Source organism: Carassius auratus, unplaced genomic scaffold, assembly GCF_003368295.1.
Source record: "Carassius auratus strain Wakin unplaced genomic scaffold, ASM336829v1 scaf_tig00215374, whole genome shotgun sequence".
In the NCBI taxonomy this organism is placed as follows: Eukaryota; Metazoa; Chordata; class Actinopteri; order Cypriniformes; family Cyprinidae; genus Carassius; species Carassius auratus.
Window position 1 is genome coordinate 17,026 of NW_020528052.1, and position 72,089 is coordinate 89,114.

The 72,089-nt window shown below is 37.8% G+C and overlaps 2 protein-coding genes across 2 annotated transcripts; one reads left to right on the forward strand and one right to left on the reverse strand.

Annotated features, from left to right (window-relative positions):
- The first annotated feature begins 370 nt into the window (after positions 1–370).
- LOC113094355 (ribonuclease inhibitor-like) lies at positions 371–29,973 on the forward strand. The gene is made up of 5 exons (XM_026260061.1): positions 371–436; positions 1,012–1,304; positions 2,521–2,694; positions 28,725–28,898; positions 29,633–29,973. The coding sequence occupies exons 1-5, from the start codon at positions 371–373 to the stop codon at positions 29,871–29,873; spliced, it is 948 nt and encodes a 315-aa protein (XP_026115846.1). The 3' UTR covers positions 29,874–29,973.
- A 33,273-nt stretch (positions 29,974–63,246) lies between these two features.
- LOC113094356 (uncharacterized) lies at positions 63,247–64,510 on the reverse strand. The gene is made up of 2 exons (XM_026260062.1): positions 64,298–64,510; positions 63,247–64,225 (listed from the first exon to the last, which is right to left on the reverse strand). The coding sequence occupies exons 1-2, from the start codon at positions 64,407–64,409 to the stop codon at positions 63,318–63,320; spliced, it is 1,020 nt and encodes a 339-aa protein (XP_026115847.1). The 5' UTR covers positions 64,410–64,510; the 3' UTR covers positions 63,247–63,317.
- Positions 64,511–72,089: the final 7,579 nt, after the last annotated feature.

A 72,089-nucleotide genomic window follows, 5' to 3' on the forward strand; every position in this document is an offset into this window, starting at 1 on the left:
ATCTGTGTTAATGTTAGTTAATAAAAAGACAATCGTTCAGTGTTTGTTCATGTTTTTGTTGCTGTTACGTGACGTAGAGGTGTCTGACTAGGGGGGAGACGTGGGCTGATGATGTCATCGTTTCAGAAAATATACGGATTAGCCGTCCAGACGAAAACGCAAAAAAGACGGCGTTATCAAATTTATCCACTCTGGGACCCGGTTTCAAAAAATAGCGGTTTCACCTTACAAAAACGCTGGATCCGTGTGGACGAAACACCTATCCGATAAAAAATTTGTGTGTATTCACAGAAACGCGTCTCCGTGTGGACGGGGCCTTAACAGCTGGTCGACTGGATCCATGGTTAGGCTGGATTGGTGAGAGGCTGACATGAAAACTGGAACTGACAGCTCGGTGATGAAGGGATACCAGGCTACTGGATCCTGGTGCGTCAAAGTCTTCTGTAACGATGAAGAGTCAGAGAAGTTCGGATCCAATTGCAGCATTTATTAAACAGAATGGTCAGACAGGCAGAAATCAGGAATGGCGTCATGTGTGTCAGGGATAACCAGAATCGAAACCAGAAACAAGCAAAGAATCAGAGTAGGAATACCCAGTATAAAGGTTGAACACGGGAAAACAAAACACAGGGGAAAAATGCTCTGAAATGTTGACAGGGCTAAACAAGACTTCGCAATGAGTGCATGTATGAGAGCAGCTTATATGTGTATGGAAATGAGGTGCAGGTGTGACTGCAATCAGTCCCAGGTATGAGGCCTTGTGGGAAATGGAGTTCATGATGGGTCTTGAGTGAGTCCTGAGTGGAGTGCCCTCTACTGAAGTTCATGGTCACTTCAGCTAACGATCGTCACAAAGGAACACCCGGCTATTAAAAACCTAGGTTTGATGTTTTATGATGAGTTTAATTATTAAAACAAAATGAAAATATTAAGTAAAAGAAGCCTTTTATTTGATAGCCTTACACTCTCAAAGTAATCACTGAATATATCATATATAATATATGGTTATAGCTTTGCATTAACTGCATTAGTAGTCAATGGTTTTTGCAAGTTATCTGTGCTCCAGAATATAAACCGTACCAAATAAAGACATTATTTGTTTTGTATTATTATTATTTTTTTCTACACAGGTTACAGAGCTGTAATCTCACTGCTCAGTCTTGTGAGAGTTTGTCTTCAGCTCTACACTCGTCAAACTCCTTTCTGAGAGAGCTGGAGCTGAGCAACAATGACCTGGAGGATTCTGGAGTGAAGCTTCTTTCTGATGGACTGAAGAGTCCAAACTGTCATCTGGAGATTCTGAGGTAAATGGTTTACCATAAAATAATACACATGCCTATTATACAGATTTTTCAACCTGAGATAAATGACCCGGGTGGACTGTGTACATCTGACAATAAGAATGTTTTTTTTTTTTTAATAAAATTTTTATTGTTTTAACATCGTTTAAACATGACATATCGAAGACAATCAGCAATTACCCCAGTATGAAAAAAAAAGATACAAATAATAATAAATAAAAGTGAAAGAAAATAATCAGTAATAAAAATTAAAAATTAATATATATAGGGCACTATATCAATGGGATAACAAAGATACAGAAAAATAATATATAATGAATAAATAATAAACAAACATACAGAATATACTTCAAAATATACACAAATATAAGTACTACAGATTATTAGAATTGTTAGAAAAAAAAAATTATATGCTGGTTGACTGGATCCATGGTTAGGCTGGATTGGTGAGAGGCTGACATGAAAACCGGAACTGATAGCTCGGTGATGAAGGGATACCAGGCTACTGGATCCTGGTGCGTCAAAGTCTTCTGTAACGATGAAAAGTCAGAGAAGTTCGGATCCAATTGCAGCATTTATTAAACAGAATGGTCAGAGAGGCAGAAATCAGGAATGGCGTCATGTGTGTCAGGGATAACCAGAATCAAAAGCAGAAACAAGCAGAGAATCAGAGTAGGAATACACAGTATAAAGGTTGAACACGGGAAAACAAAACACAGGGGAAAAATGCTCTGAAATGTTGACAGGGCTAAACAAGACTTCGCAATGAGTGCATGTGTGAGAGCAGCTTATATGTGTATGGAAATGAGGTGCAGGTGTGACTGCAATCAGTCCCAGGTATGAGGCCTTGTGGGAAATGGAGTTCATGATGGGTCTTGAGTGAGTCCTGAGTGGAGTGCCCTCTACTGAAGTTCATGGGCACTTCAGCTAACGATCATCACAAAGGAACACCCGGCTATTAAAAACCTAGGTTTGATGTTTTATGATGAGTTTAATTATTAAAACAAAATGAAAATATTAAGTAAAAGAAGCCTTTTATTTGATAGCCTTACACTCTCAAAGTAATCACTGAATATATCATATATAATATATGGTTATAGCTTTGCATTAACTGCATTACTAGTCAATGGTTTTTGCAAGTTATCTGTGCTCCAGAATATAAACCGTACCAAATAAAGACATTATTTGTTTTGTATTATTATTTTTGTTTTCTACACAGGTTACAGAGCTGTAATCTCACTGCTCAGTCTTGTGAGAGTTTGTCTTCAGCTCTACTGTCATCAAAACCCTTTCTGAGAGAGCTGGAGCTGAGCAACAATGACCTGGAGGATTCTGGAGTGAAGCTTCTTTCTGATGGACTGAAGAGTCCAAACTGTCAGCTGGAGATTCTGAGGTAAATGGTTTACCATAAAATAATACACATGCCTATTATACAGATTTTTCAACCTGAGATAAATGACCCGGGTGGACTGTGTACATCTGACAATAAGAATGTTTTTTTTTTTTTAAATACAATTTTTATTGTTTTAACATCGTTTAAACATGACATATCGAAGACAATCAGCAATTACCCCAGTATGAAAAAAAAAGATACAAATAATAATAAATAAAAGTGAAAGAAAATAATCAGTAATAAAAATTAAAAATTAATATATATAAGGCACTATATCAATGGGATAATAAAGATACAGAAAAATAATATATAATGAATAAATAATAAACAAACATACAGAATATACTTCAAAATATACACAAATATAAGTACTACAGATTATTAGAATTGTTAGAAAAAAAAATTATATAGAAACAGTAGATTAGAGTAGAAAGAAAATAGATCTGACCCAAACACTGTTCCAAATAAAACTGGGGGAAAGGTCCAGAATATCTGCCCGCCATGAATAGTCTACTGTCAGAGGAGGATGCATTTTTTCCAGAAAAAAATTATATCATTTAGAAACCAAACCTCTTGTTCCCAGAGTCTCACGTAACACTTTAAGTAAAGGGTGATCTTTAAGAGGAGCCAACCAAGGAACCTATAATTTCTATAACAGTCAAAAAAGATAAATTACTGACATTTACAATGTCCATTCTCCATTCGAGAACAGGTGAGAACTGCACAATGTTTAGAGGCCATTTTTCGCCCTTTTGAGCTGTTTTGAGTGCCTACATTCAAATGGCCACAACTTCTCCAAATATTATCAGATTTCCATGTGTTACACATCGTTAGAAGGTTTGGAGACTACACTGTCAGAATCTGTGAACAACTCAAAATGCCCCAGAACTGACTTGTGTCCCTACTTTCCGTGATTGGTCACATATATATATATATATATATATATATATATATATAAAATGCTCAAGGTTTTCAAATTATTTTCATTTCGGTTCATTCTTGGTTTAAAAAAGAATCTTCAGGTTCCATATGCAGAGTGAAAATAGAACGGTTTAGCATTTAGCAATAATTATTATTAACTCTGTTATTATTCTTGATTTTTTCAAACTACTAACACTTTGCATTTTTGAATTATGCCTTATGTGTGACCAAAATTTTAGTATTTTCTGTTTCAGCTGTTTGATCTCGCTGGTGTCTCGTGCACATATTCACTGGAAACAGCAGTCGTTCACCAGACATTCAGCGTTAGCAGCGGTCAACTTACTCCACATATTATTAATTATGTGAAATACAAAGCCCATTTTACTTCATGAATAATAGTTAAGCTTCAAATGGGCAACATCACGAATATGGAAACGGATTTCTCCAGAGTGAGAGAATGAGCAAGCCCAACCTTACCTTATTCTTAGCTTTAAATTATTATTATTTTTTGTTTGTTTATAGCTAAGCCAATATTATTATATACTGCAATTATATTTATCCATTAGAATTATATATTTTTAATTCTTGTTTTGTTCTGATATATTTGTTAAATTTAAAGGATTTGTTGTGTTGTAAAGCGAAGGGAACTAAATATATCCTGTTGGTACATGATAACATTATTAGGCCAGCCGTTTAATTTTTTCTAAATGTAATAAAATGCAACTTATACATGAATTATATAATATCAAAAATAACAAATAAAAACGCAGCAAATGAAAATAGGTGATTAATCCATTAAAATGCAACCTATACACGACTCATATATTTTTTTCTCTCACAAACTTAATTTATTTTTTAGCGTGTTTAAGAAAATAAATAAAGAAAAATGCAGCAAATGAAAATAGGCGATTAATCCATTAAAATTTGTTACTCTGGGTTAATAGTAATTATAATTATTATATATTTCAGAGCAGAGCCTGCATGGGCCTGATCTAGGCTATACAGGGTTTTTTTTCATTGCATCTGAAAATGAATTTGTGCAGCATATTCACTTCACGCGATCTGGCGCAAATCCGCCTCCGCGATGCTCAGATTTAAAATGATTTAACCCTCTGATGGTCTTCGTTTCATGTTTACACTCGTGTTTTGTGGGGTCTCCAGAGACCCCAGAAAATAACATTTAATTTTGTAACAAGACAATAGTTTTTTTTTTTTACAAATGTAATTTTACTCTGTTTGTTAATGTTTTTACTCAACATTTGTGCAGTTTTTGGAGGATTTATGATATCTTTAAAATTTCTATAAATAAATAAATAAATATTTATTTAAATAGGCTTTTTACAAAAAAATAGCATTTGATGTAAAATTCACTTTATAAAAGACCCAGATTTCTAACTTTCACTCATGGGGATAACATGGATCATTTTAAATGATTTAATGTAACATTTATACCCATTTTTTGGAAAATGCAGATTTAAAATAAAAATAAAAATCACTTTAACCACTAGATGGCTATAGAGCTCCACTATATGCTATTTGCTATTTGACTACCTGAAAGATATCTTTTCACAAGTTGGATTCAGTTGGATTCATATCTAAATATTATAAAATCACAATTATAACAAAAATAAAATATTTTTTGTCAAAGTTTAGCATTTTTTTTTCTGTTTTTCAATAATGTTACATTACAATGCATTGCAGGCAGTAAGCATGGTAAACCGCATGACTTCTGTAGAAGGGGTTGGAGCAGGTTTGTGTGTGTGTGTGCGTGCTAAATTGTTTTGTCTCATCCTGTCATCTCTCTCTCACTCACTCTCTCTCCCTCTTTGGTGGTTCTGCATTTTACATGATTTTTTTTTTATAATTATAAGAGAGCAGTTGTTTTATATCCTCACAAGTGTGTGTGTGTGTGTGTGTGTGTGTGTGTGTGTGTGTGAGTGTGTGTGCGTGTGTGTGTGTGTGTACACATTGTCGGTGTCAGTGTCACCACTTTATATTTGTGTTGGTTCTGCATTTTGGATGATTTTATTTGACAAATGATAAGAGAACAGTTTCTATAGTCTCAAAAATGTATTTCTCAATATGTGTGTGTGTGTGTGTGTGTGTACTTGTGTTGTGAGCAATATAATTTAGCATTGTGGATGTTTTTTGCATTGGTGGAAGTGTGCCACTTTATTTGTGCCATTTCTGACGATTTGTTCTGTGTCGTTTCTGATTTTGATGATATTTTGATTGCGGGGTCAAAACCCCAAGTGTCACAAATTTTGTCACGCTAACATAAAAACAGATATTATTCCAATTTAAAAAAAAATTTGTAGATCTAGAAAGTGTTGAGAGCCGTAGAAGGTTTCATACAATTTGGACAAAGGGAACATTTTTTTTAATTTGAGCAAAAGTCATTTGGGGTCAAAAAGACCCCAAAGACCATCTGAGGGTTAAAAATGTTTGATATAAAGGTTGCTGTCCCATTTTATACAGGAATTGTTCATTTAAAAAAATCTAATAATATTGTTAGTTCTAATTATATTGTTAACACAAGTTCATTTAGGCTATTTAACATGCACTTTGACATATTATTCTTTTAAATAACTTCTTGAGATTTTAAAGTTACTTTAATAGTATTGAAATTCAAGTTTAAAAATAGGTTTTAACTGCTTAAATTATTTCTATATGAATTTGTAAAATGTTATCATGTTTATTCTTGTAGAAAATAAGTGTTTATTCTTTAAGAAAATAAGGGGGGAAATAAGGGACGATCCAAATATTTGTTTTGCTTCACCTATTTATGTAGGCTACAATTATTAAAAAATAAATAAATAAATAATAATAAAATGTCATTAAAAATACCATCGGCCTGAGTAATTTTGACCATTATAGAATTGTGACTTTAAAGGTTAGTGATTTAGGAGATGAAAATACTGTAAAATTACAAATGGCATGCATTTTAGAGCATAACAACTGAAGGTTTATGAAACATTAGCCAATAAAGCATTTTTTTTTTTTTTGTACTTTTTTTTGTACTGAACTAAAAGTTGTGAACTAAAATATTATTTCAACCATACAGCATGTGAATAAATAAAATGCATACTTCTCATAACATTTCATTATTTATAAAATGCATAATGTTTCTGGTGTTTGGATTTGCACTTCAATATAATGAGCTCCAAGTTTAAGAATAGCCCTAGACTAGTTTCTCTCTCTCTCTCTCTATTTAACTCTCTATTTAACAGCATTAGCTCAATGAAATACGCAGAGGTGGGTAGAGTACCCAAAAACTTTACTCAAGTAAAAGTAAAAGTAATTCTAGAAATATTTACTCAAGTAAAAGTAAAAGTACTAGTCTTGAATAGTTACTTGAATAAGAGTAAAAGAGTATCGGATAAAAAATCTACTCAAGTAGTTAGTTACTAGTTACTTTAGGTCATATATACGGAGCCTATTTTTATTTAGATATATAGATAAAATGTATGTAATGTATATGTGTGTGTATAAATGTATATATTTCAGCCTTTACTCCAATTTATGTAATTTATTATAAAACCCTGTCTGTTTACTTAAGGAACAGATATAGGTGTCATGCCATAACATATTTTTAATACGACTGACTTTATATTAAATGTGAATTTAACATTGTGATATAAATATTGCTACTAATCTTTCATTGTTCAGAAAGAGAGCAAATAACATTTACATTATTAAAGATCATTTTCACTGACAGTCTAGATTTCAATCACTCTCAGAAACTCCCATTAAAATCACTCAAACTGTTAACACTGTGAAATCAATATCTTAATTATAGATTCATACATACATCTGCACTTTGTTGTTTCTGACGAGAGAATTCGCCAGAAAGAGGTCTCCATTCAGTGAGCGAGTGAAGGAAGCACACACATTTGCATCGTGTGTGATTGGTTATAATGCGCAGCGCTGAAAAAACGTGTCTGTCTCTGGCTCAGCGCCAGCAAGCGATCACAGATCTGAATTTAGCAGCTGATGATATGACTTGCTGAACGTACTCGCACCGGTGTGATTGTATTAAAATTTATAAAATCTTAATCGGCTATTTTTTGTCTTTTGGAAGCTGCATTCAACTTGAATCCCCTCTGTTATAAGCCACACACGTACAACAAACTAATGTCACAGTGGTATCGTGTACTGTAATCGAATGTAGCCCAAGTTATTACCTGTTAAACAGTAGACAGCACACGCGTTCATCTAATAAGGATCTCCATCGCAAGCAAATAATAGCCTTTGCAGATTTGCTTTCAATTCAGTGCAGTTCCATAGCCCTGTTTTCAACGCTGCTGATATTCTTAAACGTTACAACTCTGAGTGAACCGCTTCAGACGCTCAGCGCGTGCGGCAGGGAACTGAACGACTCATTCAAACTGATTCATGAACCAATTCACTCGTTTGCCAATTGGTTTGATCAAGCCTTTGAACAGAATTGACTCAAAAGAATGAATCATTCGCGAATGGGCATCGCTCATTGTCCAGAGAAAAGTAGAAGGCGCGTTTGGAATAAACTGAAGCATTTATAACATTTATTGCATTAAGATAAAGTAATGAGAGGAGCTTCGCCCACAGTAACGAAGTAAAAGCACAGATTTTTCCCAAAAATTTTACTCAAGTAAGAGTATAAAGTACCCATCTTTAAATATACTCCGAAAAGTATTAGTTACCCCGAAATATTACTCAAGTAAATGTAACGAAGTAAATGTAACTCGTTACTACCCACCTCTGGAAATACGTCTTCCTTCAGTTAGAATTAATGTTTTCCTGCCTTGCTAAATGTTGGTTTCATGATCAATAAGGTGTATTCTCCTCAATCTGATTCAGTAAAGTCAAACCGCAAACGGTGAAGCTGCGTCAGTTAGTGGAGTCCCGCGTGCTGTGAGGGGGGAGCAGCTGACACAGGATTCCGCTTGGTCTTAAAGCCTTCCACAAACACCCACGACCACATATAACAATAGCCGTGTTTCCACTATCGAGCTAAGACCGGGTGTGCTAGTGCGTGCCAGGGCCAGTCGCATTTCCACTGTCACTTCCGGGGCTTGATCGTGCCTCACCGGGGCTTTCTCGGGGCCAACGGCCAGGGTTTTTTGGCCCGACGAAAACCTTGGGCCAAAGCAGGCCAGCTGGGGCTAGAGGAGGGGTTGTGAACAAAGGCGGAGTTTCTCCGTGTCTGGAGAGCGTCAGCGCGGATCATTTCAGAAAGATAACAGCTTTAACACCAGCATTAAAGACGTTTTAAAATCAGTTGAGCTCAAAACTCACTCTTAGTTAGCAGCAAGTGTTTGAAATAACTTGATCCGATGTGGATTATAATCACCAAACAAGGCAGAAATATTTATAAGCGATGTAAAAGACTATGCACGCTAAACGTTACCATATAAACATGGTAAATATGACCGCTTGGAGAAATCAAACACCCGCTTCTTATTCTCTATCAAAATTTATTTATTTATTAAGTAACATTTTATCTGTCGTCTTGTTTCGTGAGTTTAGCTCCACGTTGTATATCATCAAAATATAATAATGATTTTTGTTCGGGAGCTTTTATAAAAATAGCGAGTCTGCACTGCGGATCATTTCAGAAAGATAACAGCTTTAACACCAGCATTAAACACTTTTTTTTAATAAGTCGAGCTCAAAACTCTCTTTCAGTCAGCAGCGAGTGTTTGAAATAACTTGATCCAATGTGGATTATAATCACCATACAAGGCGATGAAAAATATATGCACGCTAAACTTGTTACCATAGTAAACATGGTAAAATATGACCGCTTGAAGAAATCAGACGTCAGCTCCGTATTCTCTATCACAATCGTGTATTTATTAAGTAACTTATATTATCTGTCACAAGCCTCGTCTCGAGAGTTTATCTCATGTTGCCCATCATAAAAGAATATAGCCTAATAATGTTTTTTTGTTCGGGAGCTTTTATAAAAATAGAGATATTATCATTCATTCTAAATATGACGGCTGTGGCTAATAAACAGAAACAGACTCGACTGAATAAGCAGGCTATTTTCATAAGCGTTAAAAAAAAAAAAAAAAAAAATAGAAATAAGTGTATTTCTGTGTGAATAATTTTGAGTCCTGATAAATTAAATCAATATGATCAATGTATCACTTATTCTATAGTTAAAACATCGATGCTTTTGAATGTGAATATATAACAAAGCATGCAAACAAATGGCTGATTTTATCATGTTCGTTTTGTGATCGCACATGTTCCAGTGACTTATTTCTTAGTTTTCTGATAACTTCTCTTTGATGGTGAAATTTTGAGGTTGCATGACGTTGTTCTGAGAGGCGTGTAAAGGGCGTGTTTTAGTGACGTGCAGCGGAGCTTCAAGCTCCACTGTGGAAACCCTGCGCTATTCTGGCCTCGGTGCTACTGGCCCGGGGCTATGAGCCCCGCCCGGCCCGCTTTAAGCCCTGGCTCGCACTGGCCCAACAGGGGAAATGCGGCTATTGATTTTCGTAAAATAATGATTAATTATTAATTGATCATTTGTTATTATCATTATGGTCTTGTGAAAATAATAATATGGGCTGTGAGAAAATAATGAATACAAAGAGTAGTGCTGCTGAGTACAGGCATGTTTCAGCCCAGTAACACACCGTTCCTCAGACCGAACACAGACCGAATTCAGTTCAGCTGGAGGGGGTTGGGTTTTTGGGGGGTAGTTATGTATGGCTTGTGGGGCTCGAGATAAAGGTGTGAATTGCTCTTTCACATGAACATTGTCTTATGAAGCTTTCAAACTTGCTGAACCGGTTTATATAGGACTGTTGTTTTGTTTATAGACAAAAAAAGGTCTGTCCCCACGCAAGATTTTACTAGTTCTAGTCGTTCATTTGTTATATTCAACTAATCAGAGGTTTATATTAAATTTACATAATCAAGTCTTAATATATTCCGCGCTCAAGCACATGCATTAAGTTTGCCACAAAGCACATGCAGAAGTAGCCTAATAATTGTGAAAAATGAGACATTTGAATTATTTATTAATAAACAAATGTTTTCTTGTTTGCTGCTAGGATGAAATTCACAGTGCTGGCTCTCTCTGATGAGAGAAATGCAACATTCACAGATTGTTCAATGTTGAATATTAATGCGCCCTGTCATTAATGCGAATTAATAATTTTTGCACAAACACTTGAATATGAATATTAATAAACATTTTGCCTATGCATCAGAGAGCTACACAGGTCCGATTTTGTAAATCCGCACCCGCCCGTACCCCCAGTGCTTAAAACCGCATCCGACCCGTTTTCCGAAAGCAGCACTAATTAAAATCCACACCGACCCGTCCCGCTTAAAATAGAACAGACACCCGACCCGCACCCGAAATCAAATCAGTTAAGCCAATCACATTAGACACACTGCTTTCTAATTTTATTGCCAGGTCATACAGAAGTTATTTATGGAAAACTCTTTTTAAAAGATATTCGTTTTTTATACATTTTATCTTAATTTTGATCAATGATTTATCAATCAATTGCCCGTATTTAATAAATAAGAAGCAAATATATAGCAGACAATGTAATAACCTTAGTGTAATTGACAGAATTACTAAAAAATATTTTGCTACCTAAAAGTTAAATATTTTTTGTGTCACGCATGCATGCATTTCCCTCATATTAAATATAAAACGCATGTGGACTGATATTTTTCCAATGTCTGGACTCCTTTATTAATGGAGTATTTAAACAGACGTTTCAATACATTGGTATTAAATGCATTTTCTGAGAATTTATATTTCACGTTTTTACTGCAAATGTCGAAATACGTGCTCTTTGGTCCATCAATGCTTGAGTCACTTATACCCATTAGAATAAAATATCTCATAATAAAATACAAAATTGACTGATTTATGAATGTATATGGATAGTTTTCATCAGTCGGAAATACAGATAAACGCTTTCATTTGTTGTATTTTTGATCCTGAAAGAAAACAGAACAACAAAAGAGCGAATCATATAACGATTCTGTATAAAAATATAAATATATATATTAGTGGTGGGCCGTTAACGGCGTTAACGTGCTGCGTCAATGTGAGACTCTTATCGGGCGATAAAAAAAATATCGCCGTTAATCTATTCTCAAAGTTGGGTTGGGAGCTGGGTCTATACTAAGCAAGCTATGACTGAACTGAGCTCTCTTCTGCGAAGTTCTCCTCGAAGTCCCTCCTGCACCTGAACAAACAAATACAAATCGCACAAACAAAAAGATGTAAAAGAGCCCAATTCAGAGAGCCCCATACTCGCGGAGTTCTCGTGTTCAGGGCTCACCCCGAGAAAGGCGTGTCAAAACACTTGAACATCGAATTTGCTTATTTTTGCTCTTGTGCCGACAAATACAACATATGTAAAAATATCCACCTTGGAAATTATGCTTGAAAAAAACTGTCAGTTATTTCTTAAGTGAAAGTTAACAGTTAAGGAAAAAATAGGATGTGTTCATCTTCTCTTAAAGTGACCGCAGCCTAATTTAGCTACTGGCTGAATTTCATGTTAATCCAAGAAAATGAAAATCACTCACTGCTCTTGACTGAATTACTTTGTAGTTTTAACAGTCAAACCAAAAATTATTCAGACACCAGATATAATTTTTGATATATATAGCAAAACTGCTATATATGCCTCTTTTCTAATGCACCACCTTGATAAACCCCTTCTCAAAGTTTGTCAATTTTATTTGGGGAACACACATATTCTGAATGCCTTCGGCAGAATTCGAATGAGCCATTTTAATCTAGATTAATTTCAAGATCACAGTGAGCTTAATCTAGATTAAAAAAATTAATCTATGCCCACCACTAATATATATATATATATAAACGAAAAAAAAAAAAAAAAACAGCTGGCTGATCTTTTACGACTGTTAGCTAATGACTCATGCAGCTGTTCGCGCAGTTGTGATTATTTTTTAAAGTGGAACATAGTCCTATTTTTATGTTTGCACGTAACTGTTTTGAACCCGTGTTTAGACCCGTGTTTCCCCTATGTCCGACCCGACCCGCACCCGTAACCGACACAGTTGGATATTTTTCACCTGTTTCAGCCAAATTTACCCGCGGGTACCCGAACCTGGTGCAGGACTCTGCTATGCATTACAGCATAATTTTTTTTTTACATGCAATTATCCCAAATAAAACCAAACAAGATTTGTAATGAAGATAAAACAAATAAGAATAAATGCTGCACATCCACCATCAGTGCAGTGCAAATCTTGCACATATTTTACACTCCTGCATTTAAATGCAGCTGCTTTTTTTAAATTAAATTATATGAAAGCAAGTAGGGCTGGGTGATAAATCGATTTTATCAATTAACTTGAATTTGTAATTTACATCGGTTTGTTTGAATGAAAATCGGTTTTCTTTTTAACATCCACGGATGCACCACTCAGGCTCCCGTAGTTCAGAGTGGCTCAACCCTCCCCCACGAGTCTGACAGAGACACGCCGCCGAGCAAAGGATGAGCGGAGCGGTGGGATTCTGACTGGAGCCTCCATCACGAGTACAATTCATGCCAACAACAGCCTGTAATATAACTGCATATTCAGCAAGAATTCATGTTAAACATATTTAGCTATGGCTTGATCAGGTTATAATGACTGCAAGAGTCGAGCGGGATGTTAAAGGCTAAGGAGTTTGTCTGTTTCTTTTACTGATTATTTTCAAATTAAAGCATGATTCAAAAAGATAAAGCACAATCACACGCAATCGCTTTAGCAATAATGCATTCAAACAAATGTGATCTTACAGTGCTACTACATTATCAGTAGTCTATCTGATTTTGAAGTCTTGAAGAAATTCATCGATCTGTTTAGATAAAATAACTGACACAAATGTACTGTTATTTTCCTCACAAATAAAATTTGCACAGCAGAAAGCAGCAATTAAAGATTGAATGCTTACAATGTTGTTAGTCTGGCATGTGATAGGGAAAAATGTTTACCCACAATAGCCTAAGCCACTTTAAAACTCTCCTGTTATTTTTTTATTTTTATTTATTTTATTATTATAATTTTTTATAGGCTACGTTATAAACATAAAATTTCAAACATACTAAAGTACTTTATCCACGGATTTAAGGTGGAGCTGTGTTTCTGGTATCAGTGAGCGCGGATCAAATGCTCTGAGCACGGAGGAGAAGTTGTTGCTGCTAGACTCTGCTGCCGAGTGAGAGAGTTGTTTCACCTGATGAAATGAAGACGACTGCGGCAGCACAAGCACAGCATATCCACCAAAAAACAACCTGCAGCAATGCTCGTTGCTCGGCTAGCCAAGCTTTTCTTTTGTAGGTTGCATGGCAGTAAATAATACGATGATATGACCATGCAGTCAATACAGATATTTAATAAAAACGTTAAAAACAAGCAGGGCTGTAAAATGAAACAATAAAAAACGCACGCCAGGTCTACACCGGACACAAGTGGAAGGATCCAACAAAAGACAACAGAACCCAGTGATGGATACACTGGACACGATCCCCATCAGTGAACTGATGCTCGTTCTGTTTATGGTGAAATGTTCTGACACTGCATTCAGATGATTTGACACTATAGTGTGATGTCATCAAGTTTAGACACACTTTTAGTGCAGTGGGGCACGGATGACAACTCTCGCATCTGGTGTAGACACAGACACTGACTGCTCCATAAGTTATATAAGAAAAAAAAAGCTAAACCAGCGGCATAACGAGATGGAAATATAGACTAGAAAATATATTTACACTTGCTCTGTCCTCTGTCCATGACACTAACTCACTGCGGAGCTACAGTTTTAATCTGAACAGCTCTTAACGCTGATGGGCTAGTTTTAACAAATAAAAAAATTAGAATATAATAAAATAAAGGTCTTTCCAGCATTAAATAATAACATTACAGTTTTGTTTTATCATCTCGTCTCAATTATAAATTTATAACTATATTAAAACTTGTTTTGAAAAATGTCTTTGTCATTTGAATATGGGGTGGTGTTTAGCGCAGTGGATAAGACACATGTTTTTGGTGTGGGAGACCCGGGTTCGAATCCACTGTGAGACACCAATAGCCGCATTTCCTCTGTCGGGCCAGTGCGAGCCAGGGCTTAAAGCGGGCCGGACGGGGCTCATAGCCCCGGGCCAGTAGCACCGAGGCCAGAATAGCGCAGGGTTTCCACAGTGGAGCTTGAAGCACCGCTGCACGTCACTAAAACACGCCCTTACACGCCTCTCAGAACAACGTCATGCAACCTCATTATTTCACCAACAAAGAGAAGTTATCAGACAACTAAGAAATAAGTCACTGGAACATGCGCGATCACAAAACGAAGATGATAAAAGCGGCCGTTTGTTTGCATGCTTTGTTATATATTCAAATTCAAAAGCATGATGTTTTAACTACCTATAGAATAAGTGATACATTGATCATATTGTTTTAATTTATCAGGACTCAAAATAATTCACACATAAATACACTTATTTCTATTTTATTTATTTATTTTTAACGCTCATGAAAATAGCCTGCTTATTCAGTCGAGTCTGTTTCTGCTTATTAGCCACAGCCGTCACATTTAGAATGAAGCTCCCGAACAAAAAAACATTGTTTGGCTATATTCTTTTATGATAGGCAACGTGAGAAAAACTCTCGAGACGAGGCTTGTGACAGATAATATAAGTTACTTAATAAATACACGATTGTGATAGAGAATAAGAAGCTGACGTTTGATTTCTTCAAGCTGTCATATTTTACCATGTTTACTATGATAACATGTTTACCGTGCATATCTTTTTCATCACTTATAAATATTTCTGCCTTGTTTAGTGATTATAATCCACATTGGATCAAGTTATTTCAAACACTCACTGCTGACTGAAAGAGAGTTTTGAGCTCGACTTATTTAAAAAAAAGTGTTAAATGCTGATGTTAAAGCGGTTATCTTTTTGAAATGATCCTCAGCGCAGACTCGCTATTTTTATAAAAGCTCCCAAACAAAAATCATTATTATATTTTGATGATATGCAACGTGGAGCTAAACTCACGAAACGACAGATACAATGTTACTTAATAAATGTGATAGAGAATAAGAAGCTGACGTCTGATTTATCCAAGCGGTCATTTTTAACATGTTTACTATATAACGTTAATGTTTAGCGTGCATAATCTTTTACATCGCTTATAAATATTTCTGCCTTGTTTAATGATTATAATCCACATCGGATCAAGTTATTTCAAACACTTGCTGCTTACTAAGAGTGAGTTTTAAGCTCAACTTATTTTAAAACGTCTTTAATGCTGGTGTTAAAGCTGTTATCTTTCTGAAATGATCCGCGCTGACGCTCTCCAGACACGGAGAAACTCCGCCTTTGTTCGTAACCCCTCCTCTAGCCCCAGCTGGCCCGCTTTGGCCCAAGGTTTTCGTCGGGCCGAAAAAACCTGGCCGTTGGCCCCGAGGAAGCCCCGGCGAGGCACGATCAAGCCCCGGAAGTGACAGTGGAAACGCGACTGGCCCTGGCACGCACTAGCACGCCCGGTCCTAGCTCGATAGTGGAAACACGGCTAATGTGTCCCTGAGTAAGACACTTAACCCTTAGTTGCTCCAGAGGCGTGCGACCTCTGACATATATAGCAAGTGTAAGTCGCTTTGGATAAAAGCGTCAGCTAAATGTAAATGTATGTATGAGGTTGGTTTATTAATCCTTCCATTCTTTAGAGTTTTAAAGATTTAGCTAAATCGTGCAGGTTTAATTTATTCGTTTTTTGTTTTAGGCTAATTAGGTCTAAATAATGTGAATGAAATTATACAGTGCTTCAAGTTTAAACATGCAACAATTTCTTAATCAGTTTACAGAAAAAATGTATTTTTCCCAAGAAGTTATGTCAAAATAAAGGACAGGTAACGAATAACAAAAATGCATGTTGTTTTATTAAAGGAATTTTAAAATATAAATTAAAATAATAGGCATAATATATGAAATGATTGACATTGCATATGAATCCATGTAGTCCACCCCCCTAAAATAGGCTACCACTTTTAATGCTCGGATGCAAAGTTAACCACAATTTCTTTTGAATAATATAACACATAATTCATATAATATAAATAATTCTGCACACCTTTTGAATGTATCAAATCTAAAATATTTTCTCTAAGCTACATGGTATTAGACCATATAAGCACAGGCTCAGGCACAGGCTCGACATTTATCCTGCTTGAATTCGTTCTAAGAAATGCACATAACTTCATAAATACCAAACTTTCATCTGTGAATATTAAATATTTTAAATATTTTGACTATAGTGTTTTTTGTTCATTTTCCGTGACTGAAGCCATCAAATGTAACACATCAGGAGGCAAAACTGATGTCTATTTGTGAAAATGTGCTTTGCGGCACGTTTGATAACTTGTGTTTAAAACGCCACTCAGTGGTTGGTAAAAAGCTGCAAATGCATTTCACAGACGCCACGGCGGCGGTACCCACAGCGGTAAAAGGGGCCTTTTGGATGTCTGCTGCCTGCGCAGAATAGTGTGATGGTAATTTGTCAGACTTCAGAGTTTCAAATTCAGTCGTTACAGCATAACCCACTTTATTCTGTCGTTTGTGGATCTTTCGAGGTAGACCCATGCACAAACAGGACATTTTCATAATTATCAAGTGGTAAGTCTTAAAGGTCTGGACGTGGTGTGCACACCTGTTAGAGTGCTGACAGATAACAGTGATGTTCCTCGCCATCCTCCTGTGTGGGCAGAAGGGTGGCAGGATTCAAAGTGGTGCATAGTTTTACAGTTATGTTTGGCATGTCCAACAAAATCTTATGATACCTCAACCATCGGGCTGTAGACAAATGTGACATTTTCTGCTCTTGCAAAATAATGGATACTGTGTGTGGAACCATTAAAGTCAAATCAGAGTAGCCTACAAATTCTCTTGAGGCCATCACAGCCAGCTCAGCCGCTGCCACTGCTCTCAGGCAGTGTGGAAGTCCTGCAGCTACAGCATCAAGTTTCATGGAAAAATAGGCCACAGGTCGCAGTCTGTCACCATGAGTCAGATCTGTACAAGCGGGCAGTTTATGATAGGAAGGCCTAACGTTGGAGCCAGAGTCAATTGCACTTTCATTTTATCAAATGCTTCCTCAGCCTTGCTTGTCCAGACAAGTCTGTCACCTGACTTCAGCCTTTTCCCTGTCGTTAGGGCTTGTAAAGGCTGCTCAAAAATGCCATAATTAGGGATGAATGTTCTGCAGTAAGCACACATCCCCAAGAATGACAGCATCAGTTTCTTTAGCCGCGTTTCCACCGCAGGAACTTTACCCAGGAACTAGGGACTTGGTCCGGTACTTGGTGTGTTTCCACCGCAGGAACCAGGAACTAAATAAAAGTTCCGGGTAAAAAAATGCCCCCCAGAAAGTCCCTGCTGGCGAGGTGGTACTTTTTTAAAGTTCAGGAACTTTCGGGGGCGGGACTTTGGCGCTAAACATGCTGATTGGTTGAGTTCACGCAGCATTGGTTGAGTTCAACCACCATTTATTCGGATCAACATTTTCAAAATATTACTGTTATTGTGTCATGAAATGTAATTTTAAAAGTATTTCAGGCGAGAATGTAGTTGTTTGAAACTCAAATCTGTTGTTTATTTATAAAGACAGCGCCTATTTAAAAATGTGTTTCGCCGATCTCTGAGACGGTGAGCTCCACTCGATCAGCGGCAGCTCAGTCCTCATGTATCCACAGAGAGCAGCCTCTCCTGGGATAGACCTTCTGATATGTGCCGCTGGCTCTGATGTGTCTTTAGTGGTTAAACATAAAATATAATTCAGCTGCGAGGTAAATCTAACAGGTTTTCTTTGGTCTGTATTCAATTTATCTATATGTTAAAATGAAAATAAAAAAGGCAAATTTATATAATATTTCGTTTCATTGTAATGGCTGCATATACACATTTCCCTGAACTAAGTACATTTCTGCAGCTGTTATTATGCTTAAATGAAAACGAAAGGAGGCAGTGGTATTTGATATCATATTTCGTTTTATTGTAAATATACAGTAAGGAAAATTGCAGTAGCCATGACGAGCAGACTGAAGTTATCAAGTACGCTGCTGTTTATAGATTTACCGGACTTGCGTCGTCGCGGACATCACACTCCTGAGACGAATGCACAAAGTCTGAACCAACTACCGTGATGCACGTCCAAAATCAGCGTACTTTTTAAAAAAAAATATTTATCAGCGGTACTTTGTATTGAGAAACGCGCGCAGACCTACGTCACCAGTCTATTTGCCTAATCTACCCGGTACTTTACACCGCGGTGGAAACGCAGAAAGCAACAGGTCTGGGGAGAAAAAAGTTCCTGGGAAAAAAAGTTCCTGGTACAAATGTTCCGGGTAATTTCGGTGGAAACGCGGCATTTGTAACTGGTTTTGGGACCTCTTTTATGGCCCGCACCCATCTCTCAAACAGTGCAGTATTTCTGCCAAAGAAATATCAATGTCAGAGGCAGAAATAGCCCCCACCCCATTTTTGTTTTTTGTTTTACGCACATCATTTTTCACAACAGAACAGTTCTCAAAACCTGCACAACAAAATCGCAGTTTGATTTAAATGCTCCAACACTTTTGCTTTGTGCTATGTCTGTATCAACTTCAACCCAGTCTGGGGCCTGTAGGCACTTTTTCACAAAAAGCACTAAATCTTTCCACTGCTGCTTCATGACATTCGGGGAACACTCTCTTCTGTCATTAAATAACACTGTAATTGTTGTTCATTCAAACTCACAGAAAGCACACACACATTTTCTGTCCAGAAGATCTTGTCAAATTTCACACTTTCATTCTCACACCACTAAACCAAGTTTCTTCATACTCTGAGTCTCACTCAACTACAGCATGTGACGTGCAATGCATTTTATCAGGCTCCATACACTCTGTGTTGATTGGTGTTGTTCAAACCTTAGCCAATTTCAAAATCATCTCTGCCCAATCAGCATCTTTTATCTACCATCCGTAAGCCCACTGCGGCTCAAATTTAGAGCATGTCATTTGTGGTGCTTCCTCAATGCTAATTACATAGGAATCAGCACTGAGGGTCAAATTTAATTCACACATTAAATCTCTGGCCATTAGATGATGGATCAAATGGCCTGAAGCCGAAGTGCTTTCATACACTTGTTCTGTCATTTTCGGCACACATGGCAAGTCACATGGTCGTAAAGTGCTCTGGCACTCTCCGGAATCGACTTAAAAGTTAATTATTACTCCCTCTACTATTATTGGTTATCTTGGCATTTGAGAAAATCCTGTGCTTTTGTACAGTTTTAAACATTTTTCAGAAACACTTCTCAAAACTTCATCATTCCCAACATTGTTCAAAACACAAAGATTTGCAAGCAGATTCTTCATAGCAAATAGCAGACAGTAAATCAGTGTATGTGTTTGTGTTTGTGCGTGTTTTGCGTGTTAGAAATAAATGTTCACTTCCCTTTCTTGTAGTCAGCCACTGACCACCTCGAACTGGACCATCTCCGTCCTGCTCTCCGTCTCTTTAATCTTTTATCTTAATTTTTAAGGAAATTTCTGCTCTTACTGCGTTAGTGAAATTTTCCACTTCTTTCCTGTATGGTTTGTTGCTTGCATGGTCCCAGTCTGTGTGCACACATCTCACGTCCGTTGTCGCCAATTTTCCGCTCACCTTATGCCAGTTCGCTGGACCCATTTTCACAACCAGCATCCGTCTCAGTTCTTGTGAAGTCGGGCTGAACTCTTGGCACAGTAAAAGCTGTTCTTTCGCAAATCTTTCGCTCATATCCTGCGGATCTGGTAACATTAGATGTGCCATCACATCTCTTATATCACTGACCAAGCTCTAAAAACAAAACAAAAAAAGCATTGGCCCATCTGGACCCGCAACTTCGACCATCGGAGCTCTTATGTTTTCGGCGCTGTGTCTTTCGGAGCTGTGACGCTGATCTTTCCACTTTTCACTCTCGGCCTGCTGGTGCTTGGTCTTTCTGAATCAGTTGTGCTGGGAACAATTTCAGACGCGTTCCCTAAGACGCCCTGTTCTTCGTCATGTTCACTGCTGATTCTGCCGCTGTGCGCGCTCCTCTCGCTGCAACTCGTGCTGCATTTTGTGCTGGTCTTTGGAACAGAGAGCAGTTGAGATCGTGGTCCAGTTTCAGGGCTGTCAGGTCTGCCACAGGGTAGTGATGTTTATAAGCCGGCGGTGCTGACCCAATCTTGGGTGCATATTGGAAAACACAAATACACTTTTCATTAGTAGCATTTTGCTCTGGTGGAAAAAAACGTCTTCAACAGATCCGATTTTGTCACCTCAAATCGGCAAGGTTAGCAAAAATGCTCTGTAATTAAAGCTTACTCAAAATCTTCACTCGTTTGAATGATTCTAGTTCACCTAATCAGCTGTGGCTCTTCCGTCCACCTACAAGCTCGTTTTCGGAATAAAATTGACACGACTTCCACATGTTACAATTTGCCTCTCGAAAACCTTCTCTGCTCGCACCAAAGTGATGGCCAGCCACTATGGTTCACACATAGTCATATCGAATTACAACACTCAAAATAAACAATTTACAGTCTCTTACAGTCTCAGTCTCTTAACAGTCTCTTACCTGAGATCTTTCTGATCTCATCTTTGGCTCTTCTCTCTCAATTTTCGAGGTAAGACCAGAGCCTGGTGCTCTGAGATGATCACTTCGTCAAATCCGCTCAGGACCAGAAGAAAACACAGTGAGATCCCACTATTCTGACACCAAATTGTTGTGGCAAAAACAATTACTAACAAATAGCATCTCCGTGTAAGAGACAAGGAATCAAATTCTATTTAAGGAAAGAAGTTTATTTTCCTTAAAGAGGTGTGTTCACTGTTTCAGCAGTTACCCTGAAACACAACAAACCTGAAACACACTGAAAACAGACAGCCTTATTATACTGTTATCACCCCCACTTCTTACAAGGCTCCTTCTCTGTAAATTTCCACTTAACCCCGTAAACACAAACTAGCTTTTTTCAGAAAACACAATGGTCCTCCTAACCCCCGGGGCTTTTATTATCTTCACACCCTTGAGGTCAAAGGTCTTTATTTATGGATAACCCCTCTGATCTTTCCTGAGTAAATTGCCCGCACTAAAGACTTCAAAGGCTCTTTGTTTTACTGTGTGATGTCTTCGTTGCATTTCAGGTGACAAACATACATACTGAGAGAGAAACACAAGTTAAATTCAAAAGGAAAAATAAAAATATATGAAAACCCACTAAATGTCTAAGAATGTCTAAGTAAATAAGAAAGAGTAAAATATTAATATTTTCTACAACACAAGTAATCTTTAATGTATTACAGTTTGGAAGTAACTTAAACACTGCATGAATTCCTCTGCACAGACCTACACAAGCTAGCAGCACCATCTAGTGGCTGTGTGCTGAACAACCATAGCATCTAAGCCAGGGTCTACAGGTGCTTCTCAATAAATTAGAATTTAGAGGAAAAGTTAATTTATTTCAGCAATTCAACTCAAATTGTGAAATTTATCTATTAAAGAAATTCAATGCACACAGACTGAAGTAGTTTAAGTCTTTGGTTCTTTTAGTTGTGATGATTTTGGCTCACATTTAACAAAAACAAACCAATTCACGATCTCAACAAATTAGAATACTTCACAAGACCAATAATAAAAATAAAAACAATTATGAATTGTTAGCCTTCTGGAAAGTATGTTAATTTACTGTACATATACTCAATACTTGGTAGGGGCTCATTTTGCTTTAATTACTTTGTCAATTCGGCGTGGCATGGAGGTGATCAGTTTGTGGCACTGCTGAGGTGGTCTGAAGCCCAGGTTTCTTTGACAGTAGCCTTGAGCTCATCTGCATTGTTTGGTCTCTTGTTTCTCATCTTCCTCTTGACAATACACCATAGATTCTTAACAGTGTTCAGGTTTGGTGAGTTTGCTGGCCAGTCAAGCACACCAACACCATGGTCATTTAACCAACTTTTGGTTCTTTTGGCAGTGTGGGCAGGTGCCAAATCCTGCTGGAAAATGAAATCAGCATCTTCAAAAAGCTGGTCAGCAGAAGGAAGCATGAAATGCTTCAAGATTTCTTGGTAAACTGGTGCAGGACTTTGGTTTTCAAAAAACACAATGGACCAACACCAGCAGATGACATTGCACCCCAAATCATCACAGACTGTGGAAACTTAACACTGGACTTCAAGCAACTTGGGCTATGAGCTTCTCCACCCTTCCTCCAGACTCTAGGACCTTGGTTTCCAAATGAAATACAAAACTTACTTTCATCTGAAAATGTATTTTTTCTTCTTCTCCTTAGCCCAAGTAAGATGCCTTTGACACTGTCTGGGGTACAGGAGTGGCTTAACAAGAGGAATATGACAACTGTAACCAAATTCCTTGACATGTCTGCATGCCTTGACCCCAGCCTCAGTGCATTCCCTGTGATTTCTCTAAAATCCTCATAAGGTTGTGGTTCTCTCGGTTGGTTGTGCATCTTTTTCTTCCACACTTTTTTGTTCAACTTTCTGTTATAACATGCTTGGATAAAGCACTCTGTGAACAGCCAGCTTATTGGAAATTAATTTTTGTGATTTATGCTCTTTGTGAAGGGTGTCAATGATTGTCAGAGACCATTTTGAAGGCTCAGGATACATTTGCAGGTGTTTTGAGTTGATTAGCTGATTGTTATGTCATCATATTCTACTTTGTTGAGATTCGTGGGTTTTTGTTAAATGTGAGCCAAAATCATCACAATTAAAAGAACTAAAGACTTAGACTACTTCAGTCTGTGTGCATTGAATTTAATACATGAGTTTCACAATTTGAGTGTACCATACACTACGTAGCAATCCTTAATTGAAGAAATGTGGCAAAACATCTCCTGAGAGAACCTCATATTATTAAATTCAAAAGTGCTTTCCATATTTGGATCAAAATAGGCTACATTTGTGAACGCACATTTTCTGAAATGTTGTGCGTCAGGTCATGCAAGCCTGCATCTTAAACCCTCTGTCAAACTTTCTGCATCTGCGAGTCCGCTATGGACCGTTAGGTAGGCGTGACGTAAAAATCGTCATTGGAGAGTGTGTGCAGAGGCTCTAGCAGACGACCGCGCGGACAGGTGCGCCTGGTCAGTAGGCTTCAAAAGCAAAATTGCACATGTGCAGGCAGAGTGAAGAAGCTCGTTGCTACTCGAACCTGTGCAATCCGTCAGTAAAAGAATATAAAGACAGTCAGATGTGCAATAATTCTGGGCAATTGCAGAGCGGACCATCAGCCCACGCATTCAGAAGTATAAATTGAAGAAGTCTGCGCTGGCCGTGTACGCGTCCGGATTGCTCATGCGGAAAGTATAACACAGGGGTTACAATCGCAACTTCTTTGTGTTACTCCTTTCAAGCTGAATCTCACAAAATTGGTCAGCTCCCGACAGCATCAGGTGTTTTATTTATGGGGAGTAGAATTGTTTATTTCAATGAATGTAATAGATTATATATCATAATAGTTCGGCTATAATATTATAAATCAGGTTGGTTTGTATTGCTGACGCAATATGTAAATTATATGCGTAGACTTGCACTTAGACCATAGTGTGGCCCGCTGGGAAAAAGGTTGAGAACCACTGATATAAAGGTTGCTGTCCCATTTTATACAGGAATTGTTCATTTTAAAAAATCGAATTATCATAATCATTTAGAACTTTTTTTTACTTCTAAACTCCTTGAGAATTTAAAGTTAGTTTAATAGAAGCCTATTTAAATTCAAGTTTAAAAAAAAAGGTTTTAATTGTTTAAATTATTTTTATTAATTAATAATATGTTATCATGTTTATTCTTGTAAAAAATATTTGTTTATTCTTTAAGAAAACAAGGGAAAAAATAAGGGACAATCTGAATATTTGTTTTGCTTTACCTATTTATGTAGGCTACAATTATTCAAATAATAAATAAATAAATAAATAAATAAAATAATGTCATTATAAAATACGGATGGTTAGATGCATGATGGGCTAGTATTAAAAAAAATTATAATAAAAAAAATGTCTTTCCAGCATTTAGGTTTAACAGTACTGTTTTTTTAATCATCTTGTTGCAGTTATAAATTTGACTGCTAAATGAATGATAAAGAACTATATTAAAACTTGTTTTGTAAAATTTCTTCGTCATTTGAATATTGATTTAAAAATGGGTTTAAATCATAAATCAGACTTTTTTTTCTAAAATAAAAATAAAAAACTGGGATTTTTTTTAGGCCATATGATATTACCCTACTTTAAAAGCAAGTAAAGAAGGTTCCCTTTAAAATCACTTAAGTTGTCAATTACTAAAGCTTTTTTTTTATTGTGTGACTGTTGTTGATTATAATGAGAGAACTTGAGTTTAACCGTGAGGACGTTTGATTAATTCTTTAGAGTTTCAAAGATTTAATCGTGCCGGTTTAATTTTATTTGTTTATTGTTTTAGGCAAATTAGGCCTAAATAATGGGAATTAAATTATACAGTGCTTCACATTTAAACATGCAACAATTTCTTAATCAGTTTACAGACAAATGTCTTTTTCCCAATAAGTAATCTGTCAAAATAAAGGACAGGTAATGAATAACAAAAATGCATGTTGTTTTATTAAAGGAAAAAATATATTTATATTTAAAATATAAATAAAAATATAGGCATGATATATATTAAAATATTGACATTTTGCATATTAATCCATGTACCCTACCCCCCTAAAATAGGCTACCACTTTTAATGTTCCGATGCAAAGTAAACCACAATTTCTTATGAATAATATAACGCATAATTAATATAATATAAATAATACTGCACACCTTTTAAATGTGTCCAATCTAAAATATGGTTTTAAACCATGTAGCTTAGAGAAAATATAAGCACAGACTCAGGCACAGCCTTGACATTTATCCTGCTTGAATTCGTTCTAAGAAATGCACATAACTTCATAAATACCAAACTTTCATCTGTGAATATTAAATATATTAAATATTTAAACTATAGTGTTTTTCTTTCATTTTCCGTGACTGAAGCAGTCAAATGTAACACATCAGTGAGGCAAAACTGATGTCTATTTGCGAAAATGTGCTTTGATGCGCTTGTTTTCAATGTCTACTTAGTGTACCTTTTTTAACATTAAAATTTGGCTGGGTGGTTAATAACTCATTTTTCTGTGGTGTGATAAACTCAGAAAACGTATTTTTTATTGACTTTACTCTGACTTCAAAGAGAGAATACAGGGAAAGGAAACACAGGCTAGTGGACGTTCACACAACAGCACCACTGTTAAAAACAGTAGGGCCACAGTGTTACATGTACACTAGTACTAAACATTCCTTTTTAAAGTGGTTTACTTTGAAATTTAAGATGTTAACATTGATAATACCCTTTATCCATACCTGAGGCCAGTTCCAAGTAATCTCTGTCTTTGTAGTGGTGGAAATTATGATTCTTTCAAGAGATTCGTTCATTTTCACTTCATTCACCAAAATGATTTTTTCAGAATTGTTCACTGATTCGTTCAGTGATCATTTCTTCGTATTTCTTCTTGTGTGCTTAAAAGCATGCTATCTGATCACATCAATGTAATTGAGTGGTATGAATGGCCTGCTAGGAAACACTGTGGTGGAGCCTTGGTAGATTAATTCATGGCATTTCAAAACTGTATAAGTGAGTGTGTGTGTGTGTTGTATTTTACAAAAATTCCAATGGTTGTGTGATATTTTTACCTGTCAGGCCATCTTTTCGTTGTCATGTCAAGCCATGTTAATAAAAATAAATGTTATGTCCTGTGTTGTGTCTGCTGTGATCCTTACAAAAGAAGGTTAAGAGATGGCCAACTTTTAAAGTAATGGATCATTAACCCATTACCTGTCACCCCCCATTTTCAGCATGGAGAAAAATGACACACAAAATTAAAAGGTTGCTCCTCATGAGTCTTTCTTACTAGATACATAATCAACATATGTTCACAAAGCTGACACTTCAAAATTTACTGTTCAGGAATCAGAATTACTCAAATTGTTAAGATAAAAAATATATATAAACTCAAACATGAAAACAAAAATAAAAAATATGAAAAAATGTTGATGTAGGATATGATTTTAGAAACATAATGAAGCTAAAGCCAGAAGTCTACTAATACTTCATTTGATATTGAGAACATAATCTCACAAACTGAATTTTATTAAACATTTTCTAAGAATATGTCATGTGTTTTTGTAGAAGTTGTGGCCTAGTGGTTAGAGAGTTTGACTCCTATCCCTTTGATTGTGGATTTGAGTCTTGTGCCAGCAATACCACGACTGAGCTGCCCTTGAGCAAAGCACCGAAACCCCACTGCTTCAGGTGTGTGTGTGTTCACTCCTGTGTGAGTGCACTCTGGATGGGTTAAATGCAGAGCTCAAATTCTTGGCTGTATGTCACGTCATTAATTGATATATGACCCCTGTAAGCTCTTCAATGTGCTATTATCTCACATTTGGCTCGGCAAACTGCCCCATTCATGATTCTATTGTTCTTACGAAATTACCCTTTCACTTATTGGTCAGGTATGAGACATAATCCTCATTCCTAAATCATTCTTTTTTTTTTTTTATTATTCAGCCATTATTAGCATTTGTTCTGGTATTTCAAGGTTTACCAAGCCACAATGTTTCAATCACAATATACATTTACCCAACTATTATCAAAAGTCTTTCAATAAAAAAAAACAAAAAAACATTTCTTTACCACCTTATGTGAATTAGTATGACAAAATGCATTATGAACAAGAGCTGCACCTGTTGCAGCTGCATTAGATCTAACATTAGCATCAAACTACTTAAGACAATTTATGATTATTAGTACACTTTTACTCAAAACTCACTTTTAACCCTGATCGAGTGTTTGTAAAAACTTCCTTTTGTGATCTCATGTGTAATTTGGTCGTTTACGGTTGTAAAAATATGCTATTTATATCGCTGCACAGATTAGCATTTCTGATGTACATTTACAATATTGATATAAAAATGCCCCAAATCTCAAGAAAATCACATATCAACCATTTACTAATGTAATCGTTTGTTTAATATTTGGATATTTCGTGGGTACAGAGGTTTCTCTGTGTTGTTGTGGTCAGATATCAACATGGAAGTGTGAAGGAAATGCATCACAGGATGGGACGGGGTGGGATATGATGCACAGCAACATTTCATTTTCCAGCATGATGGAGCACCATTTCACAAAGCAATATTGAAAAACAAGTGGCTTTAAAGATCATTACATTGAAATTTTGGATCTGTGGCCAGGAAACTCCCAGATCTCAATCCCATACAGAACCTGTGGTCAGTCATCAAAAGGCTAGTGGACAAGCACAAGCACACAAATTGTGATCATCCCCGGGATCCGAAGGCAAGAATGGATTGCCATTAATCAGGATTTGGCCCAGGAGCTAATATACTGCATGCCAGAGCAAATTGCAGAGGTTATGAAGAAAAAGTGTCAACACTGTAAATATTGACTATTTTTATTTGCCAATAAAAGCCTTTAAAACTTTTTTTTGTTTTCCATAGAAACATGGAAAAATAATCTACAAATACTGAAGCAGCAAACTTTGCCAAACACAACATATATGTCACTACCAAAACTTTTGGTCCTAACTGTAAGCACAAAAATTACATAATATCATTATCCAGAAATTAAAAATGAATATTATAAATATTAAACATGGTCAACCATTTAACCAGCCTGACCAGTCAAATGACTGTTAACTAATGCTGAATTCTAATTAATGTCCTCATATGAGCACATTAGTATGAATGAGGCTTGTGTGAACAGCATATGTTTTTATGCTCTTACCTCCTCAGCACACTGCTTGGTCATATTTAAAATAAAATAATCAGATGTTTAGTCCACAAACAAGCTAACTGCACATGTTCATAAAGTGACTGTTCTGTCTCTGTGCATTTTACACATTTGACCTTACTGACAAGATCAGAATAACAATAAATGTGCACAATATTTTTTTATTGAATAATCAGTTAAACACAAAAAGGATACAACACAATGTGACACAAACTGTTGCTGTATGTTTAGGTTGTCTGGCTGTATGGTGACAGAGGAGGGATGTTGTTATGTGTCTTCAGCTCTGACTTCAAACCCCTCACACTTGAGAGAGCTGGATCTAAGCTACAATCACCCTGGAGATTCAGGAGTCAAGCTGCTCTCTGAAAAACTGGAGGATCCAAACTGCTCACTGGATAAATTAAAGTATGTTGAGCAGGAAGAGGTTTTAGGTTTTATTGTTTAAACTGTTCAGTGTATCTGGGTGAGTCTAGGTGTTTTTAGAGAATGCAGCAATATATTTAGGATTTAAAGAGCACTAGTCTTCTTTAAGTCTTCTAGTAAAATCTTAACTAAACTGCTCAAACAAAACAAATGAACAACAAAACAGTACATTAACTCAACCCAATTGGCCTCAAATCAGGAGAAAACAGTGAAATACAATGAAAATGGCAGCCACCTCCCTACAGCTTCTAAATAAGGTAGAAACATTTTCAAAATGATAACTTGTAAAAGAAGGAACAAAAAAAAAACCTGACTTTAAAGGGGACATCAGATGCCCATTTCCCACAAGTTGGTATGATTCTTTAGGGTCTTCATGAAATGTCTGCAACATACTTTGGTTAAAATTCCTCAATGGTTGTGTAAAACAACACCCTTTTTACCTAGTCAAAAATAGCTCTGTTCATAGCGAGCCGTGTCTCTTTGAATGATAATGAGCTACCGCTCCCAAGCAATCACCCCGAGTACCCTAGCAACAGCATAGCAACATCTTAGAAACCACCCTGAGTACCCTAGCAACTGCATAGCAACACCCTAGCAACCACCCAAAACACGTTATCAACCACAAAGCAACCACATCATGGAGTACCTTGTATAGTAAATGCATAGCAACAGCAATCTGTTTACTGACTGAATGTGACTCTGTTTGTGTTTTCTAGTGTGGATCATGGAGGTGAATCCAGGATTACAGCAGGACTACAGAAATGTACGTCTACACACACTCAGACACACCTACACACACCCAAATACACTCACTTCATACCTGCAAACTATTCGCTTTTGGGCGAAAATCGCCGTTTTGAATGGGAAAATGTCATCCACGTGAATCGTGTAGATCCGAATAGTTTTTTTTTGACGGGGGAGGGGGGGTCTTCTGCGGTCTTCCCTACTGTGGTCTAGACTTGTGACGTTCGCGAACGAACCGATTCTTTTGAACGGCTCATAAACATGAACGATGGGAGCCGAGTCACGGCTGGAGAGGAGCCATTCTTTCTGTCGTTCTTTTTTCCTATGCGTGTTTCACACAGATGCACACAAATGAGCTCCTCCGCGAGACAGAACAGTTATAGGGGGAGGGGCGCACCCAGCGCAGGCCAACCCTTTATAGCTTGATGATATTAGTTATATTAGTTATTACGCATTAAAAAAAAACCTGCGTGCCTCTGTCATTGGGGGAAAAAAAAGAGAGGCAGAAAAAGCCATAAAGTAAGGAACTGCTTTGTATTTATTTACATTGCATTTTGTGTTCATTTAAAACTTGTTCTTTTAAAAACATTAAAAATGTTCTTTTGTGATACTGTTCTTGTATAGAAATTTTTAAACTAAAAGCTGTTTTGCACAGACATTCATTGCAGCCCACTTTGTTATTGTTCATTGACTTGAAGGGGCTGATGTCCTATTTGCAAAGTTTACAGTAGTAATAGTTTGTAGTATGTAGACATTTCCATTTTATTAATTCTAATTTTATCTACTTTAAATATTTTTTGTTTTCTATCAAAATGTTCTTGCGTGATAGTGTTTGTAGTAAAAGCTGTTTTGAAAAATCAAAACACACAGTTTATTTTTTATTTATCATTTATAAAACAAGATACACAACATCCTGATTTTTTGCTGATTTACAAGGACATATGTCCTGGAAGACAGAAACCTGAATTATGAGGACAGTGTGATGTCACGATGACATCACTGCTCATTAGAATATGACCAATACACACAAACATGACAACACCCTGCACTACAAAGACTACAAAGCAGGGTTTACTAGGACTGTGAAGTCATAATAATAAACTAAGTGTAATTATATATTATATGAACAAAATAACATTGTTTTATATAATTAAACCAATCCAAACTGTATATTTATATACATTTAATGCCAGAGCAAAAAAATTTATTTGGCAGTTTAGACTGTAGATATACGTTTAATATTGTCAAAAAAACTAAAAATGTTGCTTTATAATTCTGTGAATAATCGCACACAGTGTGAAGAGCTGCACAGGGACCTGTTCTTTAAATTCAAGAGTTATCTCATCATATAGATGTGCTGCTTGATCAGTCTGAATACCTTTAGAAATACAATGTGTTAGACTCGATGAGTGCAGTATATAACAACACATTCACAATGAATCCTGCTGGAGACAGATTTTAATGAAACAGACTCACTCAAACACTGATTACAGAGAAGAGACACTTCCTCATCTGAGTGAGGGTAACATCCATGCTGGATTTACTACAACAGCTTCAAAACAGTCCATGTACAGATACATTTGGGTCGTCTCACAAACAATGCAGATACTTCTTACCAAATAAACATTTAAAATAAACAAAAACCCATTTCTATTTCATGACTTTAGACGGGACACACAAGCCGTCGGGTGAGAGTGTGTGGGGCTAGTTTAGTGTTTGGTGTGTTCCTTACATTGGGTCGTCTCACAAACAATGCAGATACTTCTTACCAAATAAACATTTAAAATAAACAAAAACCCATTTCTATTTCATGACTTTAGACGGGACACACAAGCCGTCGGGTGAGAGTGTGTGGGGCTAGTTTAGTGTTTGGTGTGTTCCTTACGTCAGCGCGAGTGAGATCTCAGTTTAGTGAACGAGTCAGTGCTCGAGAATTAAAGAGAAAGAGATGAAATCCAGTAAGTCAATGAAGACACCATTCTTTTTATTTTTATTTTTTGTCTGTGTGCTGTTGTCTCTGTACTGGAAGCTTATGTCACTTAAACAAATTCTGTGTATTCACAAGCACACTTGACAATAAAGCTCTTTCTGATGCTGTCAAATACAGAAAATGGAACATTTGATTAATAAGTTATATTAAGTGGACAGTTCCTGAGGAGTTACCATGTAAGTACACCAACTCCAACTCCAGCTCTAACTCCTCACACTTCACATATCCCTAAACCTACCCATCTCCACCCCCTCTATCAAATGGTTCCAATTACTCTTATACATATTGTTGTTACAGAATGTAATTAAATATGTCCTGTTACACATTTGTACTTACACAGATACCATTCAGTGTGTTGTTACATGTGTGTAGTTACACAGACATTACAGCTGTAGATACTATGTACCACTGTGTACTTACACTGTGGTTACATACTACATATCTAGTAACTATGTAAGTACACAGGTATTAGGGACACTTAATATAAAGTTAATATTAATATTAATAGATTAAATTATCCAGCCCCATGCCATGCTGGTTTGGTCTGGTCAGAGGAGAACTGGCCCTCGACTGAGTCTGGTTTCTCCCAAGGTTTTTCTCCATTTAAAGTTTTGGTTCTTTGACGCTGTCGTCTTTGTCTTGCACAGTTGGACACTTTATTGCTGACAATATTGTCGACTTGATTGCACAGATACTATTGACAAACTGAACTGGATGATGAAATCACTGAATCAACGATAATTTGACTTTGAAAAATTAACAGATGACATAAGATATAAAAAAGTTGCTAACACTGATACTAAGATCAGATGTACAGCAGCAATAAACAGCAAGCTAGAGGTTTATCATTATAGTGGATGGATCTTGATTGAAAGTTTAGAGCAGATCCACATATTCACTGAACAGTTTCTAGTGAAGAGGAATACTGTAGTCCTATTGGCAGCTACTCTAGAGGTGTGAATCTTGTTTAACCTTGACCCTGTTTGCCACTGATATTAAACATTTACACATATTGAACTAGTATACTGTACACTGCACAGTGTAGTCACCCCTTCAAACGCTTTCACATTGTTAAATCACAGCCTTATTTAAATTCAATCAATCTGCACTCAATGCATCATAAGACAAAGCAAAAACAGGATTTTATAAATTCTGGCAAAATAAAACAAATAATAAAATAAATAAAACTGAAATGACACACTAACACGAATCCAAGAGCCACATTACAGAAGTGTCCTTATTCTAGAATCATATATTATCTGTGTAGTGACTATGATGATTTCAGTTAGGATCCCCTTTAGGACAAAACCTATAAAAGAGCAGCATTTCCACACATCCCTCTTTCTCCCAAGTGATGAACATTTATGAATTATGGAGGCTACCATAGTCTTGAAAACTTTCCATATGTAGCTTGCTCTCTCTTTTTTAAAATACATTATAATAGCTAGATATGTACATTTTGCCAAATCAAGTTAACAATTTGAGACTTACAAGCAAAGCTTCAAAAATGAGCTCATATTGACCTGTACATCTGACACCAATCCACTTAAAAGACGACATCCACGATCTCATGCAAACTCTGCACTTGTCCAGGCATGACACAGTTGTATGAAGTCATGTTTGTGACACTGTTTAGTGGCAGGTAAGAAGAATGGTTTAGAAAATGTTTACCATCAACAACTGAATTTTAACACACAAGCATCTAAACATTTTTAGAGTACTGAACTTATATCCACAATATATTATGTTGTCAGTTCAGCTAAGAGCTTTAACAGTCCATCTGTCAAATTACATATCAACTTTTTATTTTTTAGATTCATTTTGTAAAATTAAACTTGAATTTTCTAAATTATTAATTTAATTTAAATTAAATGGGCCATGAACTGAGAAATCCCACCAATTCCACATCGCTGTTTTTTTAGCCCTGCCAAATGCTGCCTGTTTGGTCACGCGCACCAATTCCACTGTAAGGGAAACAGGTCAATTTAGCTCAAAGGGAATTGTTTAAGATTTTAAAGGGAATTTGAACAGAATCACTGTTTCATGGCTGATCACTGAGACGCCCTGCGATTCACTGAACGAGCCGTTTAACATCAAATCTGCACTGGATATTAATATCCAAACTATAGTGAAAACACTATCAATTAGCACAGATCGGCAGTTTAAGACGTTAACTTGTAAGCACAAAACACAAGATAGTTCTCTTTTCAATATGAATAAGGCTTTATTAGATGAATCTAAGACATATAAACTAATCTAACACATAAACGCACGCACTCACACATTCACACAAGTTGCAGGAAGATCGAAAGTTAGGGAAAGATGAGTTTAAGAGAATGGAAATATGGAATCCCAAGTTTACAGCAATACGTTAAATTGCATAGACATGAACAACCATCAATCACTTAATTAACGCTCGCATTGAGTTCCTCAATGGGGTTAAAATTATATTAGATACACCAGTAAAGGTCACGGTCTGGAGGTTACTTTTTCTTCCACTCTTTTTCCTTCCACTCAACTTTCTGTTGACATGCTTGGATACAGCACTCTGTGAACAGCTTCTTTGACAATGGATGTTTGTGTCTTGCCCTCCTTGTGAAGGGTGTCAATTATTGTCTTCTGGACAACTGTCAGATCAGCAGTCTTCCCCATGATTGTGTAGCCTAGTGAACCAAACTGAGAGACTGTTTTGAAGGCTCAGGAAACCTTTGCAGGTGTTTTGAGTTGATTAGCTGATTGGCACATTAACATATTTTTAATTTGTTGAGAGTGAATTGGTGGGTTTTTGTTAAATGGTAGCCAGAATCATAACAATTAAAAGAACCAAAGTCTTAAAGTACTTCAGTCTGTTTGCATTGAATTTATTTAATACGAGTTCACAATTTGAGTTGACTTAAAGTAGACTGTGGATAATATTAACATATGTTACTTAACCAATCTGTCGCAGTTGTTGAACTTTTCTTTGGTTTAACTGACGACAAACAGAGAAAATGTCAGACGAGTCCTCTCCTCTCCAGCAGCTGATGTGTACGCGGTTGCCATGGTAACTCTCAACGGCTAGTAGGCTAATAAAAACAATAAAATAAAATAAAAGGTTTTAGCGACGTTAGACTTTTGTTTTTACTTTGCTTTATACATTTTATCAACCAACTTATTTATTATAAATTGTAAGACTCCCATCAGAAGGCTAATTCTCCTGTCAGACACAGTTGAAGTGAAAAGTGCCTCAAACAAACGCGCTGTCCTCCTGATACTGTATCTGCGGCAGATGAGATGGTATAGCCAGTCTGTCATTATTTCACGTTCACAACTCCTTACGAGTCACTATATATTAAAAGCATGTCCATATTCTGACTTGGGGAAAAGAAACATATTTTATCTTTAAGGAACGTTTAATCTTGTGTCTGAAGTTTAATTACACTTTTTAAATAGCTCTATACTCAGAGAGCATATAAAGAACGTACAAAAAATATGGTAATAAAATAGTTACGTTGCCAGTAAGTCATGAAGTTAAAAATATATAACCAATAGAGGACCTATCTGGGACGTTCTTGGTTATCTGGTCACGTTGGAAGGACGTACTGACGACGTTGTGAGTTGGTAATGTGATGGTAATAAAATTACGGGCATGCGACGTCGTAGTTACGTTGTCAATTGGTAAGTCATGGAATTACCAAAAATTACCAGTACGTTACGTAACTGTAACGTCGTGTGTTAGCAGGGAGTGAATGCACATAAATACTGATGTCAAATATTTGCTCAAGCTAAAGAAGGAAACAAATACTGTGATATGCTGTGAAACAATGCAACACACTGCACTGAAAGTGGTTTGATGGGACATTCATTCCCTCAATTAATTCAGACACAAAACAGCACTGTGCTGATCAGACATGCACAGTAGTTCTGCTGTGGCTTTATGGGTAATATTTTCAATGGCAAAATTGTCAAAAACAGACAAGATTGTGTCTAAAATATATCACAATATTACCTTTTTATTTATTGAACTGCTGTATAAAATCAGTCAAGGTTGCACTCATGTTAATTGGGACAAACAGCACTTGTGTGATACTGCACTCATTACTCATAGGTTATTGGTTATATGAAACACGAGACTAAAACCTATATTGGGCATTTACAGTAAATATGTAGACACAAAGAAAATATAAACTATTTATCTTGCTATGGATTACTTTGTAGGTCCTCTTAATCTGCTCATTCACCTTTCTCCATGTTTCTCTAATAAACTAGCTTAATGTGAGTTAGTCATGCGCACTTATTTACATGTTGCTGTATACACATAATAAATATATCTGTTTTACAGTGGACCTGTCATACCAGAGTAATAATATACATCATTATACCGCCCAGTCCTAGTGTTGTCAGGTTCTTGGCAAGGGAGGAACTCAGGTGCAGACAGGGATTCTCAAACAAAGGGTTTATTACAAAAAGGGGAAAACAAAACCCACGAGGGGGAAAACAACAGCTAGGGCAGGAACTAAACAACTTAACAGGGCAGGATTGATAAGACAAACAAACTCTTGACACTAACTACAAACACTCACGGTAATACAAGGACTTCAGAGGGTACAGCACAATCTCACACACGATCACATAAGTAGAACACATCTGAGAAACACAATGAACCGACGCAGGACAGAGCACACTAGGAGATCTAAATAGGGGGAACAATTAAGACACGACAGGTGTTACAGATAGGACAATCAAGACACGACTAGGTTAACAAGGGGGGCGGGGCAAGGGAACGAGACAACACAAGCACATGGCCCAAAGACAAGGCCATGCGCTTGTACACAAAACAAGGGTCTGTCATGATCCTGCCTCAAGACTAGGAAAAATCAAGGACACGAGGGCAGGATCATGACAAGTGTAGCCTATGATTATAATACAACGTCCTGACAAACCTTTCTGTCCTTTCAATGCAGTGTGTTTTCTGGTTCACATGGTGTAACTAAACTTTTTCTGTCTTAACCTGAATCAGAACGGTGAGTGTGACTATTTCAATGTTGGTACCTGTGTGATTCTTCATATCCATAAACAGAGAGAAGTAGATATGGCCACAATGTTTGTCTGCAAGAAGCATGTGGTTTTATTTATTAACTGCTAAAGCAACAAACCTTACATACCAGGGTTTTTCCAACATTGAACATTTTTTGGCGGCCGCCAAAACGATTTTTTGTCCCGCCAAAGCCTTATTTGATCTGTAATTGGGTTTTGTGAGTGAAGCAGGCTACTGACGGAGAGAACGAGCTCAGTGCCCCAACCCCGCGCGCGCACTCTCTGTCTTCAGTTCTGTCTTTGCTTTCTCCCTCGCATCAAAATCTACTCATCCTAAGGTCGGAAGACCGAATCCATGTTTCACGTATTAATCCACAGTATGTATAGGCCTAAGACAACGTGCAGTTAATTACCTATAAAACATTTTAGTTTAAAGTTAGACTGGAGTGAGATGAAACTAGATCAAAGCACAAAGCAAGCTGTTGCTAGCTAGCTGCTAATTTTATTACATTTTATATGGTAAAAAATAACACTATTACACCTTTTAACGCTATGTTTTCAATTGATATGATTATACTAAAATAATGATCAGGTCTATCAAAAAATGATTTTATCTTTCTAAACTATGAAAGCCAGTCATGGAAAAAATCACAGCTTTTTTTGCAAAGAGGGCAAGAAAGGATGACAATGATTATTTTTCATGAATATAGGATAAAAAAAATGGTTTCTTTTAGGATTTTTTTTTTTTTTAACCGAACCATTCGGTTCACCACACACGGCTCGTGTTGGGACCGCGGTTCAATTTAAATTTGACAAAGCATCTGTAATATGGTTTGCTATAAATAGCACGTAAAACAAACTGGGTTCAACTAATATATGTTTCTGTTGATGGATGTGCATTCTGGATTCCCAGAAATTACAACAATAGTGATAAGAAGAAAAAAAAAACTAGAAACAAAAAAACCCTGGATTCACTCTTGATCAATGTGAATTACTGCTGGAATATGAGCAGTCATATTTATTCCATAATCACCTGGGTGCTGACAGCGCGCAGTAAGAAGAATTATGCACGTGCTCTGCGCAAACCGCGCGCAAATATTAAGATCTCTCTGAAGTAGCTATTGCGTTTAAATGGACAAATACACACAAAAAAATTATGTCAAAATTATGTCAAAATGCCCGTCTTGGTAAGTATCCTACAGCAGACACAGCCGACTGAACGTATGCCTGTTTTATCAGTGCATTCTCTTAAAGTGACAGTCTTTATATAAATCGAACAGCAACAACAAATAAATCACTCACTGTTCTTGATTAAAAAGCTTTTATAACTTTAATAAAGAACAATCTTTAATTTATACAGTCCAATATGCAATGCTGTTTTACATTTGATTACTTTATTCAATTTCTGTACCTAAAAACTTATGCTAGACCTGCCCCCCCCCCCAAAAAAAAATCACTGTTTGTATCTTTACTCTATTGTATTTATTTGTGCTGTTGCTTGTAGTAGAATTATTATTATTTTTTTATTAGAAAGTATAGTTTAGCATACCACAGCTTTAAAATTACTCAGCTCAAAGTAGCCACTTCTTGCAGATACTTATGTTAATTATTATATTTTAATATGAGTCATTTATAAAAAAAAATTATAGAGAAAAGGTGTAACAGAATGTAACAAAGTCTACATCTGATGTCTTTGAGGTGAGATAGTGGGGTCAGATTTGGTCTGTTAGCCTTCAGTTCTTCACTTCTGAGGATTATAATGCTCTGTCCAGCGTCCTTCACTAATACTGTGTAACATCTGATTACTCTAATCACGACCCCTTCCCCAGATCACTTCAACAGCTTCTCTAGCTATTGAAGGGAAATTTAAGAATAGAGAAAATATTAATAAACTAAAATAGCTTAAGGGTTGAATAACTCCACTCCCAGAAAATAACTTTTACTGTACCTTTCAATCATACTGTAAAAAACTACTTTATCAGTATTTAGCCGTGTTGTCCAATCCAAATGTCAGAAAACACTTTATAATAACTTTAAGTAATAAATCATTAACATTCTATAATGCTTAGCAGATTATTAATTAAAATATATTTAAAAAGAGCTGGAAATAAGAGACAATGTGTTTGTTAATGTTCACTAATGTACTGATTAAACATTACCTAATTATTGACATCAGATAAAAAGTCAGCACAATTCATTTTTATGATGGTTTACATCAATTTTGCATTACCTCTCTGCACCTCTAACTGTACATTTCATTTATTTTTTATCAATAAAGGTGTGTAAATTATGCTGAAGATCAAGAAGAGATGCTTTTAGTTCTTTTGTTTTATTCTGCTATTATGACCTCAAAAATTTAATCATCTTGATATGTTTAATTGGACAGTTCCATCTGCATTATAACAGTTAAAATAATATTAATAATTTATTATTAATTCTAAATTACTCTTAAAGCTGACTGAGCTGACTCTGTTACAGTTAACTGACATCAATAAAATAAAGTAAAACATTAATATAAAGGTTTACAGTATTCCATATAACCATGTTAACGTACAGCTAACACAACTCATATATTCTCCAAAGCTTCTCTCATTGAACATTTATATTATCATAATAAACTCTGTGGCCATTTAATCTGAAGATGACATTAATTTCTGTCATTTAAGTTACATGTTCACTTTGCGCTTCTGAACGCATATGAATCGCGCACATGACCCGTGTTATGTCTGTTATCATATATTATCTGTTCAAACACATTAATTATCTACATTTAACTAGTTCTGCCTCATTCTCTTCACTGTCGTCGTGTTCATTTCTGTGAACATGATTAATCCTCTCTATCACACGCGAAGTCAAGGCATATGAGGCTTTATAAAGAGTCTATTTCCTCATTAATGTCGCAGTTCTTCCAAAACTTCCGACACACTTTTGATATTGCTAATCTTTCATACGTTAAATCGCGGCCTATCTTCGTGCTTTTATATCGTACACGGATTATGACTGCTTGAATATATCTTTTAAAGACTGCCAACAGAAAACAATACACAGAAAAGAACCCATACAGACAAAACGATGTTTTATGGATCGATATATTAATCTTAATACTTGATTTACTCACCTCACTGACAGCTGCTGCATCGCTCGTCCATCTGTAGTGCGCGCGCTCTCGGAGAGACCCCGCCTCCGCTGCGCGCGAGCGTGATTAACCAATCAGAAGGCAGCCCGCGTTTTCCGCACCACTCTCTCTCTCTCTCTCTCTCTCTCTCACACACACACATACACATACTCTCTCTCTCTCTCTCTCTCTCTCTCTCTCTCTCTCTCTCACACACACACACACACACACACACTCTCTCTCGCTCTCTCTCTCTCTCTCGTGCGCATGAGTGGGCGTTTGTGGAGCGAGCGGAGCGTGGCTGTGAGAGCGACTGCGAAGTTTGTGGTGTTTGAGTTTCTTACGATCCTTTCTTCTTTTTCCAAAGTTAGTATTAGGTGAGTTTTTGTTGTCTATTGTTCCCGGCGGGTGTTTGAGATGGAGACTCACTCGACAGGGTGTGACTCCTCTCTCTCACTCCGCCATGGAGTTAGATGTATACCTGAGGCCGGTGTCTCAGTGGAAGAAGTGCTCGTGGCGATAGGCGAACAGGTGGGGTTTGATAACGTTGTTTCAGCCTCGCGGATGAATAAGGCCGTTGCGGTCTTTCTGAAGGAACGGAACTTAACGAGTCGGTTGGTTGAGAGCGGCATTTGGGTGAGTGGCGTTTATACTGTCATTTCTCCGCTGGTGTCTCAATCGACCCGTATAACAATCTCAAACTGCCCCATTTTCATACCAAATCACGACATAGAAAAGGAATTGTTGAGATATGGGAAAATCGCTAGTGGAATTAAAATGGTTCCACTAGGATGTAAAAATGAGTCACTGAAACATGTCACGTCTTTTAGACGGCAAGTGTTTATGTTTTTAGACTCAACGGTTCTTGACATCTCTTTTCGAGTTTTGTTTGAAGGCAAGTCTTTCATGCTTTATGCAAGCACGGGGAGTTTAAAATGTTACGAATGCCATGAAACAGGGCATAAGAAAAATGCGTGCCCTCATAAAACGAACACTGAAAATAACGAGACGGATAATGAAAAAGCAGGACCGAGTGGGTCAAATGAAAAAGCAGGACCGAGTGGGTCAAATGAAAAAGCAGGACCGAGTGGGTCAAATGAAAAAGCAGGACCGGTCAAAAGAGGATGAAGGTGAGAAGGATAGTGTAGCAAGGAGCTTAGATGAAACCGAAAAGAAGGGAGATGAATTAGAAATGAACGAGAAACAGAATAATTAGGATGTAAGCTGTGAGGAAACGATTGTAAAAAATTGTGGTACTGGTGTTGAGAGAGCTGAGGAAAGTGAGGTGAATGTTTCTCAATGTGAAGATGAAACTGGACACAGGAACGATCATACAGGTGCATGTGAGGTTGATGTTAGGGATGATGAAATGGAGGAGATGGCTGATGATGACAGTATTTCAGAAATGTCTGACATCATTTCTCAGAGTAGTGATGATCAGTTATACACAGTAAAATAAAATAATGATTTCTTGGATGAAACGTTTGGAAAGACTTTTGATGTCAAGACTTCTTTTCCTGATGCTGAAAGATTTGTGAGGTCAGTCATTAAAATACAGAAGACTGTAGGAATCGAAGAACTGAGTCGTAGGAAAAGATTTAGACTGAAAAAAATTGTGACAAAATTACGGAAAGGGAAAGAATGGGTTAAAAAGCAATATGTTGAGTCACAAAGGGCACTTTTTTCCTTTTCTGTCTTTTCTCTTCTGATTGTTTGTCTTTCTTTTCTCTTTTCATGGAGAGCATAAAAATAGGGACAATAAATATTAATGTAGGAAGGAATTATAGTAAAAGAGCTGCTTTGTATGAATTTATTCTAAATAAAAATATAGATATAATTTTTTTGCAAGAAGCCCATAGCGATCTGGGTAATGGAGTAGAATGGAAGATGTGGTGGGAGGGCAAAATTTTTCTAAGTCATGGCTCAAATCTAAGTGGAGGTGTTGCGATTCTATTTTCAAAGAAGATAAATATGACTAATATATCTTCCTATGAGATAGATAAGGGCAGAATATTGATTGTACAGGTGGAGTTAATGGGATTTCCATTTCTATTTATAAATGTTTACTCGCCTAATAATGGAGCAGAAAGGGTAGATTTTTTTAGAAAATTATCTAGTGAATTAAAAAATTTCGATAATACATGTATGGTTCTTGGGGGTGACTGGAATTGCACCTTAGATTTTACACTAGACCGAAATGGTGCAGAACCCAGTATCCCCATTCTGCTAATTCATTAAGCAGTTTAATAAAGAAATATGACTTATCTGATGTTTGGAGGGAGAAACACCCAACAGTAAAACAGTATACATGGGTTAAAGCATCTCATGATCATATTAGTGCTGTGAGGTTGGATAGATTTTATGCAAGTAAAAATAATTCTAATAGAGTTTTAAAAGCCAATATTTTTCCAAATGGTTTTACTGATCATCATTTGTGCATGATTGAAATGAGTGTAAAAAAGTCACAGCCTTCTAGTTACTATTGGCATTTTAATTTGAAATTACTACATGACTCAAATTTTTGTGATAAGTTTGGGTTATTTTGGTCTAAGTGGCAAGAGCAAAAAAGTGACTATGAAGATTTAGTGCAATGGTGGGAAGTTGGAAAAGCACAAATCAGAATTTTTTGCCAGAACTACACCGCTCACTCAAATAGACTTGTAAAGAACACTATTAAAATACTTGAGAGAGAAATAACTGAAATCGAAGAAGGAATTATTGAAGGAAACTCAGAAGAAGGGGATCAACTGAAAGAAAAAAAGACTGTTTTGGCATCCTTGTTTAATGAAAGAGCAAAAGGTGCTTTGATAAGAGCCCGCTTTTCCTCAATAAGAGAAATAGATGCTCCGAGCTCATATTTCTTCAACTTGGAGCGAAAAGAAGGAGAAAGAAAACTCATGTTACATTTGAAACTTCCAAATGGGACTTTAACAACTAATCCAAAAGAAATGAGAAACCATGCAAAGAACTTTTACACTGATTTATTCGAAGCAAGAGACTGTGACATTCACTGCATGGACGACTTACTAAGAGATCTTCCAAAGCTCACTGATGATCAGAGACAATGGCTCGATGCCGATATTCAATTGGACGAAATATCAGAGGCGGTAAAGAAACTTTCTAATGGCCGGTCCCCTGGGATTGATGGACTTCCTTCTGAATTTTATAAGCAATTCTGGACTCTTTTAAAAGATGATATACTTGATGTTTTTAGAGTTTCTTATAGGAAAAATGAACTTCCGACTAGTTGTAGAAGAGCGGTTCTATCTTTATTGCCAAAAAAAGGTGACCTTGGACTGTTAAAGAACTGGAGACCAGTGGCTTTACTGTGCACAGATTACAAAATTTTTGCAAAATGTCTTGCAAATAGATTAAAACATTTTTAGAATATGTTATTAATGACTTTCAAACATATTGTGTGACAAAGAGAACAATAATGGACAATCTTTTTCTTGTTCGTGATGTAATGAATTTAGCAAATGCTGGTAATGAGGATGTGGGTTTTCTTTCAATCGATCAGGAGAAAGCTTTTGATAAAGTTGATCATCTGTATTTATTTAAAACTCTTAAAGCTTTTGGTTTTGGTGAGAATTTTATCTCGTGGATCAAACTTTTATATACTGGAGCGTCTGCATTGTTAAAGGTTGGAGATGGGTTAAGCTGTCCAGTTTTAATTCATAGAGGTATAAGACAAGGCTGTCCTCTGTCAGGACAGCTGTACTCTCTAGCAATTGAACCTTTACTATGTAAACTTAGGGAGAAATTGCAAGGTTTTTTAGTGAAAGGTTTTGAAAACAGGCCAATCACTCTTTCAGTCTATGCCGATTATATCACTGTTTTTATAAGAAGTGAAACAGATGTAATGAATCTAACAAACGCTTTAAATATCTACGAAAAGGCCTCATCAGCTAAAGTGAATTGGCAGAAGAGTGAAGGATATCTATTAGGAGATTGGCAGGGAAGGACCCCTCCTGTGCTTCCAGGGGGAGTTAAATGGGGAAGAGAGGGTTTGAAGTTGTTGGGAGTTTTCTTAGGAACAGATAAATACAGGCAGAAGAACTGGGAGGGTATGGTGGAGAGAATGTGTGACCGGTTGTCTCGATGGTCGTGGGTGCTGCCCCAGCTATCATATAGGGGCAGGGTATTGGTCACAAACAATCTGGCTGCATCTGCATTATGGCACAAAATGAATGTTCTGGATCCCCCGGAATGTGTGGTTGAAGAGCTGCAAATAAAACTAGTTGACTTTTTCTGGGATGGGCAGCATTGGAAAAAATCTGCTGTACTTTTTCTACCTACTCAAGAGGGAGGACAAGGCCTGATGGACATTAAAAACAGAATAAAGACCTTCCGATTTCAAGCAGCACAGAGATTGTTGTATGCGGAGCCGTGCTGGGCTGACACAGCGCGTGCTGTGTTGAGGAAAATGAATATTTTTAAGTATGATGTACAATTGTTTTTGATTAAATTGGCCAACATGGATTTGAGGAATATTTCACCTTTTTATAAGACAGTTTTGAGAGCATGGACTTCAGTTTTTAAGGTCAAGAGGGTTCTCACAAACATTGGATTCTGGACAGAGAACGAACCTCTTTTTAATAACCCACTGATACCAGCACCGGCACTGGAGTCCAGAAGCATCCAGAAACGTAATGGCAAGAGCGGGGTGTACAAGGATTGCTGACCTAAAGACTGGTGAAAACTGGAAAAGTCCAGAGGAGATGTGCAACAAGACAGGCATCAAGTCCATAAGGATAATAAAGAGAATAATGGATGGAACTATTTCTGCATTGCCTTCGGTTTTCAGACAGAGATCAGAAGAAAATGAGGTTCCTGAACAGGACAGAGGGAGCCTGTTTCCCCAAGTGGATGTTTCAGCAGCAGTGGATGAAGAGACCGAGGAAGGTTCTCTCCTACACTTCAGGACTCCTGTACTGGAAGGTTTTAAGACTGTCTCAAAAAGGGCTCTGTACATTATTTGCGTGAAAGTGTCCCATTATAATGCGCTCAAAGACTGTAAAGAGACCAAGTGGTCAGATTTGTTCGGGCCAGACTCGTCCCCTAGAAGATGCTGGAGGTCCCTCTACAAACCTCCTATAGAGAAACGCACTGCTGATCTCAAGTGGAGGGTTGTTCACTGGGCGGTAGCTACAAACAGACATGTGGCGCACTTTGACCCCACTGTAGGGAAAGAATGTCCTTTTTGTGGCACTGAAGAATCAGTTGATCATTTGTTTTTACATTGTTTAAGGTTAAGAGAATTGTTTTATCTCTTAGATGGGTGGGCTAGAGATTTGGGCGTAGTTTTTAATAATGAATTATTCATTTTTGGACCAAAATATGTTGCATCAGACAGAAAAAAAATCTCTTTAATTAATTTTGTGATTGGAGGAGCAAAGCTGGCAATCTGGTTAACACGGAAAAGAAAACTGAAAGGAGAGGGGGAAGTAGGTCCTGAGGTGGTCTTGAAGGCTCTTATAGCAACCAGAATCAAGGCAGAGTTTGCATATTTTAAACTAATGAATGATATGGACAAGTTTATTGAAATTTGGGCTTTGAATGATGTTTTGTGCTCGGTGGATTATGAAAATGAGCTGGTTTTAAATTTATGATTAATGATAGACAATACTTTGTAATGTCTATAAAGATGTATGAGTCTCTGATTGCGTATATGTGTTTATAAATGTACATCTGATGTTAATGAATAGATGTTTATGAAGAATGTCTTTATAGTGTAAGTATAAATAAAGGTGTGTTAAAAGTCTCTCTCTCTCTCTCTCTCTCTCCAGCTGTGTTTGTGTCGGCCCGTCTCCACACACACACACACACACACTCTCTCTCTCCAGCTGTGTTTGTGTCGGCCCGTCTCCACACACACACACACACACTCTCTCTCTCTCTCCAGCTGTGTTTGTGTCGGCCCGTCTCCACACACACACACACACACACACACACACTCTCTCTCTCCAGCTGTGTTTGTGTCGGCCCGTCTCCACACACACACACACACACACACACTCTCTCTCTCTCTCTCCAGCTGTGTTTGTGTCGGCCCGTCTCCACACACACACACACACACACACACACACTCTCTCTCTCTCTCTCTCTCTCTCTGTGTGCGCGCGTGTGTGCCGGTTGAGTGGGCGGAGCGATTGTGAGCGAGCGCTGCTGTGAGCTTGTTGAATGTTGCTGAGAGCGTTTTGCACACTGTAAGTTTTTTCTTATACTTTTCTTTTCGCGTTGACCCCCCCCCCACCCCCCACCTCTTTTCTGCCTGTTTTTGTGTTTTCATAAGGTTTTCAACGTTTGTTTGGTAGCGAAGAGTGCTGCCAGCGTTGCTGGCTAGCATGGCTTCGGGTGAGACTTTTAGCTTTCAGAAGCTGACGCGCAGGCACGCTGTTCGTTTGTCTCCACCTGGAGGGAGTTCAGTTGAAGAATGTAGTATAGCGGTGGGTGAAACTGTTGGGTTTGAGAGTATTAAATCTGCTGCAAGAATGAATAGTGCTGTTGTGATTTTTTTGGATAGTGTGGACAAAGCTAACCAGTTGCTTGAGAGTGGAGTAGTGATTCAAGGTACTTTTACACCTGTGCTGTCTCTAGTAAATCCCGCAAAAAAGATAATGATTTCCAATGTACCACCTTTTCTGAAGAATGAGATGTTAGAGAAGGAGCTAGGAAGACACGGAAAACTAGTGTCTCCAATTAAAATGATCCCAATCAGTTCCAAATCTCCACAACTCAAACATGTAATGTCTTTTCGGAGACAAGTACTAATGATCCCTAAAAAGAGTAATGAGGAATTAAACTTGATTTTCAAGTTTAAAGTAGATGATTATGAATACACCGTGCATGTTACTTCAGAAACAATGAAGTGTTTTGGGTGCGGATCTGTGGGTCACCTAATTCGTTCATGTCCGGACAAAACAAACAATAGCCAGTTAGCCGCTAATGTAGCGGAACAGACGTCTGTTAGTGCTGACACTAGTGATTTTCTACCGAAAGATCCACCAGGAAATGTACAAATGGTGCAGGGAGATGGAAATGAAGTTAACAATGAGGAGAACGAAGTGTTGGAAAACACAGTGAGTAAAAAAAGTGAACAGGAAGCATGCAGTGATTTGAATGCAGATTTAAATGTGGGTGAAACCGCGACCGGAGTGGCGGAATCTGTGTTGTGTAATGATACTGATGCTATGATTGACAGGGAAGTTGGCAAAATGTCAACTAAGAGGAAAAATCTTGAAATCAAAGCAAATTTGCAGCAAGTAACAAAAGTGTCAAAGCTAAATCTAATGTGTGCTTCCTCTCAGTCTGAGGATGGTTTGATGGAAACGCAAGAAAGTGAATATGAGGGAAGTAGTGACACGCAGGTGGATATGGATTGTGCTTACCCTTTCTCTAAGATTCGTTCCTTTTTACAAAGCACAAAAGGAATGAGATCTGTTAAAGTTGAGGATTTTTTCCCCGATCTAAAGTTGTTCCTTGATTCTGTCAGACTGCTTATGAAAAACCCTGAACAAAGTGATCAATGCATTTTTACTGATCAAGAAATTTACCGTCTAAAAAAATTACTTGTAAAAGTAAGAGCACAATTGAGTGAGGTTAAAGAATGATGTTTAAGAGATTTATTTTTATTAATTTCCTTCTTGTTTATTTTCAAGTGTTATTTGAAAGCAGATTTACTTTCAAAATGTGTGATTTCAAACTGGGCTCTTTAAACATTAATGGTGCTAGGGAGGATGCTAAGAGAGTTTCTCTTTTCAATCTGTTCAAGAGTAAGAGGCTAAATGTAATCTTTTTGCAAGAAACACATAGTACACATGACAATGAAGCTGCTTGGAGAAAAGAATGGGATGGGGAAATTTTCCTCAGTCACAAGAGTAGTAACAGTGGTGGTGTTGGCATCTTGTTTTCTAGAGACTTTACACCTATCTCTTGTGATATTAATGAAATAATTGAAGGCCGTTTGCTAAAAATACAAGCTGTGTTTGAAAATGTTAAAATAACTTTCTTCAATGTTTATGCTCCAACTTTAGGCACAGAAAGAGCTATTTTTTTCAACACTCTTAACACTGCTATTAATAATTGTAACAATGATGGTTACTTTTTTCTGGGTGGTGATTTTAATTGCACGGTCAATGCATCCTTAGATAGAAACCATCAATAACCTCATGGACCTAGTAAGAGAGTTTTAACTAGTTTAATTGAAATGCATGATCTGAGTGATGTTTGGAGAGTTTTTCATCCTACTCAGCGTCAATATACTTGGACTCATGTCAAAGATAATGTCCTGTCTATGGCTAGGCTTGATAGATTTTATTGTTTCAAGCATCAATTTAATATTCTTAAAAGTTGCTCAATACATCCAGTGGGAATTTCTGATCATTTTCTTGTACAAGTCTCAGTTTTCATCAAAGATGTGAAATGTAAGAGCGCTTATTGGCACTTTAATGTAACATTACTTTCTGATAAAGTTTTTAAAATAGCCTTTAATTTTTTCTGGAACAATTATTCAAAGACAAAGTCTGAGTATACATCTTTACAACAATGGTGGGACATAGGAAAAATTCAGATTAAACAGCTGTGTATACAGTATTCTCTAAATGTCACAAAGGATATGACTAAATCAATGGAAGCCCTGGAGAATGAAATAGTAATGCTGCAAGATTTAGCAGATTTCACAGGAAATGGAGAACATATTAAAGCTCTCAAAAAGAAAAAATCAGCTCTGTCAAATCTGTTGGGTTTTTCTGCTAAAGGTGCCCTTGTACGTTCCCGTTTTCAAAACGTCATTAAAATGGATGCACCCTCCCATTTCTTTTTTGGCTTAGAACGCAAAAATGGACAGAAAAGACTTATACACTCTCTGCGGTCCAGCAATGGACAGCTGCTAAAGGAGTCTGAAGAAATCCGTAAGTGCGCAGTGACTTTTTATGAAAAGCTGTTTAAAAAAGAATATCAAGAAAATCCAGAGGTGGCACAGTGCTTTTACGAGAACTTGCCTAAGGTCACTGAGGAAGCCAACGCAGAGCTGAGGGCAAGGATCTCGGCTGAGGAGCTACATACTGCACTACAAAGCCTAGAAAATGGAAAGGCTCCAGGCCTCGATGGCCTTCCTGTGGACTTTTACAAAGCTTTTTGGCATCATAGGCAAGGACTTGTTGATTGTTCTAAGAGACAGTTTAACCAAAGGACACTTACCACTCAGCTGCAGGAGAGGAATTCTTACACTCCTCCCTAAAAAAGGGGACTTACAAGAAATTAAGAACTGGCGACCCTTGGCTCTGCTCTGCACCGATTATAAACTCTTGTCTAAGGTGTTGGCCATGAGACTTAAAAAAGTGATGGAAGATATTATTCATGTTGATCAAACTTACTGTATACCCAACAGATTGATATCTGATAATATTTTCCTAATTCGGGATATTTTGGACCTCTCCAGTTCATTAGGCTATGAAATTGGTCTTATTTCAATAGACCAAGAAAAGGCTTTCGATAGAGTCGAACACCCATATCTGTGGCAAACACTCGAAGCCTTTGATTTCGACTCTAATCTTATAGCCATGATCAAGGTTTTATATTGTGACATTGAGAGCTTATTAAAAATCAACGGTGGTTTAAGCGCTCCTTTTAAGGTCCAAAGAGGGATCAGACAAGGTAGCTCACTTTCTGGAATGCTGTACTCTATTGCTATAGAGCCTCTTTTGCATAAATTAAGACAGTCCCTTTCTGGTGTTATTTTTCCTGGTTGTGAGTCAAGTTTTAAACTATCGGCCTATGCTGATGATGTCATTGTCATTGTTAATCAACAAAATGATGTTAATTCCCTTAAAAAAGCAATTAATGACTTTGGTGTTTTGTCGTCAGCAAAAATTAACTGGGGAAAAAGTGAAGCACTAGCCGTGGGTGATGAACTGAGCAAAGAGCTTGTCTTACCTGGTGGGTTAGTGTGGAAAAAAGATGGTTTAAAATACCTTGGTGTCTATCTTGGTGATGACTCATTTGTATGTAAAAATTGGGAAAATGTTTTTGAGAAAGCTGAAGGACGCTTAAGGAAATGGAAATGGCTTTTGCCACACATGTCCTATAGAGGACGGACTTTAATCATAAACAACTTGGTGGCCTCTATGTTGTGGCACCGTCTGACTTGTGTGGATCCGCCAACACAACTGCTTAATAAAATACAGTCAGTACTTGTAGACTTCTTCTGGGATCGTCTGCACTGGGTCCCTCAAAGTGTTCTTTTTCTGTCAAAGGAAGATGGAGGACAAGGTCTTATTCATCTTGCAAGTAGAGGGGCTGCCTTTCGACTCCAGTTTATTCAAAGATTCCTTACTGGACCTGCACACCTTGTTTGGAGACCTTTGGCTCGGACAATACTGGGCCGAGGAGGAGATCTGGGTCTCGCTGAATCTTTGTTTTTGATGGACTTAAATGCCTCGAAAATAAACAATCTCCCTAAATTCTACCTTGGACTATTCACAGTGTGGGGGCTGTTTATTAAACAGAGAGCAGAAAATTGCACTTCTCTTTCGTGACTGCTGAAAGAGCCAATTATATATGGATCCCGCTTTAATGTTGAGCGTACAACAGGACATTCTGTGCTACAGCTTTTCCGTTCTGCTGGGGTAGTGACTCTGGGACATGTAGTTAACATATGTGGACCCAATTTAACTGATTCTGATGGTCTGGCTTCTCATGTGAGAGTTAGATCCACCAGGCTTTTGAATCAGATGCTTAAAGCTCTGAAGTGTGAACTCACAGAAACTGAACTCTCTTTATTAAAGAGTCCCTGTAATGATTTTTGTCAAACAAATGTTGAAGACCCTTTTCCTGTTTTGTCACTTTCTCCTGATTTTAAAAACTGTACTGGTCAACTGTTAGAGCTCAATGAGACTCTCACTAATGAGTTGGGTGTTATGGAGGGCAAAACAATGTATAACATACTTGTTAAAATTTTGAACAAAAACAAACTGAATGGTCGAGCTGATACTCCCTGGAGAGCTCATTTAAAGGTTAACAGTGAAATCAGACCTGTGTGGAGAACGATCTATAAACCACCGTTGACAAAAAAGATTGGAGATTTACAGTGGAAGGTATTGCATGGCTGTGTGGCTGTAAATGCTTTTGTTTCTGTTATCAACCCTAATGTTAATGATAACTGTCCCTTTTGCTTAAACAGAGAAACTGTCTTTCATTGCTTTTTGGAGTGTGATAGATTATCTTTTTTATTCGAGCTGTTACAGCAAATGTTCCGATTGTTTGGAGATGCTTTTTCTAAACAAGACTTCATCTTTGGCTTTAGGTACAATCAAAAGGGTAGAATGAAATGCCAATTGTTTAACTTTCTCTTTGGACAAGCAAAAATGGCCATTTACATTAGCCGAAGAAATAAGACAGAGGGGTCTTTGGACTCTGATGCAAATACAATTTTTGTGAGAATGTTAAAAGCCAGATTGAAGATTGATTTTGATTTTTACAGCATCACAAATAATGTGGAGGAATTTCTGCACATTTGGGGTTACGAAAATGTCTTGTGCTCTGTTGTGGAAAATGTTTTGTTTTTTGGAAATCTATTGGTTTGAGTATATTTTGTGTTGTGTATTTTTATATATATATATTTATTTATTTTATTTTTGTTTTTTAGTCTGTGTGGTTTATAATTACCACTAATGGTATTCTTTTGATAAAATAAAGTGATTCAAAATCAAATCTCACACTCTCACTCTCTCTCTCACCAGTGTTAATTTCGTTGACTAAATATTTTCGTCATTATTTTCGTCACGAATATATTTTTGCAGACGAAAACGAAACGAAAACTAAAATAGAAGGCACTGATGGAGACTAAAACTATGACTAAATTGATTGACATTATCGTCAACGAATAAAGGACGAGACGAAAATAGACTGTGACGAAAATCAAATCAGCAGACGGGAGAGATGCGAGGAATGAGCAAAAGAGCCGGCAAAACAGAACAGACTGCATGAGAGAAGAGAATCAATCAGAGCCTGACTTATTGAGACGTGAAGCGAAGGTTTTCAGTTTTTATGAGCTCCCGGGAAGTCGGCATTCGAAGAGGTGATAGGGACTTTAAGCAACAGCCTCTGGTGGAACGGCAACGCCATTCTGGCGTTGTATTGCGCCTGCGCGAATTTAACTGCTACTTTGTGACGTTCTAATTTAACGGTCTACTACGGGAGAACAGCTGATTTGCCAGAGTCGCTACAAAGTGAGAGGTTAGGTAAATAAATGTTATGTTTTTAGACTTATTTACATCATACAATATTAAAAACTCCTCTTCTGACAAAAGATTGTCATTTAACGCCAAAAGCAATCCTTCTCTTGCTTTTTTAAATTATATATATTTTTAGATCTCAATAAATGAATTAATGCTGCGTTGCGCTGTTCTGTTTTACCGTTGCTTAGTGACTTTTACGTTCTTGGCTACAGCGGTTTGACGGCAAACTTCCGGTCGCTGTAGCCGTTCCATTCGCAGCTGTTGCTTAAAGTCCCTACTGTCTAAAAGAGCGACAAAATGTCCACAGCTCACTTCACGTTTGATGACGAACAAAACAAAACAAAGCGTAAAGCACGCGGAGCGCTCATTCGTGGCAAGAACACAACCAATTTGAAAAGACATTTACAGACGAGCCACCCGGACATTTTCTCAAATGTAATTTCACAACGATGTTCTTTTGTTTATTGAGATAAGCAAAATTGGAATAGTGCAGTGCGTAGATGTTGTAGCATTAAATATTACGAACTGAAAAGTACTGTAAAATAGCCCCTTCTTCAAATTAGATGCGAGCACAATACTAATACGTAATATCATGATAAATACATTTGATTAATAATAAGGTTTAGTATATTTTATAATGTTCTACTTGTTGACAATATCACAAATATTTCTATATTAGTCATGTGAAACATGAATGTTCACATCCTATCATTATACATGCATACAATCTAGCAATATTGTAGTATTTAAAACATACAATATTGCTAGACAAATAAATACCTTATAAAATCTTGTTACTTTTTTTATCCACCTAGCTGCCAACTTATTAAATATTTACTTTAAATGTATGCACTTATTGTTCAGCTCAGCTGTAAGCTTTAAGGTCCTGGACCTAACTTTATTTTTCTTTTATTGATGGTCAATTGGCAGCTAGTTATTGTTTACATTATCATGACAGTGTTTGTTGCTGCATAAAAGCTTTTGAATCGAAATAAAGACACAGTTGTGTTGAAATAAAGTTGAATTTGTGTTTTATATATTTTGATTAAGTTTGTTTCCTATACCAGCTGTAAAAAATTGTCTAGTAAATCTGTTATTGATTTTAGTCTTATTTTAGTGGACTAAAATACCAAGCAATTTTAGTCGACTAAAATAAGACTAAAATTAAAACAAATCAGATGACTAAAACTTGACTAAAACTAAAAAGAATTATAGTCAAAAGACTAAGACTAAAACTAAATTAAAATTTCGTGTCAAAATTAACACTGTCTCTCACACACACACACACTCTCTCTCTCTCTCCCTTTCACACACACAAACACACACACTCTCACTCTCTCTCTCTCACACACACACACACACACACACACACACACACACACACACACACTCTCTCTCTCTCCCTTTCACACACACAAACACACACACTCTCTCTCTCTCTCTCTCACACACACACACACACACACACTCTCTCTCCCTTTCACACACACAAACACACACACTCTCTCTCTCTCACACACACACACACACACACACTCTCTCTCTCTCTCTCTCACACACACACACACACACTCTCTCTCTCTCCCTTTCACACACACAAACACACACTCTCTCTCTCTCTCACACACACACACACACACACTCTCTCTCTCCCTTTCACACACACAAACACACACTCTCTCTCTCTCTCCCTTTCACACACACAAACACACACACTCTCACTCTCTCTCTCTCTCACACACACACACACACACACTCTCTCTCTCTCTCTCACACACACACACACACTCTCTCTCTCTCTCTCCCTTTCACACACACACACACACACACACTCTCTCTCTCTCACACACACACACACACTCTCTCTCTCTCTCCCTTTCACACACACAAACACACACACTCTCACTATCTCTCTCTCTCACACACACACACACTCTCTCTCTCTCTCTCTCTCTCTCTTGCTCTCTGAGGATTGTGGGTAGCGAGGGTGTTCGCAGTAGAGCACGTTGTTTTTGGCGTTCCCTGATAGTTTTTTTCTATTCCATTTCTCTTTAATTATAAACTGTTTTTGAAGTTAAATTGCCAGATTAACCTCGGAGCGCTGACTGCGGTCAGCGCGGGTTCGCGCGCAGGTATGGATCTGGCCGGTGATTTCTCTCGCCTGACCCTCGATCACGGCTGTAAGTGTACACCGGATGACTCTATGTCAATTGAGGACGTACTGATAGCGATCAGCGAACAGGTCGGTGGTTTAAATATTAAATCTGCCTCAAGGATGAACAGAGCACTCGTTATATTTCTCAAAGAAGTTTCAATGGTTGATGAACTGTTAGAGAAAGGACTTGTTGTAAACGATACTTTTTTACCGCTACTGCCTCTGTCAAATCCTTCTAAGAAAGTTGTACTTTCAAACGTACCACCCTTCATAAAAGAAGGAACTTTAAAAGAGATTCTTGAACGCTACGGAAAATTAACTGCTCCGATTAAGATGATTCCGTTAGGTCTTAAAAATCCAAACTTTAAGCATGTCATGTCTTTCCGACGTTTCACGTACATGATACCCAATTCGCAAAATGAGCCGCTTAATCTGGTGCTAAAAATAGCAGTAGAGGGTAAAGATTACACAATCTTTGTCACTTCGGATAACATGCGCTGTTTTTTGTGCAGTGAATATGGACATCAGAAACAGGCATGTCCCAAACAACAGAGCGCTAACAATCCGGCAGGTTTACAAACATCTCCCAAAATAAATGTTCAGGAGAATAATGTGAGCGTTAAAGAAAGTAACGCGGCTGTTCATGATGTGACAGATGAAGCTGTTGAGAGGAATGTGGAGATAAACAATGTAAACACGGTAGATGATACAGTAGATGGTGCTACAAGTGTTAATGCTGTAGGGGAGGGGGGAGAAAATGAAGAATTACAGAAATTACAATCTCAGACTAAAAACAGAGATGAAGATCTGTTGATGGAGTGTGCAGAAACAGATGACAGAAACGATGATAAGTCAGATGAAGCAAATGAAAGTTGTAGTCAGTCGTTTCCAACCGGCTCTGGTGTGGTCAGGTCTGATAGTGATTCAGATGAATGTGAGAGTGTAGGGAGTTTCCTAGAAATGGGAGACATTGATTCCCAAATAGGCACATCAGAATTGAGTGGCTGTGAAACTAAGTTATATTCTACGAGGGAGATTAGTGCTTTCCTTGATGAAACTAAAGGTGTACGGAATCCACAGTTTGATTAGTTTTTTCCAGATTTAAAAAGATTTTTAGTGTCTTGTAGAGATGTAATGATAAATGCAACAGTTGAGGAGTTTAGTAGACAAAAACGGTATCGTCTTAAAAAAATAATGACCAAAGTAAAGAAAATGATTCATCAAGATGGAAAAAAGTAGCTGCTAAGAGTTTGGAAAAGATAGTCTTGTGAGATATCACCTGCTGCATTAAGATATAATGACATCCTTAAATATTGGATCTTTAAATGTAAATGGATGTCGTAATAAAGAAAAGAGAAGTGCACTTTTAAAGTTTTTGGCTTTTAAAAAGTCAAGTGTGATATTCTTACAAGAAACACACACAGATGTATTTAACCAGGCAGAATGGCTAAGTGAATGGAAAGGACAGGCTTTTCTCAGCCATGGTTCCAGTGTAAGTGCTGGAGTAGCTGTTCTCATATCAGAAAGTGTTCAGGGTAACGCTTCTAATATGATCGAAATTATTCCTGGAAGAATGCAGCGGGTGGATATCACTTTGCAAGATCTGTCTTTTTCCTTCATTAATGTATATGCTCCTAATGTTGGGTATGAAAGAGGTTTATTTTTTTTAAAATTACAGGACGCAATGATTAATATTCCTCGTGATAACTTAATCATTGTGGCTGGAGATTTTAATTGTACTCTTAATAATATAGTTGATAGGAATCATGACGAACCGCATCCCAATTCCGCTGAAGTTCTTAAGAAAGAACACTCTGTTGCGAGATCGTACGTTTATACATCTATTTGATTTCTTTTGGAGAGCTTGGAGAGAGAGAAAGACAGATTTTAAATCCCTAAGTCAGTGGTGGGACATTGGGAAAATCAATATTCAGTCTTTTTGCCAACAGTATGTACAAAATAATACAAAAGAAATTCAGAAGAAAATTGAAGAGTTAGAACAAGAAATCATGAGACTGAACAGCTCCATAAGTGAAAGTGGTGGAACAAGTGTGGATCTGCTTGAACAATATCATTTTCTCCTGAAAAACTTGCATGAAGAAAGAGATCAAGGAAAAATAGTACAACAAAGATTTACTCAGCTCAACAACATGGACTCTTCAACATCATTCTTTTTTGCTTTAGAGAAAAAAGTCCAAGACAAGAAATCAATAAGCCATCTTAAATTATCAAATGGAAGGGAGACAACCGATAAGAGAGAAATTACTTCACAAGTTTTGTCTTTTTATGAAGAACTGTATAGTGCTGAACCTTGTGATTCCGAAGCGACAGCCTATTTTCTTACTGGAACTCCAAAACTGAAGGAAGAAGAGAAGACACTATTAGAAAAGCCACTTTCACTAGAAGAGTTGAGCGAGGCTGCTAAACAGCAGTCAGTGGGACGATCTCCAGGATTGGATGGACTGACTTCAGAGTTCTACAAGGCTTTGTGGTCATTGATTGGACCAGATCTGTACTCCGTGTTCCTTGAATGTGAAAAATCAAGACTACTTCCTCTCAGTTGTAGAAGAGCAATAATTACGCTATTGCCAAAGAAAGGAGATCTAGGACTTTTAAAGAACTGGCGCCCTATCTCCCTTTTAGGGATAGATTATAAAATACTTTCAAAGGCATTAACGAACCGCTTGAAAAATGTTATGGCTTCAATAATTTATAAAGACCAATCTTATTGTGTTCCAAGACGTTCTATTTTTGATAACCTTTTTCTTGTGCGAGATTTATTGCATTTTACTGAGATTTATGGACTTGATGTGGGCCTTTTATCCCTTGACCAGGAAAAGGCGTTCGACAGAGTCGATCATGGATACCTTTTTAATGCCTTATCAGCTTTTGGCTTTGGAGAACAGTTCATTTCATGGATCAAGATACTGTATACAGATGTTTTTAGTATGTTGAAGTTAAACGGAACACTAACTAGAACTTTTCCTGTGCGTAGAGGCATAAGACAAGGATGTAGCCTCTCAGGACTTTTGTATTCAATATCCATCGAACCTTTATTGAGAGTTCTCAGAGAAAAGCTACAAGGTATTTCAGTCCTCAATCCCAGTATATCGGAAACTACTGTAGTGAGGCTTATTGCCTATGCTGATGACGTTACAGTCATAATAAGATCTCAAGAAGACATTTTTCAGTTGAGGAAGTGTCTAGACTGGTTTCAGAAAGCATCTTCAGCGAAGGTAAATTGGAACAAAACGGAAGCATTACTTTGTGGCCAGTGGCGGGAAGAAGTTCCACCTCATCTCCCACAACAGTGCCACTGGAACACAGACGGATTGAAGATCCTTGGAATCTTTTTCGGCACTCAGCAGTATATGACAAGGAATTGGGATGGAGTGGTTGAAAAGATTTTAGGACGATTGAAGAGATGGAACTGGATTCAGCCACAGTTATCATGTAGAGGAAGAGTCTTAGTGATAAACAACTTAGCTGCTTCAATGTTGTGGCATCGACTGACTGTTTTAGACCCTCCAGCTGGACTTTTACAGCTACTCCAGAAACATTTTGTGAATTTCTTCTGGGGAGGCCATCATTGGGTTCATCCAGGGATTCTGAATTTACCTGTGTTTGAGGGCGGTCAGGGTCTCATTGAGCTAACCGCTAAATGGAGAGCTATGAGACTACAATCAGCTCAAAAACTGCTGTATAACACTGATCCACAACCATGGATTATGTATGGGTTAGCAGTATTACGAGCAGTTAGTAAAATGGGACTTGATAGACATTTATTCCTTATTTCTAATGATGCAGTCAAAGCTCTGGGTATAAATGGATTCTACCAGTCTGTATTAAGAGCATGGAATATTTTTAAAAAGGAAAGAGAGAGCCATTTTGGACTTGAAGAACCAATATTTCATAACTCATGGCTATGTCATCCGTCTAACTTGCCAAATGTTGGAATTAACACTTTTATTTCATCGGGGGTTTTAAAAGTGGCAGATTTAGTTGACACCGAACATAGTACATGGTTTTCAGCACTAGAAATAACTAAACAAATGGGTAAGAAGTCAGAAAGGATAGTGAAGAATGTTTTAAGCAAGTTAAAATCATCATTTCCTATATCATTTAATAAGTTTCTTGAAGATTATTTTGTTAATGGTTCAAATCAAATGTTTTTTCCTGAATTATTTGTAACACCATATAATTGCCAGGATAATGAAGATAAGAGACAACTTCTTTCCTTAAAAGAACTTCAACATATGTCTTTTTCAGAAAGCAGTAAGCGACTTTTGTATATAGCTTGTGTGAAGTCAAGATTTTGTGAACAACTTAAAAATAAGACGGATACAAAATGGAGGAGTTATTTATCTGTCCCTGACGTTCAATTACCTTCATGGCGTTTATTTTATAAAAGTCCATTGCCCAAACGATCAGGAGATTTACAGTGGCGTATCTTGCACTGTGCTTTAGCAACAAAAACATTTTTGTTTAAGTGTAACTTTAGTACATCTTCAGTTTGCAAATTTTGTAATGTATCAGATACTGTTTTTCACATTTTTTCTGAGTGTTATAGAATTGTACCTCTTTTGGATCTCTTAGAAAATTTATTTAGAGGTTTTGGTTGGAATTTTTCAAAAACGGTATTTATTTTTGGGGTTAAATATATGAAGTCTCAAAGTGAGTCCTGCACATTTTCCAATTTTTTAATTGGGCAAGCGAAGTTAACCATTTGGAAAGCATATCAAATTGAAAATGAAGACAAAAGAATTAATATAGTAGGATTGTTCAAAGCTTTGGTAGAGTCCAGAGTTAAAATAGAGTATGAATTTTATAAAATGAACAATAATATGTTAATTTTTATAAAAAAGTGGTGTATAAATGCAGATTTTATTTTTGTGAATGATGATGATAAATTAGTGTTTCAGTGGTACTCTTGAAATTTGAAAGAATTAATATTGAATTTAAAGTGTTATTTATTACTCATTGTTTATTAAGTATTGTCATGAATTTTGGAAACGTGATGATCATTGTATAATATGATAGAATAATAAAAGTGGATAAGTCTCTCTCTCTCTCTCTCACACACACACACACACACACACACTCTCACTCTCTCTCTCTCACACACACACACACACACTCTCTCTCTCTCTCTCACACACACACACACACTCTCTCTCTCTCTCCCTTTCACACACACAAACACACACACTCTCACTATCTCTCTCTCTCACACACACACACACACTCTCTCTCTCTCTCTCTCTCACACACACACAAACACACACACTCTCTCTCTCTCTCTCTCACACACACACACTCTCTCTCTCTCTCCCTTTCACACACACAAACACACACACTCTCACTATCTCTCTCTCTCACACACACACACACACACACACACTCAATTCAATTCAATTCAATTCAATTCATATTGCTTTATTGGCATGTCATACAAAGGTACATATTGCCAAAGCATTGTACATAGCAGAATAGAAACAATCAAAACAAAAATTCATATATATACATAAGAAAAAATAAAATAAAATAGAATAAAATACATGCAAAATAAATCCTTATACATTTTTATAAACATTGATGGTACTTCTAATGTAGATGTGTTCACTCTTTACCTCTTAGTTTGTGGCATTTGTAAATATAATGTGCTACCACAGAGGAAGCAGGTCCTTCACCAAGTAATATTTTTAATTTTTCATGTTCACTGAGCGACTGGAACTCAGGAGTGTTCTGCTGTATTTGACTGTACAGTGAGTCTCTCAGAGATGTGTATTTATCACAGTCTCAACTGATCCTGATCTACACTCGTTACAGACTCGCTCTTCTTCAGGTAACCAGCTCTTTCTGTGTCGTCCTCTCTCTATGGCCAGCTGGTGGTCACTCAGTCTGTACTTGGTCAGTAACTGTCTGTGTGTTATATTCCTGACTGAGAGCAGATAGTCAGCCATACTGTACTCTCTGTTGAGTTTCAGATAACACTGGAGGCCACTTTGCTCTTTGGTTTGTTCTTTCCAATACTGTATGTATGTCTCCTTCTCTTCATTCATAATCTCTTTGATTCTTCTATGTTTTTCAGGATTGGTGATATCGAGTGCTTTGTTAGTTAGCTCTGATACCATTACACAAAGATTACTTTGAGCACTCTTTTTTTGTGTTTTTAGTGCTTTATAATGAAGAGAATCTTCAGAACTAGAGTTTAAGTGGATCCAGAACTTTAAAACTCTTTTTTTAATGATGAGGTTTAGGGGGAGACAGGCGTTATTAGGAGTGTTTCTGTGCACGTGAAGGATGCTTCTGCAGAACTCCACATGCAGAGCTTCTGAAGGGTGTTTGTTCCAGTCTTTATGGCTGGAGTTACTCGCTGGACCCCAGATCTCGCTTCCATACAGGGCAATGGGCAGAATCACACTATCAAAGATCTTTGTCCAGATTCTGATGGGGATGTTTATTTTAAATAATTTAATTCGTATAGCGTGTAGTGCCCTGCGGGCTTTTATAAGTAATGTTTTAATTGCCAATTTGAAATTTCCAGTGGGAGTTAAAACCAGACCAAGATAAGTATATTGTAAAGTATGTTGAAGTGTGGTGTTGTTTAATGTGAATAAATGTTTATGTTCTAGATTTCTGGTCTTTTTCTGAAATATCATAATCTTAGTTTTTGGGATGTTGACGTCTAAGGCCCAATCCCGGCAGTATTTAGTTAAAATGTCGAGGTTGTTCTGGAGTCCTGGACTGTTCGACTGGTCCAGAAGATCTGCCAGTTCATTGATATAGATGTTAAATAAGGTCTCACTCCTCGCTGTTGAGGAAAATACTCTGTCCTTTGCTGGCCAATTTTTACTGCACATTTATTTTGGTTATACATGTTTTTAATTAAGTCATATATTTTACCCCCTATGCCACTTTGAATGATTTTATAAAATAATCCATTATGCCAGATTGAGTCAAAAGCCTTCTTAAAATCTATAAAGCATGCAAATATTTTCCCATCTTTCTTCTGGTGTACATGTTCATTTATGAGCGTGTGTAGTGTGTGAATATGGTCAGTGGTTCGGTGTTTAGGGAGGAAGCCGATCTGAGATTTGCTGATGACATTGTGCTGCTTTAAGAAAGATGAAATCTGAGAGTTGACTATAGAGCAAAATACTTTTCCTAAATTACTGGTTACACAGATCCCTCTGTAGGTATTAGGATCGGTTTTGTCTCCACTTTTAAAGATGGGAGAGATGAATCCTTTGTTCCAGACCTCAGGAAAAACACCTGAACTCAAAATCAAATTAAAAAGTTTGAGTAATGCAGTTTGCAGTTCAGGAGAGCTGTTTTTAAGCATCTCATTCTTTATGTTGTCAGGGCCACAGGATTTCTGACATTTGAGGGATTTCAGTTTTTCACTAAGTTCTTGTTGGGTTATTGGATAATCTAGTGGATTTTGGTTGTTTTTGATGCATGATTCAAGAGCATTCAATTTTTGGAGGACTTTTAATTGGTTGGGGTTATTCAGAGGGTCAGTTTGAGGTGTATAGAGCTTCTCAAAGTAATCTTTCCAGATCTGACCATCTTGTATGGCTAACTCTTGTGGTTTTGTCTTGTTCAGACTGTTCCACATGCTCCAGAACTGACCCTGATCAATTGAGTTTTCCATCTGTTGAAGTGTGTTGTTATAATAGTCCAGCGTCTTCTGTCTCACTGTGTTTTTGTATTGTTTCAGGAGTTCAGAGTGTTTAGAGCGTAACTCTAAGTTGACTGGATCTTTGTGTTTTTGATTTGAAATGAATCGTAGCTCTTGTCTTATTGTTTTACGTTCATGGTCAAACCACTTTTCAGAAGGTTTCTGTTTAGCTCTATTTTTGTGTTTATATGTGGTTGTTTTATATTTAAATGAGCCTTTTTTGCTATATTTTCAAAAATGTCATTAATATGTTTAATTGCTAAATTTATTCCTTTCCAATTATTATCATATGTTGAATTGTTAAATAGTGTAATGGAACTGAGAGTTTCGTTTGACTTCAATGCTTTAATATATGTTTCAGCAGCACTACGAGTCCATCTATATGGTGCTTTGAGTTTATGTAGATGAATTGGCTTTTTCTGAATTCCCCTTGATTTGTTGTCTTCCCCTTTAATGAAGAGATTGATCTGGCTGTGATCAGACAGGGGCGACTGAGCTTTGACGGTAAATGCATTGAAATGGGAAGGTCCTATATTTGATATAGCATAATCTACAACACTGTTCCCGAGATCTGAGCTATATGTGAACTGTCCACAGGAATCTCCGCTGATTCTACCGTTGAGGATATAAAGAGCTGAAGTCTGACAGAGGTGGACTAGCTCTTTCCCGTGTCTATTGACTCCTGTATCCTGGCTATTTCTTCTCGGTAGGGTACTAAAGAGATCTTGGGGTATTTGTGTGAACAGATGTTTATCTCCTGAATTATCAATATGGTCTAGTTCTGAACCAGTTCGAGCATTTAAATCTCCACATAATAAAATTTTCCCAAGAATTTGGTATTGATTAATTTCTTCTTGTAAAGTGTGGAATACTTCATCGTCGTAGTATGGGGAATCTGATGGAGGAATATAAATTCCACAGATAAAAAGGTCTTTATCTAGAATTCCAAAGCTTTTATCCAATTTTAACCAGATGTGATTTTTGCCTTGATTTTTCCATGAGGGCACTATGATTTCAGAGTAACGTGAAGGACACTGAGTGGACACATCTGATCTACACCATGTTTCTGTTAGAATTAGGATGTCAACATTTGTGATGCTATTTACAAATTCTGTGTTTGTGCTCTTTAATCCAAATGTTTTCGAGCACAAACCCTGAATATTCCAAAAGCTAATATTTAACATTTTGATATGATCAACGATTAAGCAATACTGCTGTTTAACTGAGGGCAAAACCAAAAACAAAACCTTTCATAAATAAAAATAAAATTAAATAAATACAAAAATAAAATAAATAAAATAACTAAGTAACAGTAATAGTAGAGGAAGTAAAAAGGTAGTCAAACTGATTAAAATAAATCATTGTGAATAATGACTAAAAATAACAATAATAATAATAAAGTAAAAATAATTACAATTGATAATAAAAATAATCACAATGATAACAATTCAGTTGAGTTCAGATGAGCATTTTGTTGCAGAGAAGGGTTAGCAGTCGTTTAATTTCTCCCACCTCACTAATGGGGAGTAGTTCCTGAGCGGATGATGGGGGCGTCTGCTGGGACAGTACCTGGGCATAGCTGGGTGTCCGGCGCTGGGGTCGGCCTTCAGTGTAGAGCTGACTCTCCTGCTGTCTGTGAGACCATCCTGAAGTCCTGGGATGCCTGTGAAAGTCTCGTGGTGGTCTTGAGTGAGATGAAGGTCCAGATACCTCGGACGGCTGCATTCTCATGTTTCTTTTAGCTCCTCTGTAGTCAGTTGTTGGAAAGCGTCCAAGAGCAACATCTTTGATAGCTTTGGCAAAAATCCTGACTCCATCCTGATTGAGGTGGAGCCCGTCATACAGGTGCCATGGTCTTACAGAGCTGTGATGGACTAAGTGCACGTTGGGCAGACTGGAGCAGGAGTAACGGATCTCTTGGTTGATCTGATCGATCACAGAGGGAGGGACGTCGAGCCGCGGGAGCAAGGTGGAGATCAGTACACGTGAAGCGGGGAATGTCTGTGAGGCTTTCTCTGCCATCTCATGTATTGCCTTAGCTGTCCCTTCATTTAACTTATGGAGGTCATTTGTACCTGTGTGAATGATAACACACTGCGGGCTGCCGAGATCATCATGAGTGAGCAGTTCATGAACGCGTTCTGTGTTTCTGCAGTGGAGCGCTAGGACTCTCTGTCTGGGGAAGAGTTTCTTGGGTTCGATGTTCTTTCCAGTGGAGTCCATCAGAAGAAGCACTGAGGCTTGAGTCGCTGGTGTCCTGTGTGACGCTGGTGGTGTGTGAGAATCTGCAGGAACAGATCTGTGTGACGCTGGTGATGTGTGAGAATCTGCAGGAACAGAGCTGTGTGACGCTGGTGGTGTGTGAGCGCGCTCCTTTACTGAATCTGCAGGTACAGATCTGTGTGACGCTGGTGGTGTATGAGCGCGCTCCTTCACTGAATCTGCAGGAACAGATCTGTGTGACGTCTCTTCGTGATGGAGCCGCAGGTTACTCTCAGAGCAGCTGTTGTTGGGAGATTCTCTGTCCTTGTTTTTAAGCTCTAAACACATTGCAGTCTGTTCTTTCAGCTTTTCTTTTAACTCATGGATGTTTTTCTCCAATTTTGTCTCTCTCTCTCTCTCTCTCTCTCTCTCTCTCTCTCCTGACACCGCAGGGCTTCAGCCTGGTATGAGCTCGGCTCGCTCTCTCTCTCTCTCTCTCTCTCTCTCTCTCTCTCCTGACACCGCAGGGCTTCAGCCTGGTATGAGCTCGGCTCACTCTCTCTCTCTCTCTCTCTCTCTCTCTCTCTCTCTCTCTCTCTCTCTCTCTCCTGACACCGCAGGGCTTCAGCCTGGTATGAGCTCGGCTCGCTCTCTCTCTCTCTCTCTCTCTCTCTCTCTCTCTCTCTCTCTCCTGACACCGCAGGGCTTCAGCCTGGTATGAGCTCGGCTCGCTCTCTCTCTCTCTCTCTCTCTCTCTCCTGACACCGCAGGGCTTCAGCCTGGTATGAGCTCGGCTCGCTCTCTCTCTCTCTCTCTCTCTCTCTCTCTCTCTCAAGTTCAAGTTCAAGTTCAAGTTCAAGTTGCTTTATTGGCATGACATTTGAGTTACAGTATTGCCAAAGCATTCAGATACAGAATAAAATATAATTACAATAAAATACAATACAATAAAAATAACAACAACAGATAATATTTCAAATATTAATAATAGTAATTATATACAATCAAGAATATCAAATAAAACAGTTGAATACAATCAATTACCCCTTTCGTATGGTGTGTATGGTGTATAAATATTTAGCAGCTAGTGTCATTGCCGTCTCATTCTCTCCAAGTATATAGAGTAGTTTCTCTGAGTCATTTAGAGACAAGAATGAAGGATTGAACGCTTCAAACTGTGGGAAGAATGTTTCTCTGGTAGTGCTGTATTTGGGACAGACCAGAAGGAAGTGTTTCTCATCCTCGGTTTGATTCAGCTCACAGTGTTTGCACAGGCGCTCTTCTCTCGGGAGCCAGGATCTTTTATGTCGACCAATCTCTATTTCCAAATCATGATCACTGAGTCGATATTTGGAAAGGATTTGTCTTTCTTTCAATTGCTTGAGTGATAAGTAGTTTGCCAGTTTTGTGGTTCTGTTTAGGGCCGAATAACACTGGAGTTTGGTTTGGAGCTCAAATTCATTTTTTAATTTTTCATCATAATTATACTTCAGATTTTTGTCAATTAGTTTCTGAATGTTGGGGTTGTGATTGGAGTCAGACTCAGTTTGGGTTTCCTTCATCAGTTGAAGCACGAGTGTGTTTAGAGGATGAGACACTGTGGGGGGGGATTCATTGGCGAGGAGGGCTTTATATTGGACAGATCGAGTGTCAGATTGAGTCAGGTGATGATAAAACTGAACAGCTCTTTTCTGTATTTCTATGTGTAAGGGGTATAAGCCCAGTTCAGCCCTGCAGGCGATATTAGAAGTGCTTCTGTTTACCCTTAGGATGTTTTTGGCAAATTCCAATTGTGTTCTTTCTATTAAACTTTTGTCCCAGTTTTCAAATTTTAATATTGGTCCCCAAATTTCACTCCCGTACAGTAGGATTGGTTTGATGATTGCGTGATATAATTTAATCCATGTTCTAATTGGTAATTTTAGTTGGCCAAACCGTGCTTTAATGGCATAAAATGCCCTCCGTGCCTTGTCATTGAGGGCCTTGACGGCCAGACTGAAGCCCCCTGATGCTGAGATCTGGATGCCCAGGTAAGTGTAGCTACTGCTGTGCTCCAGGACTTCTCCTCCATAACTGAACTGATATCTGCTTCCCTGAGACCTGGCCTTCTTCTGAAACACCATGACCCTGGTTTTGTCCAGGTTGAGCGTCAGTGCCCACTCCTCACAGTACTGTTCCAGCAGGGCCAGGCTGTGCTGGAGACCCTCGGCTGTGGGAGACAGCAGAACCAGGTCGTCTGCATACAGCAGGCACTTGACTTCAGAGTGGTGTAGAGCGAGGCCTGGGATGCTGTCGGAGCGCTCCAGAGCTTCTGCCAGCTCGTTGATGTAGATGTTAAACAGTGTTGGGCTCAGACTACACCCCTGCCTCACTCCACGACCCTGCTGGAAGAACTCTGTTCTCAGATTCCCAATCTTGACCGCACATTTACTCTTCTTATACATGGATTCTATAATATCGAATGTTTTTCCACCAATGCCAATTTGTAATAATTTGTACAGTAAACCGTCATGCCAAATAGAATCGAAAGCTTTTTTAAAATCAATGAAACATGTAAATATTTTTCTTTGTTTGTTCTTTAGATTTTTGTTAATTAGAGTGTGGAGAGAATAGATGTGGTCAGATGTACGTTGTTTTGGTAAAAAGCCAATTTGTGATTTATTTAGGATGTTGTGTCTTGTGAGGAATGTCACTATGCGGCTGTTCATTATATTACAGAAGAGCTTAGCTAGACTACTGCCCACACAGATGCCCCGGTAATTACTGGGATCCAGTTTATCTCCGTTCTTATATATGGGTGTGATCAGTCCTTCAGACCAGGCCTCAGGGAAGTCACCAGACCATAAGATCAGATTGAATAATTTAGCCAGAGCTTGAGTCATGGAAGGACTGCTGAGTTTGAGCATCTCATTACTGATGTTGTCCTGTCCACATACCTTCTTTAATTTGAGCTGTTTAATGTGCTCTGATATTTCTGATGTTGTTATAATCATGTCCAGTGGATTTTGGTAATTTTTGATGGTTTTCTTTAGATCGTCTAGTTTTCTCTGTGTTTTAATTTGGGGCTGGTTGAGGTCTGGTTCTAGTGTTTGGTAAAGAGTTTTAAAGTAAGAGCTCCAGACTGTGCCGCTCTGGAGGAATGTGTCTGATTTGGGGCTTTCAAATTTTTTAAAGAGATTCCAGAAATTGTTTTGGTCTATTGATTGATCGATTTCATCAATTTTAGCTTCATAATATTGATCTCTTTTGTTACAAATGAGTTTTTTATAATTTTTTAAGCAGCTGGAGTAGGCGAGGCGTAGCGTCTGATTGGCCGGATCTTTATGCTTTTTGTTAGCAAGTCGTCGAAGGTCTTTTCTGAGACATTTGCAATCATTATCAAACCACATATTCTTTTTAATTTTTGGTTTGTTTATTCTATGTTTGTTTGGTTGTTTAATGTTAGATATAGTGGCCAAAGTTTGAAATATGTAATTAAGTTTGGATGTTGCTGAGTTTATTCCATTAGTATCTGGAGTGAAATCTGAGGACAAAAAGTCATCCAGTATTTTTAATATTACAGAGCTGCTCATGTTTTCTTTGAATTGTTCAGCGTTAGATTGGTTCCAGTTGAGTTTTGGTTTTAAGGGGAAGAGTTTTTCATGTTTGAGGGGAGATCTGACCCTGTCACAGGACTGTTTCAGGTAAAGGACTGTTTGACAGTGGTCAGAAATGGGAAGTTGAGGTCTGACTGTAAAGGCGTTAATAAAATTTGGGTCAATGTCTGTAATTGAGTAATCAACTACGCTGGCTCCTAATGTGGAGCAATAGGTGAATCTACCAAAAGAATCACCCCTGGTTCTGCCATTTATGATAAACAGCCCTAGACTTTTACAAAGCTTTAACATCTGCTTCCCATTTATGTTGATGACATTGTCATAACTGGTTCTCGGAGTAATGACTGGTGTTGACTGAGATACAATGTCCCCAAAAATGTGAGTATTATCTGGGGTGTTTACATAATCAATTTCTCTCCCAGTCCTTGCGTTTAGGTCACCACATACAAGAACACTTCCTTTGGCCTGAAAGTGCAGGACGTCTCTTTGCAGCTGGAGAAAGCTCTCTTCTTGGTAGTAGGGAGAATCATGAGGAGGAATATAAACAGCACAGAGGTAGAGATTACTCTGTGGCAGGACAGATTGGATTTCAAGCCAAATCAGGGATTTTTCAGTTTTGACTGTTTTAATCAGGTGATTTAGATGATCTTTGTGCCATATAAGTATGCCACCTGAATCACGACCAAATTTAATTTGGGAGTTTTTTAGAGAGGGCACAGTGATTTCTCTGTATCCTCTTGGACAGTGCAAGCTCTCATTACTCCGACACCATGTCTCATGAAATATTACAATGTCTATGTCTTTTATATTATAAAGTAAGTCTTGGTCTACAGTCTTGTTCCCGAAAGTTGAAGAATGTAAACCCTGTATATTCCAACAGCTAATTTTAAATGATTTCATAGATAGATATAGAGAAGTGTGTGTGTGTGTATTACTCTTGTACGTTATTTGACCAGTTTGGAGCATATGACGTTGAGCAGGTGTCTTATCTGATTGAGTTCGGCGGCTGCAGGGTTCTGTGGCTGTTGGGTTGCTGCAGCGTAGCTCTGATGCTGTGATGGCGGTCCAGGGGTCGAGTCCTGTCTGGTTCTTGGACGAGGCTGGATGTTTCTGTGTGGTTGGGAGCTGCTCTTGCTGTGCAGATTTCTGCTGTTTGTTCTTCCAAGTGCTGTGCTTTTCAGCACTCCTGCGAAAAGTTGTACTCCTTTCTTGTTGAGGTGTATGTAGTCATACATGTGATGGGGCCGGATGTCTTTATGGTGTGCCAGGTGAACATTAGGAATGAGTGCACAGGTCTCTCTCTCTCTCCTGACACCGCAGGGCTTCAGCCTGGTATGAGCTCGGCTCTCTCGCTCTCTCTCTCTCTCTCTCTCCTGACACCGCAGGGCTTCAGCCTGGTATGAGCTCGGCTCTCTCTCTCTCTCTCTCTCTCTCTCTCCTGACACCGCAGGGCTTCAGCCTGGTATGAGCTCGGCTCTCTCTCTCTCTCTCTCTCTCTCTCTCCTGACACCGCAGGGCTTCAGCCTGGTATGAGCTCGGCTCTCTCTCTCTCTCTCTCTCTCTCTCTCCTGACACCGCAGGGCTTCAGCCTGGTATGAGCTCGGCTCTCTCTCTCTCTCTCTCTCTCTCTCTCCTGACACCGCAGGGCTTCAGCCTGGTATGAGCTCGGCTCTCTCTCTCTCTCTCTCTCTCTCTCTCTCCTGACACCGCAGGGCTTCAGCCTGGTATGAGCTCGGCTCGCTCTCTCTCTCTCTCTCTCTCTCTCTCTCTCTCTCCTGACACCGCAGGGCTTCAGCCTGGTATGAGCTCGGCTCGGCTCTCTCTCTCTCTCTCTCTCTCTCTCTCTCTCTCTCTCTCTCTCCTGACACCGCAGGGCTTCAGCCTGGTATGAGCTCGGCTCGCTGCGCTTCAGGTGCTGGTAGAACTTCACAGCTCTTTTTTGGATACTGATCAATAAGGGGTATTGTCCTAATTCAGCTCTGCACGAGTTGTTTGGCGTTGATCTGTTTACTTTTAGGATATTTTTACAAATTTGTGTATGCAGAGTTTCGATTTCTTCTTTTTCCCATTTTGAAAAATCTTGGGTTTTTAGAGGTCCCCATATCTCGCTGCCATACAGAGCAATTGGTTCAATGATTGATTTTAGGATGTTTAGCCAGGTTTGAATTGGAATTTCATGTGGAATAGTGTTTTTAATCATGTAGAAGACTCTCAGTGCTTTTGCCTTCAGTTCATTCACAGCCAGATTAAAGTTCCCTGTAGAACTCAGTTTTAGTCCCAGATAGGTGTATTCATGGGTGTGTTGGAGGATTTGGTTTCCTGCTCGAAAGATGTATTTATTTTCCCTACATCTGGATCTGTTTTGAAAAATCATTATTTTAGTTTTTGCAAGGTTCATTTTGAGAGCCCACGTTTGACTGAATGTCTGTACGACGTCGAGGAGCTGCTGTAGTCCCTCTTTTGTTTTTGACAGAATCACTAAATCATCTGCAAAGAGGAGACATTTAACTTCTGATTGCGTCAGGGTTGGGCCGGGGGCAGTCGAATTATTTATGGCTTTGGCTAATTCGTTGATATATATGTTAAATAGAGTGGGGCTCAATGGGCAACCTTGTCTGACTCCTCGTTGTTGGGAGAAAAATTCTGTTCGTTTATTTCCTATTTTTACAGCACATGTATTGTTTTTATACATGGAGCTTATCAAATCAAATGTTTTCCCTCCAATCCCATTCTCCAGGAGTTTTAGAAAGATTCCTTCATGCCAGATAGAGTCGAAAGCCTTCTCAAAGTCAATAAAGCAAGCAAAGATTTTGGATTTATTTTGGTATACATGTCGATCAATGATAGTGTGGAGGGTGTAGATGTGGTCCGATGTTCTGTGTTTGGGCAGAAATCCAATTTGACTTTTGTCCAGGATTTTGTGGGTTTTGAGAAAGTTTTGCAATCTCATATTGATAATCGAACATAATATTTTCCCCAGGTTGCTATTGACACATATGCCTCGGTAATTATTTGGCTCATATTTGTCTCCTTGTTTAAATATTGGTGTAATTAAGCCTTGGTTCCAGGTGTCGGGGAAAAATCCTACTCTCAAAACAAGGTTGAATAATTTGATTATTGCCTCTTTGAATTGGTCGTTGGTGTATTTTATCATTTCGTTCAATATTCCGTCGATGCCACATGCCTTGTTGGGTTTTAGCACATGTAGTCTTTCGGTAAGCTCATTTACTGTGATTGGAAAGTCCAGGGGGTTTTGATTGTCTTTAATCTTTTCTTTCAGGATTTCTAATTTGGTTTTTAATTCATTTCGAGCAGGATTTGTTTCAGTTGTTTTGTACAGATTTTCAAAGTGTGTCCTCCATATGTTCCCGTTTTGAATGGCCAATTCTTCTTTTTGTGCTCTATAGAGAGTGTTCCAGTTGTTCCAGAAGTTATTGGTATTTATTGATTCCTCCATTGCTTGAAATAATTGTTCTGTATGCTCTTCCTTTTTTACTCTTAGAGTTTGTTTGTACAGTCTAAGGGCTTCGTGATACTGATGGCGGAGTTCTTCATTGTCAGGATCTCTGTGTTTTTGATTTGAAAGATTTCGTACTGTCATTCTAATTCTTTTACACTCTTCGTCAAACCACTTCTCATTGGTGTTTTTTGGTTTTCTTTTTAATGATTTTTTTCAAATTGCACATGGATGCTGATTGGTGGAATATATCTGTCCTTTAGTGCCAGATTTATGCCTACTTTATTTTGTGGATATGTGTTCATTATAAAATTGTCTAATAGTAATTTGATTGTTTGACTTTCTAATGCATTCTGATAATTTTCTGTGCTGTTATTTGTCCACTTGTAGGGTGGTTGCAGCTTCAGTAAATGAGAGGGCTGTGTGTGTGATTCGTTGCTATGAGTTGATCTTGAATAGAGTGTAATGTTACAGTGGTCTGACAGAGGGGTTTGAGGACTGACTGTGAATGCTCTGAGATGCACTGGGTCAATGTCTGTGATGAAGTAATCTACAGTACTGTTGCCCAAGAAAGAATTAAAGGTGTAACAACCAAAAGAGTCTCCTCGTATGCGACCGTTCACTATGTACAGGCTCAGAGACCGACAGAGCTCTAGAAGGCTTCTCCCACTTTTGTTTGTTGATTTGTCATAATTGTTTCTTAGCTGGTATGAGGGCAGAGAGGGGCTGGTGTTTGTGATATATTTGTCTCCCTGTGTGTTGACAAAGTCTGGTTCATTTCCAGTTCTGGCATTTAGATCGCCACACATTAACACATTTCCTTTAGTCTGGAAATGGCTAATCTCATCCTGCAGGATGGAGAAGGTTTCTTCACTGTAATAGGGGGACTCAGCTGGGGGAAGGTATATAGCACACAAGAATATGGGACGGTCTGTGGAGACAATGTCTGTTTGGATTTTTAACCAAATGTTACAT

Bases quoted from the DNA above. Each gene is read 5' to 3' on its own strand.
- LOC113094355 (XM_026260061.1), top strand. From the start codon at position 371: ATGAAAACTGGAACTGACAGCTCGGTGATGAAGGGATACCAGGCTACT. The intron at 437-1,011 runs GTCTTCTGTAAC...ATATGGTTATAG, and splicing joins CTGGATCCTGGTGCGTCAAA to CTTTGCATTAACTGCATTAG. The intron at 28,899-29,632 runs GTATGTTGAGCA...TGTGTTTTCTAG, and splicing joins TGCTCACTGGATAAATTAAA to TGTGGATCATGGAGGTGAAT.
- LOC113094356 (XM_026260062.1), bottom strand. From the start codon at position 64,409: ATGTGTTTAGAGCTTAAAAACAAGGACAGAGAATCTCCCAACAACAGC. The intron at 64,226-64,297 runs CAGTGAAGGAGC...TAAAGGAGCGCG, and splicing joins CAGATCTGTTCCTGCAGATT to CTCACACACCACCAGCGTCA.